Source organism: Chiloscyllium punctatum, chromosome 24 (assembly GCF_047496795.1).
Source record: "Chiloscyllium punctatum isolate Juve2018m chromosome 24, sChiPun1.3, whole genome shotgun sequence".
Classification (NCBI taxonomy): domain Eukaryota; kingdom Metazoa; phylum Chordata; class Chondrichthyes; order Orectolobiformes; family Hemiscylliidae; genus Chiloscyllium; species Chiloscyllium punctatum.
The window spans coordinates 48,918,746-48,990,834 of record NC_092762.1 but is presented as its reverse complement, the minus strand read 5'-3'; the positions used below and the strand labels follow the sequence as shown (position 1 = coordinate 48,990,834).

The 72,089-nt window shown below is 43.2% G+C and overlaps 2 protein-coding genes across 2 annotated transcripts; one reads left to right on the top strand and one right to left on the bottom strand.

Annotated features, from left to right (window-relative positions):
* Window positions 1-19,986: 19,986 nt before the first annotated feature.
* Window positions 19,987-34,504, top strand: LOC140494523 (procathepsin L-like). The gene is made up of 8 exons (XM_072593787.1): window positions 19,987-20,048; window positions 23,031-23,172; window positions 24,827-24,949; window positions 26,255-26,434; window positions 28,801-29,025; window positions 30,501-30,663; window positions 33,031-33,136; window positions 34,111-34,504. The coding sequence occupies exons 2-8, from the start codon at window positions 23,041-23,043 to the stop codon at window positions 34,208-34,210; spliced, it is 1,029 nt and encodes a 342-aa protein (XP_072449888.1). The 5' UTR covers window positions 19,987-20,048; window positions 23,031-23,040; the 3' UTR covers window positions 34,211-34,504.
* Window positions 34,505-41,849: 7,345 nt separating this feature from the next.
* On the bottom strand, window positions 41,850-60,686 carry LOC140494418 (cathepsin L2-like). The gene is made up of 7 exons (XM_072593601.1): window positions 60,558-60,686; window positions 56,209-56,331; window positions 50,723-50,875; window positions 48,739-48,960; window positions 48,398-48,563; window positions 44,141-44,246; window positions 41,850-41,949 (listed from the first exon to the last, which is right to left on the bottom strand). Exons 1-7 carry the CDS (start codon window positions 60,684-60,686, stop codon window positions 41,850-41,852), a joined length of 999 nt encoding a protein of 332 aa, XP_072449702.1.
* Window positions 60,687-72,089: the final 11,403 nt, after the last annotated feature.

The window sequence follows — 72,089 nt, the reverse complement described above, 5'->3', positions numbered from 1 at the left end:
ATTGGCTGGCTCCTTGGCAACATGGATTAGAAGTTGGCTAAAGGATAGGAAATGGAAGGGCATTTCTCAGATTGGAGACACATTGTAAGTGGTTTTCATGAGAGAGCATTGTGGGGACCCAAGCTTTTTCTGATTTATATAAACAATTTGGAGATGGATGTCGAGAGGCAAATCTCTAAATTGGCAGATGATACTAAGCTAGGGAAAATATTGAATTGTGAAGATGACGCTGAGAGCTATTGGCAAGTTGGCTAAATGGGCAGACATCTGGCAGATGAACTTTAATGTAGAGAAATGTGAGGTAATGCATTTTGGTAAAAAGAATCACGGAAAGACAATGCAGGCTCAATGGTGCAACTTTGAAGGGAGCGTAGGAGTAGAAAGAGCTTGGGGTTCAAGTGCATTATTGTCTGAAGGTGGCCTGGCAAGTTGAAACAGTTGTTCAGAATCCTTATAGGATCCTTGGGTTTATAAATAGGGGCATAGAGTATAAAAGCAAGGAAGTGATGCTACAGCTCTACACATTATTGGTCGCTCCAACATTTTGGAGCGTTGTGTTCAGCTGTGGGCACCTTATTGAAAGGAGAATGTTAAAGCCCTGGAGCGAGTGTGAAGGAGATTTACTGGAATGATACCAGGAATGAGAGAATTTCGATACAAGGAGATTTTTTAAAAAAAATTAGCTTATTCTCCTTGGAGCAGAGAAGATTCAGAGATGACTTTATTGAGGTATTCAAAATTATGAACAGTTTTGACAGGGTATAGGATATTCTGTTTCCACTAGTTGGTATGTCAGGGATCACAATTTCAAGATTGTCAGTGAGAAAGCTGAGTGGGATGAGGAGAAACATCTTTTCTCAGAGAGTTGTTAGGATTTGGAAAGCACCGCCTGGGAGAGTGGTGGGAGCAGTTTCCAAAGGAGGTTTCCAATGAGAGCTGGATATATCTTCAAAAGGAATAAATTTAGAGAGCTATGGAGTTAGGGCTGGAGAGTGGGAGAATAGAGACATGATGGGTTGAATGGTCTCATTTCTGTCCTGTGAATTCAATGATTCTATTAATACACTGAGACTCCAGCTCCCGTATTGTGTTTAAGGTTAGAAGTGTCACCATTGACCTCCACGTTAACACTTCAGGTACCAGACTAATGCCACTTACAAGTTCGCTGATGACACCACCATAGTCAGTTGAATCTCAGATGGCGACAAAACAGATTACAGACAGGGCGGTGGAAGACCTGGAAGAATGGTTCACTGAGAACAACCTAGCTCTCAATGCCAGCAAAACCAAGGAACTCATTATTGACTTTCAGCAGGATGTTACTCATGTCCCCCTACACATTAACAGCACAGTAGTGGAACGACTGGAGAGTGTCAAGCTCCTGGGAGTGGTCATCCACAACACACTTTCTTGGACACTTCACGTGGACACTTTGGTTACAAGGCCCAACAACGTCTCTTCTTCCTCAGGCAGCTGAGGAAATTTGGAATGAAGGTGCCAACTTTTATAGGTGTGCCATCGAGAACATTCTGTCGGGATGTACCACTACCTGGCATGGTAACTGTACCATTCACGATCAGAGACAGTTACAGAGAGTGGTGAACTCAGCCCGGACAATCACAAATGTCAATCTCCCATCTATAGATTCCACATGCCAGGCCCGCTGTCAAGGAAAGGCTGCCAGCATTCTCAAAGATCCATCTCACCCTGGCAATGGTTTTCTACAAACTCTACCATCAGGGAGAAGGTACAGAAGCCTGAACACACACACCAGCCGGTTTCAAAACAGTTTCTTCCCTTCTGTTGGAATACTGAATGGACTCACAAAACTCTTAACATTCGCCTGTACCTGTGTTTTTGGTTTTGCCGCTGTTTACCTTTTATTTACTTATCTACGCTACTTAACTCTGTGATCTGCTTGGAGAAAGTGAGGACTGCAGATGCTGGAGATCAGAGCTGAAAATGTGTTGCTGGAAAAGCGCAGCAGGTCAGGCAGCATCCAAGGAGCAGGAGAATCGACGTTTTGGGCATGAGCCCAAAGAAGGGCTCCTGAAGAAGGGCTCATGCCCGAAACATCGATTCTCCTGCTCCATGGATGCTGCCTGACCTGCTGCGCTTTTCCAGCAACACATTTTCAGCTCTGTGATCTGCCTGTATTGCTTGCAAGACAAAGCTTTTCACTGTGCCTCGGTACACATGACAATAAATTCAATTCATTACAGTTTACTTTAGTTCAATATCAGCTTTTTGTATTTTGATTTCACCGAAGCAAGTGACTTCTTGGCTGTCAGGTTCTGCCACTTCTTGTCTGCAGCTCCTTCCTCAAAAGTTCCACACCTTTGCGACCCACAATATCCTCGTGGCATTGTGCCCTGGTCAGTGTAAGAGTTCCCTCTTCGCAGATATATATCCAACCCAGGCAGCAATCGAACCAGTTACAGAGACTTCAGAACAATACAAATAGAGAAACAGATCATGTTTGGAAATTGTGGTTGCAGGTTATAACGAACTAAATGAACAAACGTTGAAAATATTAGGAAATAGCGGAAATTGTTACATGATATATTTCCCCAGTTTTTGTAGCAGCAGTTCTATCAAAGAATCAGAAATCCCTCAGACTCTGCTGTAAGTGTGTATAGAACAATAAAGGAATTCCACCTTTATTCCAATGCTTGGCAGTTGCAATTCTGACTTTTTATCATTATTTTTGTTTCTTTGAACTTAGATTCAATATTCTGTCAAGTAGATAAGAAGATTCCCAAGTCATGATACATTGAAGAGCAGTGCATGTTGCCTTAACCAACATAGATCACCTGACTGATATTACTGAAAATAGATTAACCCATTGCTGCATTCGCCCACAAACAGCAGGGGTTATTTCAAAAATAATCCTTGGCTGCATAATACTCATAAATATCTTGGGATTGTGAAATTCTGATGTATCTTAATTGTTTCAATTGAGGAAACTCTTTAGCATTCCATATTTATATGTCCAAAGCCATGTTTTACAGCAAAACACTAGAAGTTCTCCAATGGTTTGGGTGGATGCTCAAATAAAGCCAGTCACTGCATCAACCCCTTTATCATAAACATGTGATGAAAACTAGTTTGTGAATGTCTGAATAGATCCTTTGTCCAGCCTGTGCACTCTCCCTCTATGTGCAGCTTTTTCTCAACTACAGAGAGATAAGGGAAGAAAGTAGACTCAGACATCCTCTGTCAAAACCTGACCAAAATGATAAACAAGTTTAACTACAGATTTCTAGTGGAGAGTCAACATTAACAAAAAGGAAGCAATGTCATAACAGGACCAGAGATGGATAAAATACATGGAAGGATGGACTAAGCCTCGAGTGTTATTGAACTCGATGTTCAATAGGCTGCAGCATTCCCAAGTGGAAAATGAAATGCTGTTCTTCGAGATTGCAGTGAGCTTCTTGATGTTGGCCAAGGAACACACTGGTGCGTTGAAGTAACGGCCAACTGTTCAGGGTCATTTTTGCAGGCAGAACATAAGCTGCCCGCACAGCGGTTGCCTGACAACATTGCATTTTCCCAGCGTAGAGGAGAGCACGTTGTGAGCAACGAATACAGTAGACTAGATTGGCTGAAATGCAGGTAAGTCACTGCTTCACCTGGAAGGTGTGTCTGGGGCTTTGGATACTGAGGAGGCAGGAAACAAGCAGACAGACGTTATATCTTTTGCAGTTTCGTGGGCCTGTGGGGGCTGGGGTGGGGGGTATGGGGGGTGTTGGTGGTGAAGAATGAGTGGACCAGGTGTCTCAGAGGGAATGGTCCCTGCGGAAGGCGGACAAATGAGGGGAGGCAAATATGTGTCTAGTTGTGGCAGCTGCTGGAGGTAGCAGAAATGGTGACTCATGATCTTTTGGATGTGCAGACTGGTGGGGTGGAAAATGCGGACTGGGGATCTTATTGCTGTTGTCAGAGGGAAGAGAAGGGGCAAAAGTGCAGGAGATGGGTCAAACATAACTGAGGGTCCTAACAGAGCATAGAACAGTCCAGCACAGGAACAAACCTTTCAGCCCATGATGTTGCGCCAAGCATGACACCAAATTAAACTAATCCCTTCTGCCTGCCTTTGGTCCATATCTGTCCATTGCTTGTATCTTCATGGGTTTATCTAAAAGTCCCTTAAACACATTTATTGTATTTGGCTCCATCACCATCCCTGACAGTGCATTCCAGACTCCTATCACTCTCTGTGTAAAAACTTACCCCTCACCTTTCCTTTGAACTTTCCCCCTCTCACTTTAAATGCATGCCCCCAAGTATTACACATTTCAACTCTGGGAAAAGGATTCTGTCAAACCCCATTTATGCATCTCATAATTTTACAGACCTCTATGAAGTCCCCCTCAGCCTCCGCCACTCCAGAGAAAGCAACATGAGTCTTTCTAACCTCTCCTTACAGCTCATGCCCTCTAATCTGGGCAACGTCCTGGCAACCCTCTTCTGCACCCTCTCCAAAGCCTCCACACCCTTCCTGTTATATGGTGACCAGAATTGAAGACAGTGCTGTAAGTGTGGCCTAACCAAAGTTTTATAAAACTACAACATGGCATCCTTACTCTTGTACTCAATTCCCCTACTAATAAAAGCAAAAGCATGACATATACCTTCTTTACCACTCTATCTAATTCTATGGTGACTTTCAGGGAGCTATGGACTTGAATCCCAAAGTCTCTCTGTAATCAATATTGTTCCAAGTCCTGCCATTTTCTCCCAAAGGTTTGATCTCCCAAAGTGCAGTACCTCGTACTTACTGGGATTAAACTCCATCTGCCATTTCTCCATCCATATCTGCAACCAACCTATATCCTACTGTATTCTTTAACAACCTACCACACTATCCACAACTCCACTGGTCATTGTATCATTTGCTAACACACTCATCTACACTTTCATCAAGTCATTTATATAAATCACAAACAGGGTCCCAGTACAGATCCCTGCAGAAAACCACTAGTCACGAACCTCCAGCCAGAAAAATAATCTTCTACTATTACTCTCTGTCTTCTATGGGTAAGCCAATTCTGAATCCACACGGTCAAATCACTGTGGATCCTGTGTATCTTAATCTTCTGGCTGAACCTACCAGGGGGGGACCTTATCAAAGGCCTTACTAAAATCCATGTAAACAACATCCACTGCTTCTCGATCACTTTGCCCCCTGTACCAGCTCCTTAACCACGTATTCATCTCTCTCATCTTTCTATTTTTTGCCTCACTAGCACCGCAGTAGGGTCTTGTAAACCACGGTAGCAGGCAATCTTCAGTTGAGGAAAAGGGTGGACATTTCTGAGGCCCACTATCCATGCCCATAGCCACTCTTTTTTAATATACATTTGTAGGATGTGGGTGTCACTGGTTGGGCCAGCATTTATTGCCTGTCCCTAGTTGCCCTTGAGAAGGTGGTAGTGAGCTGCCTTCTTGAACCTTTGCAATCCACCTTGTGCGGGTTGACCCACAATGCCCTTAGGGAGGGAATTCCAGGATTTTGACCGAGCGACAGTAAAGGAATAGCGATATATTTCCAAGTCAGGATGGTGAGTAGCTTAGAGGGGAACTTGAAGGAGGTGGTGTTCCTATATATCTGCTGCCCTTGTCCTGCTCGATGGAAGTGATCGTGGGTTTCGACGGTCAAAACGTGTGCCGATGGAAAAGCATGGCTGGTCAGGCAGCATCAAAGGAGCAGGGGAATTGACGTTTTGAGCATAAGCCCTTCATCAGGAATGTATGGGGAAGGAAACACAAGAGATAAATGGGAGGGGGAATAGGGCTGGGGGCAAAGTAGGTGGGAATGCGATTGGTATATGAAGATTGGTGATAGTGATAGGTCGGAGAGGAGGATGGAGCAGATAGATGGGTTTGGAAGGTGCTGTATAAGGATCTTTGGTTAATTCCTGCAGTGCATCTTACAGATAAAATCATTAATGCTCCTGAGCGTCAGTGGTGGAGAGAGTGGATGCTTGTAGATATGGTGCCAATCAAGCCGGCTGTTTTGTTCTGGATGGTGTCAAGTTTTAAGGTGTGGTCGGAGCTGTACTCATCCAGAATCCTGGCTTGTGCTATGTAGATGGTGGATAGGCTTTGGGATACCAGGAGGTGAGTTACTTATGACAGTATTCCAAGCCTCTGACCTACTCTTATAGCCACTATTATGATGTGGTGAGTCCAGTTGAGTTTCTGGTCAATTATAATCTCCAGGATGTTGATAGTGAATTATTCAGTGATGGTAATACCATTGAATGTCAAGAGGTGGTGGTTAGATTGTCTCTTAGTGGTGATGGTCATAGCCTGGCACTTGTGTGGAGCTAATGGTACTTGCTACTTGTCAGCCCAAGCCAGGGTATTGTCCAGGTCTTGTTGTATTTGAACATGGATTGCTTCAGACTCTTCAGAGTTTGCTTTAAACACAGCAAACTCATTTTTACCTACTCTCAGGGCTATTATGTATTACACAATTTCCTTTCAGCACAGACTGCCCATTCTCTGCTACTCTCAGCTCTCATTAACACTTTTTCAGCTTCTCTTCTGTTCTGACCTGCCACCCACCATCTCCTCATTTACCTACGCCATTCACATGTCTGCCTGTCTCTCTCTCTCTATCTCTATCTATCTCTTTCTCTCTCTCTCTCTCTCTCTCTCTCTCTCTGGGCCCTATCCATTCACCCATCTCCCATCCATGCCCCAACCACACTCCCCCCAACCTCATCTTCAGCACAAGTTCCACTTCTTCCCACCTTCTATGTGTTCTGGTGAAGAGTCACTGGAATCGAAATGTTAACTCTGCTTTCTTCCCACAGATGCTGCCAGACCAGCTGAGTTTCTCCAGCAATTGCTGTTTTTGTTTCAGATCTCCAGCACCCACAGTTTTTTACTTATTCTTTTTCAGTGTATTCGACCCAGAAGTATTCCTTTGGCTGTGATTGGGCTTTTAGTGCTCTCATTGCCTTACTTTAGTAAACTGCTTGTTGACTTCAATCTTGGCTGTGAAAGGCTTTTACTCAGACTTGCAGAGTAGAATCTGATGTCATTTTGGCTTCAGGTTTTCAAGTTTGAGTGAAACTCACTGTGAGGCCAAATGGGTTTGCTAGGTGTATCTTAACCGGACTATTACTTTAATTGTCATTGCCAAGCCAGTGGCAAATATCATGTTGTAGTTTCATTTAATTATGCACCTTTCCCAGAAAACCCACCAGATATCTGCCATGATAGCTTTCCTTGTGGCCATACCATGTTCAAGAGCCCACAGTACGCTTGGAGAAGTGCTGGCATCTGGCATGTGCCCTGCTCATGAATGGTGATGGGACAGAGATGGCTGACAAAGCCATGTCGCTACCAATGTGGAGGTCCTGACTGATAGGGCTGCATACAGGAAGGCTGCCTGCGTGATGAAAGGTTTTGACCTGAAACGTCACCTCCCCTTCTCACTCTGATGCTTCTTGACCTGCTGTGCTTTTGCCAGCTCCAATCTTTATCAACTCCGTCTGTGTACAGACAGAGGAGGCTCTGGCATTGATTACCACAGAGTTCTATGCCCACTCTAGCTTTCGGAGGGCTGGGCAGCAGTGCCAAAAGAAGGTTGGTTACTTTCTCTGGGCCATCAGGGTAAATTCTGCCTGCTGTTACCTTACACTCACTCAGTCTCTGCTATTGCACTCATCCCCCATGAGGAGAGAACACTTACTCTGGATGGGGAGGACTTGGGTGGGTTCTGCATGGATGTAGAGGCATCCATGTCCCTCTGACAACTGAGTAAGTGCCACTTGTAATGGAACTGAATGCTGCATTGGCCATGTGTTGTAGTATATGCTACCAAAACAGATCATTGAGGGTTAATTGGACCCAGCATTAAGCACTTGCTGGAGAGTGGAAATGGGCATGCCAACAAGCTGTTTTGCAGCGGTTTCTGGTCTTGCTTTTGACCACCGAGCATAGAAGAATACTTTGGAGAAATACTCAGAAGGAGCAGCGCAGCATATGACATCAAATCCAATATACTATTAATATTGCAGGCTATTCCCCATCGGACTGGGTTCACAACTGGAGCTGGGGAAATTAAGATCAGGCTCCAAGTGTTATGGGTCCCAGATGGATGAGGGCTTGAGACTCACTTGTTTGAATATCTGTAAGTAGTTTCAGCTAATATTAGTTCCAACATATTAAAAGTAGCATACATTAACCAATGGTTGTGCCACGCAGCAGTGCTCACCAATACCTTCCCGTACGGCAGTGTGCAACGTCATGCTACCCTGTACCATATGGTGGCAACGTTTGTGTCAAACACAGCACATCTGCAACAAACAACAGGGCAGGTCTGAGATGTTGGGCATCCCTGAGAGTCTTTGGGGAGTGGCTTGTTCCCAGCTCCACGGGGGCACCCTTCCATCAGTGGGTGTGGTGGTAGGGAGCACCACAGTTGGTCAATGGCAACCTCCCATCCCACACTGTCTTTGACAATCGAGTGTTTTGGATTTGTTGCAGGTGGGAAGACCTCTGAGTGGCCTTGCTGATGCTTCCTCCTCACAGTGAACATTCTCTTCTTCCCAGATTGAGGAGCTCAAGGCCGGTGGAAGGTACTTACCCAGCAGTTGGTGTGCTCAGGAAACCACCTGCATCTGTGAGACACAAAAGGGAGAAGGTGTCACAGCCATTGGTTTGTGGAAGTGCCTGATGCAACATACTGTCTGTCTACAATGTTAGTGCCTGAACCGGTCCTTTCAGATCTGATCAACACAAGTACAGGAAGACACTTGCATTTCATTATAAAGCAAGTTTAATAGCTTAAATTACTTAATACATATAGATTGAAACTAATAGTTAGTTTCAATTATTAATAATTAGTTGATCAGATCTGAAAGGACCAGTTCAGGCACTAATATTGTAGACAGACAGTATGTTGCATCAGGCACTTCCACAAACCAATGGCTGTGACACCTTCTCCCTTTTGTGTCTCACAGATGCAGGTGGTTTCCTGAGCACACCAACTGCTGGGTAAGTACCTTCCACCGGCCTTGAGCTCCTCAATCTGGGAAGAAGAGAATGTTCACTGTGAGGAGGAAGCATCAGCAAGGCCACTCAGAGGTCTTCCCACCTGCAACAAATCCAAAACACTCGATTGGCAAAGGGGGTGTGGGATGGGAGGTTGCCATTGACCAACTGTGGTGCTCCCTACCACCACACCCACTGATGGAAGGGTGCCCCCGTGGAGCTGGGAACAAGCCACTCCCCAAAGACTCTCAGGGATGCCCAACATCTCAGACCTGCCCTGTTGTTTGTTGCAGATGTGCTATGTTTGACACAAACGTTGCCACCATATGGTACAGGTGTAGCATGACGTTGCACACTGCCGTACGAGAAGGTATTGGTGAGCTCTGCTGCGTGGCACAACCATTGGTTGTGTGACAATGCCACTTGGCATTGCCAGGCTTGCATGATGTAGACATGCAGTAAATACAAGTTTCATGAATTCTACGACCTAATGCCATCCAATCAATTTCAGATGCTCTCTGCGCAGGTTTCGAACATTTGCAAGGCTAGAATTCAGGCTCCTGACCAACTTTCCTTGTGTTTCTCTCTTCCTCTTTGCCTGAGCACCATCCACATTGAGCTGTTTATGCTCACTGAGTGACATCATCACCAGGTTGCTGTAGGGTCATGAAGCCCTTACACACAGACAGAACCTCTCCCAGCTGAGACTGTGTTGTGTGCTCACTCAGGGAGTCTGGGTTTGCTCTGGTTACATGAATTTTCTTTGCAATGCATATTGTAGAGTCGGCAGAAACATCAACATCCTGTCCATCCCCCGGTTAACCAAAAATCTCTCACATTGGAACGATTTGCACATTTGGCTGCATTATAGGCACTCCTACTTTGGCCATGGATCCTGTGATGACACTAAAATCTCATAGCTTCTGGGTCAGGGATAGGAATGCTACCTTCCATATATCCCACACACCTCCTTCCAGGACCTGGTGGGCTACGCTGCATATATTTCTTTTTCTGAAATGTGTGGCTCTAAAACATCTATTCTAGTAGATGCTGTGTAATTTGCTGTTGTTTGTTAATGAACTTTTTTTCACTGAAACTTGGCCGAATGAAGCTGTTTTGTCTAGTACTCTGATTGCTACCCGGTGAGTCAATTACCAGGAGTCAAAGCATTGATTCAGCACATTAACCAGCTCAGTATTATCTTGGCATTAACCAAGTGGAGCCAGGAATATTTTTTTCTCACTACATTACAAGCAGAAGTTTTTCCCAGACACTGGGTGATGAAGGAAGAGAGCAGACATCTGACTGTGGTTGATGAACAGAGATACAAAACTAACACAATTAGTGACTAGCAACAGACAATGTTATTGTCACCTTTACATATCTCATTCAGAAGTACAGGGAATAATCAAGTGAGAAGAACATTAGAAAGGGAGAGGATTGATTAGATTACCTAAGTGTGGGAACAGACTCTTCAGCCCAACCAGTCCACACCAACCTCTGAAGGGTAACCCACCCAGACCCATTTCCGTCTGACTAATGCAGCTGATGTTATGGGCAGTTTAGCATGGCCCATACACCTAACCTGCACATCTTTGCACTGTGGGAGGGAACCAGAGGAAACCCACACAGACGCAGGAAGAATGTGCAAACTCCACACAGACAGTTGCCCAAGGCTGGAATTAAACCTGGGATCCTGGTGCTGTGAGGCAGCAGTGCTAACCACTGAGCCACCATGCCATGTCGCTTATGTTGCTTGAATGTTGCATCAACTTTGTTTTCACATTCTTAATCCCTTTCATAATCCCATTCATAAAGCCTCCAGGATCAAAGTTTATTATATTTTCCACATAAACTACAGTCTTTTAATGTAATGATAACAGAGATCTTGCTAATCGGGAAAGTAGTATTTTTGTTGTATTTGCCATTGTTCAAAGGACTGCTGTGAAAAAGGTGAGTCATTTTTTTCAAGCAATTAGTTTAGAAGATGGTCTAATTATTTATTTGCTCTCAATAACCTTAGAAGGGAGCATTAACATGGAATTTCTGCTTCTGCAATGTAACTGATGTTGCAAGAATTGGGGGAATGAGATGTTAAGAATTCAAACAACTTCCCAATATTCTTAAGATTCATTGACTTGGTTCGTTATAACCTCCAACCACAATTTCCAAACATGCTCCATTTCGATTGCAAGTTCTTTGTACTTTCCTGTGACTGTTAGTTTTTTGCAGGTTTCCTGTTGTGGGTAAGATTCCTTCAACTTTCTCCCGGCCAAATGATCAATGCAATGGTGAAAAATAGGGTGTGGGGGAGACTGGGACTGATCGTTATGTACCCTAATTGACAAAATTGGGCTAGTGGTAACCCAGGTTCTGTGTTGGGGCCTAAGTTTCTTACTATAATCGACATGTATAATATATACACGAAAGTGAGGACTGCAGATGCTGGAGCTCAGAGCCAAGAGTGTGGTGCTGAGAGAGCACAACAGGTCAGGCAGCATCCGAGGAGCAGGAGAATCGACGTTTCAGGCATAAGCCCTTCGTCAGGAATTCCTGATGAAGGGCTTATGGCCGAAACGTGGATTCTCCTGCCCCTCAGATGCTGCCTGACCTGCTGTATTTTTCCAGCACCACATTCTGCACTGGCATCTTATGGAGGTGCGTATGCTTAGAGTTGTTCATAAACATCAGCCAATCTTTTAGAATGGATTCCCTACAGTATGGAAACAGGCCCTTCAGCCCAACAAGTCCACACCAACCCTCTGAAGCGTAACCCACCCAGACCCATTTCCCTCTGACTAATGCACCTAACACTATGGGCAATTTAGTATGGCCAATACACCGAACCTGCACATCTTTGGACTGTGGGAGGAAACCACAGCACCCAGAGGAAACCCACACAGACATAGGGAGAATGTGCAAACTCCCGCCTCAGGCGACTGACTGTGTGGAGTTTGCACATTCTCCCCGTGTCTGCGTGGGTTTCCTCCGGGTGCTCCGGTTTCCTCCCACAGTCCAAAGATGTGCAGATTCGGTGAATTGGCCAAGCTACATTGTCCATAGTGTTAGGTAAGGGGTAAATATAGGGGTATGGGTGGTTTGTGCTTCGGCGGGTCAGTGTGGACTTGTTGGGCCGAAGAGCCTGTTTCCACACTGTAAAGTAATCTAATCTAATCTAATCTAATCCACACAGACAGTCGCCCGAGGCTGGAATCAAACCTAGGACCCTGGTACTGTAAGGCAGCAGTGCTAACCACTGAGCCACCGTGCCACCTGGCGGTTCAGTGGTTAGCTTCATGGTATTAGTTACATGGCTCACTGATAGGGAAATATTGAAATTCTAAAGAGTGTGGATAATGACATTTCCTTTGGGTAGCACTGAGTGGAACAATTTGTAATGTGATGAAAATGTATTAACTAATGACTTGTTTAAAAAGTTGTTACCATATGTTTAGAAATAACTGCACAGAGGCTAATATCCCATCATCAAGTCATTCTTTCTTTATACATGGAGAGCTCTTGAGCCAGCTCCCTATGAACCAGCTCTCAGAGTGAATAGAACCTCTGACGCTCCTGTTTATTATTTTTTTTCTTTTTCTTTTCTAAACCCCCACACTACCATCTAACCGCGGTAGTGCTTATATTATCCCTAGCACCTATGCTGTGCATGTGCAGGTGTGAGACACAGTGAGAGACACAAGGTGCACGAATCTTTACTCAGTTTCCACCACCAGGAAGAAAGGAAACACCCGAGTGGCCAGTGACAAGCACTGCCCTTCACATCAAAGGACAATGCTGTGTGATCAACACTCCTGTTTATAACTGTCAGCCAGAGCTCCCCAATTGGACCAAATTAACAGCCCCAATCAGGGAACTCATATTCTATGAAGTTCACCTACCTGACCTCATTAATATCACTACAGTTTTATTGCTTCTATGCAAATTATGACTGTTGGGAGATTTTGGAATGCTATACCTTGGCATAGAGCACTCGTTGGAATGAGGTGCTGTAGAGGTGGTGGTTGTTGTAGTAGGGCATACGTGGGGCATGGGGTTTGTTTGGGGGACATAAGGTGGCATTGATTGGGATTAAGGAATGTGTGGGAGGCGGATGGGTAGCAGGGTGAAGGCTGCAGAACCTTGGCATTTTACATCTAGGATGAAGTCCCAGTGCATTAAGGCAGGTCTTTTAAAGAGCCCAATTCAGCAACTTGTGACCCCTGTGGCTGCATCTGAACTCTTTCCAGGGTCAGCTAGTTCGAACTTAACTGGCTCATGCACCCAGCAGTGCACATTGAGTCTCTGGAGGTGTTATTTCCTGAGGAGAGTGCATGTATTTGGGAATTATCCCATCTTCGCTCCTCACCTTGATGGTAATCAGCCCAACATTCCACAATGCACACTTTCCAAGGCTGACGCATCACCGTAATGCATGATCCCTACAACTGCTCACAGCACCCCCAGTGTGTTCGAACCAGGCTTTCTCCAAACATCATTCCTGAAGATTTTAATTATTTTCTATTCCTATTCTCGATGTTTTAACAGTGCTGACATCCAGAACCCTAAACCTCTTTGGACGAATACATTTCTGATGTATTTGTCTCTGCTTGCTGGACTTTTGCTGTTGTTTGAGGGGCAGGTCATTATTTAAAGGAAATTGTTTTTGAAGATTATTTAATTATTCGTTTGGTCTGTACAAACTTAGAATAGAGCATCAGGGTGGTCGTGTCTGAGGGATCTGTGACCCTGCAATAGAACTGGAGAAATGAAGAAATAAAGTCTTACAATTCAGGCAAATTCCCAATTTTCTTAACGTGTTGATTTAGTTTGTTATAACTTCCAAGCACAATTTCCAAATGTTCTATTTCTATCATCAGTTTTCTATATGTATTGTTCTGATCTTGCTGTAACGATTTCTGATAACTGGTTACAGGTAAAGTTCCTTTGGACACTTCCCTGCGGAATGACCAATGTTAAGGTGGGGACCAGGAGCTGCCTGAGGAAATTAATTTGCTTCTGTTGAGGGACGGTTATGAGTAAAGACTTAGACTCTTCTTTGGAACAAACAGGGTTGAGAGAATTGGAGTTGAGAGTGTGGTGCTAGTAAAGCACGGCAGGTCAGGCAACATCGAGGAGCAGGAGAATCGATATTTCGGGCATAAGCCTTTCATCAGGAATGAGGCGTGTGAGCCAAGGGGGTAGAGAGATAAATGGGAGGGGGTGAGGCTGGGGGGGTTGGGGGAAAGGTAGCTGGGAGTAGGGGGAACGGTGATAGGTCGGAGAGGAAGGTGGGGCAGATAGGTGGGAAGGAAAATGGACAGGTCGGACAGGTAATGAGGGTCGTGCTGAGTTGGAGGGTTGGATCTGGGATAAGATGGGGGTAAATGAGGAAACTGGTAAAATCCTCATTAATCCCATTTGGTTAGAGAGTCCCAAGGTGGAAGATGAGGCGTTCTTTAATATTCATTATATGTACTCTAATTGACAACTGTTTTGAGCTTCTCCTCATTTGTACGCTGTATTCTGTTCTTTATAGGTCCCAGACAGGGTGGATAAGAAGGCATTTAGCACACTTGCCTTCATTGCGCAGACCTTTGAGTGGAGAAGCTGGGACATCATGTTGAGGTGGTACAGGATATTGGTGAGACCTCTTCTGGAATACTGCTTGCAGTTCTGGTCATCCCATTATATGAAGGATATCATTAAGCAGAAGAGGGTTCAGAAAAGATTGAGCAGGATGTTGCCAGGAATGGAAGGTTTGAGTTATAAGGAGAGGCTGGATAGTCTGGGGGATTTTACCCTGGAGCGTTAGAAGCTGCGGTTTACAGAAATTTATAAAAATCATGAGGGGCATGGATATAGTGAATAGCAGGTGTCTTTTCTCTATTGTAGAGGATTTCAAGACTAGGGGGCACATTTTTAAGGTGAGAGAAGAAAGATTTAGAAAAGAACACGAGGGCAACTTGTTTCACACGGAGAGGAGCTCATGTGTGGAATGAGCTTCCAAAAGAAGTGGTAAATATGGGGACAGTAATAATGTTTTAAAAGACATTGAGATAGGTACATTAATAAGAAAGCTTTGGAGGGATATGGACCAAGAGCAGGCAGGTGGGACTAGTTTCGTTTGGGATTATAATCGGCATGGACTGGTTAGACCCAAAAGATCTGTTTCTGTGCTATATGACTATGATTCTAAGTAGAGGATCCCACATATACCAGCATGGCAACCCATTTACCAAAGCTCGGTTACTTACCCTATTCCAGTTACTTTATCAATATCTCATTGCAAAGCTTCCATCTATACTTTACTACAATGTCATCTTTCTTCATTTTTTATTGACTTGAATTTGTGGTTTTTCAATGCCAAAAATGCAGTTAAAATGGTGGAGCTCAGGCCCACACACTGGTCTACAGACACCACTGACTCATCCTGCTAATGAGAACAGTTTCCCATGATCCCTGCTGTGTGAGCAGAATTTTATGTCCATCATGTTGTCAACTTCAAGATACATAAAGGGGCAGTGTTACTTGTTGGTCCAATCAATGGCTTCATCCTGCCTTTATTTGTAATTAAACAGCGGAGGGCGACAGCCATGTGTGGGGTGGCTGAAAACTTTTGTCTGGTATACAAACTGGAGGACAAACACCTTATTTTCCACCTTGGGAGCTTATAACCGTACAGCTTTAACATAGGATTGACCAGCTTCCAAATCTCCCCACCTCATCCCAGCTCCAGCCCTCCCTCTCCACCCTGCCCCCTTGACCTCACCTGTCCACCTTCCTTCCTAAATATCCGCTCCATCCTTCCTGCTGATCAATCACACTAACCCCCTATCTGCACACATCTATCACCATCCCACCTACCTTTCCCCCACGCCCACCTCCCTCCCTCCGTCCATTTATTTCTCAGCTCTCTTCCCCCTCCTCAGTCCTGATGAAAGGTTCCAACCTGAAACGTTGACTTCCCTGCTCCCTCCGATACTGCTTGATCTATGTGCATTTTCTCAACTTACAGGATGGGCCATGAATAGTTGTCTATGTTGAGAGGCTGCTGCAGCTTGTGGAAGGAAGAGGCTTTTGGTACCATTGATGCCAAATGCCATCATTACCCCATTTAGTCACAAATTCCTAGCCTTCCCTAGTCCTCTGAGTGCAAAAGCGTTGATGCTGAATGAAGTGGCCAAAAGTGTGTGGAGTACAGAGGTGCACTGTACAAGTGGAACCAATGGACTGATATCCCCAGGTACTGGGGACCTCTGTAGTGCTGAGTCCCGTACCATGCATAAGTCTGTGTGTAATACTCTTTTCCTTTCACATCAGTGGGTCTTGAAGCTCCCTCCTTCTCAGATCAAGTCAATCACCCTACTCATTCCACATGCAGTTGCAGCTATTTTCTTTCACTTTGTGTCGTTTCAATTTCTAGCGCAGATCTGTCTCTTGATGATACAGGGGCTCTGCACTGTGAAGGAATCCCTTCCTGCATAACCCCAGTCCCATTCATACTTCACCATGTTGCCCCCCTTACAGATATCATTGCCCCCTCCACAATTGATAACCCTCTGTTTCATCCCAGCCTGCAACTCACAATCTCTACTTACCGGTTCCTGAGTCTTCTGTCCTCCATCCCCTTGCCCACACCCACCCACATTTCTTCTCATTTCTCTAGACAGACCCAACTAACTGACCATGGCCCCTCTGAGCAATGAGAAAGTGCTAAGACCCTTGCCTGATACCTGTATATCTGCCCATCTATGTTAGCCTTACCTCCTGGACCGGACACTGTGAACCCACATGACTAACCATGGCCTGCACCCTGGACTAATATTAGAGGCTAGCCTTGTCTTATTACACCAGGAGACCATGGACTTCACTAAGGACTGTGCCTCTTAGACTTTGAGATATGGCTGCTTGCTCTCTGCACGTGCAGTGTGTTTCCTACATAACGTGCTGGCATATGAGGGCAGGTGAGAGGTTGAAGTAACACATTGCCATCTGCCCTGTTAATAGCGTAGAAACTGTTCATCTGTCCAGTTGACAACTAGAAGCTGCATGAGAAACCAGGGAATCACTGGGCAGTCCTTTCAGCTAATAGAGTAACAGATTACTGAGTTCACGGAGACATGACATGCCTTAGTAATGTTTAAAATGAAGCTTGAACAGCTAAGGACTCAGTAGGAATTGGCACTACCTCTGGGAGATGACTGAAATAAAAGTTCAGCTGTTAGCAGTTAAATAGTGCAGTCAAGACTGAAGGGCTAAAAACAAGAAACTTAGAGAAGTTTTACAAAAATCTTACTCTCAGTCAGCCAGTGTCACACTCAAATACAGGACTGAGATATTTTGATGGAGAAGGGGAAGAGTCTTTGCCACAGAAATGCTCAGAACTCCAAGATCACAGGGTTGACTAGTTGAAGAAAACGCTCTTCTGCAGATAATGAAAAAAAAGACTTTGTTTTTTGAAAACAAACCCAAAGGAAAGAGTGAACAAGAATCCTCATTCCCTCATTAATGACAGTTATTTTCTTAGAATGTGGTTATCCTTTCAAGGAGCTCTGCCAATTAACGAACCATGCAGGAAATTCCCATTGATCCTGCCTTGTTCATTCATTCTGTGGTCCATTGTGGTTTAGTTCCACTTTCTGATGGAGTCCCGGGTGTGTCCTTGCCTGTACCTCAGTCGCCTCACACTGCAGCAAGTGTTGAAGTGATCTTACTCCACATAGAAAGAGAAATTCCGACCCTCGAATGAAGAGATCGTTATCTCCTCACCTGAGCATAATCTTCATTCTCCATCTCGTATGTTACATTGTTTCCTGGATCAGAGAGCAGAGCAGACGTAAAGGATACTGAGAATTTTGCTTTATTGTCTCCTTTTGCAAGAGGCTGTAATCATTTGGACTCTTCTCCTGTAAGACAACCTTTCCTCAAATCATTGTAAATACATTCAAATCTTGATGGGATATAAAACATTACCAATGAAGTCATAAAATTATGATAAGATGCCAATAAATTAAATGGATGGATAAAACAAATTAATTTTGTGCAGATACATGTGAAGTCATCCACTTTGGACCTAAAAAAGAGAGATCAGAACACTTTCTAAATGACAACTGCTAGAAAAAGTAGAGTCCACAGCAACTTGAGAGTTCAGGTACAAAGGTTATTAGAAAGCTCAAAAAATAATCAAAAATGGCAAATTGAGTGGAGGTCTTTATACCTGGATTATATGAATACAAAAGTATAGGAGTAATGTTTCAGCTAATACAAAGTTCAGGTTAGACGAGACCAAAGTCTGTGAGTTGTTTGAACATCACATCTTAAGGGAGAAATAGGTTTGGCTTAATGATACATGCACTCCAAGGAGCAATTACACAAAGTAGGGTTGGATTTCCTGAAATTCAGAAGGTTGTGAGTAATTTGATCAAGGCTTTCAAAATATTGAGAGGGACAAATGAGAGATAGAGAAAACTTTTACTGGTTGATAAGTTTAGAAGTTGGGCATATTGTCAAAAAATCAAAACCAGGCTTTTCCAGAGGGAAATTGGGACAAAACCCCTTCACACAAAGGATGATTAAAGTGAGATTTTTGATTAGATTCCCTACAGTGTAGAAACAGGCCCTTCGGCCCAACAAGTCCACACCAAACCTCTGAAGAGTAATCCACCCAGACTCATTTTGACTAATGCACCTAACACTATGGGCAATTTAGAATGGCCAATTCACTTAACCTGCACATCTTTGGACAGTGGGAGGAAACTGGAGCACTCGGAGGAAACTCACGCAGACACTGGGAGAATGTGCAAACTCCACACAGACAGTCGCCCAAGGCTGGAATCAAACTTGGGTCCCAGGTGGTGTGAGACAGCAGTGCTAACCACTGAGCTACCGTACCACCCCATTTTAGAACTCTTTTCCACAAACAGCAACTGATGTCAGAACAACAAAAACTGAGAATGAAAGATCGTTGCTGTCTAAAGGTAATCACACGTAAGTGAAGATTGGTGTGACTGTGGACCAGTTTTGATTAGCTGAATGGATTAATCATGGTCCTGTCTTCCTAATGGGAGTGTTTTGTGGAAGTTGAAACAGGGTAGAGGAAGGTCATTTATCACCTTGCCCACAGTGAACCTGTTTGAGTTGTTTGGCATTTGATGAACTGTACTTGGATAGAACTGACCTCAAAGCTTTCCTTTCCCAGAGCTGACATTATTTCCATTGAGAGTAAAAATTCTTCAAAAATAGTTAACAAAGTGACACTCTAATACAAAAATTGTACATTACGTCTGTGTTCCTGTAAATGTACAATCATGTAGCATTGTAAACTGATTGGATTTCACATTATATGATGCTAATAATAAATATATGTTAGGAATGCAGCAAGGCCACTGGGCATGTTATCCAATACCAGTAGCTCTTAAATTCTGCAGACCTCCGAAATAGTGCACAGTGGCTCAATGGTTAGCACTGCTACTCACTGCACCAGGGACCCGAGTTTGATTCCACCCTCGGGTGATTGTTTGTGTGGAGTTTGCATGTTCTCCTTGTATCTGTGTGGGTTTGCTCCAATTTCCTTCCACAGACAAAAGAGGTGCGGGTTAGGTGAATTGGCCCTGGGAAATGTAGGGTTATGGATTGGGGGTTGGTTCTGGGTGCGAGACTCTATGGAGGGTCAGTGTGAACTCAATGGGCCGAATGGGCTGCTTCCACACTGTAGAGATTCTATGATTCAGTGCAGCTTGACACTTACCCAGAGATCAAGATAAATAGAAAACTAATCAAAAATCAATAAAATGATACAATTCAAATCATTGGAATTCAAGGATATGGATCCTTTTTTAAAAAGGGAATTTGATTCTTAAGCAATATTCTTAAAGACATTAAACACTCACACTTCATTCGTTTATTACTGCTGCCCATTTCCCAATCACTGATGTTGTAACAGGTCCAAGGGGATGGCTCCTGCAAGGTTGTGTCTATATAATGTGGGAGTCCACTTGATATCTGGGGAGCTGCACTTGGACGATCACTTCAAGGTGAGGTTGCGAATACAATGTTTGGGTTCAATCTTTCTAATCTTCATTAATTGGTTATTAAATTTGATGGACTGCTGTGCATGCTGTATCTAGTTCTTGAAAGATCAGGGTATAAATTCTTCAGTGTCAATATATGAAGAATGAGATTCTCCTCTTCTCTACTAAAGGCTTTCTGAGTTTGCATAGAACTCATAGCAAAGTAAATGCATTGATGGAACACATTGAACAAAATAGTCATGACTTTATAGCTATTATGCCGACATGGCTGCAGGATGAAAAGAATTGGTACCTGAATATTGAGATATATGTAACTTTCAAGAACAATAGGAAGCCAGGTAAAGATCACTGGTAATTAAAGACGTATTTGTGCATTAGAGATGCACTTGTTTCAGGAGATCAGAATGAAGAATTGGTTTGGTTGGAGGTGAGGGATAGCAGAAGAAAGTTAGTAGTGTGAGTGGTCTACAGGTCCCTTACAGTAACCATAATGTGGGACAAAACAGACAAGAAAAAAATGTTTGTGTTAATGCAGACAGCAATAATCTTAGGTGACTTTAATCTATATATAGTCTGAAAGAATTAGATTGGCAGTGGTAGCCTAAATGATTTGTTCATGGAATGCTTTAAAGATGGTTTCTTAGAGAAGCAATATTTGGAACTGACCAATGGGTAGATTATATTAGAAGCACTTTTGTGCAATGTGATAGGATTAATTGATAACCTCAGAACTGTTAACCTCAGAGTTAAGGCACTTCTAGAAAGCAGAGATCATAATGCAGATACAATGGTAGATATTTAAGGGGATATTTCAGAACACTCAGAATAACTATATTCCTACCATTAAAAAGTGCTAAAGGGAGAACCTACCATTTGCAGTTAACTGACAAAGTTAGGGAAAGGGGTAAGGAAAAAGCAGAGACCTGAACAAAGATGAGTGGCAGGTCAGAATACAAAGAAAAGCAGAGAATAGCTAAAAGGTTAATTCGAAGGAATAATTTAGACATGAGACAAATTTAGTTGGAAATGTAAAACTGAATAGAGTTTCTAAAAGGACATCTGTCAAGGAAAAAAGGTAGGTAAAGTGAATGCAGGCTGTTAGAGAGTGAGAATAAGGAGTTGTTCACAGATAATAAGGAAATGGTGGACGAAACAAACAAATATTTTGCTTTTGTCTTCATTACAGAGAACATTAAAAAAACGTTCCAGAAATACTTGTAAATCAGGATGTGAAGTGGGTGGAGCTTAGTGTAATTACAATCATAAGGGAGGTGGCACAAGAAGCTACGATGGGAGCTGACATTTCTCTGAGTCCAAATGGTTGCTAAGAGGTTGCTAATGAAGTAGTGACCTTCTACTGAAACTACTGCAATCCTGGTGGTGACCCACAATGGTCTTAGGGCTTCTTGAGACAATGACACTGACAACAGAGCAGCAATATATGTCCAGGTCAGGTTGGTGTGGGACTGGGAGGACAGTGTGGAGTTGGGGGTTATACACAAGGCACTGCTGCTCTTGCTCCCTTGATGCTAGAGGTTTTAAGGGAAGAAATAACCTTGGTGATTTGCTCCATAACATACGTAGTTAATATATAAAAGGATCATAAAATCCCTACACTGTGGAAAAGGGCCATTCAGCCCATCGAATCTGCTTCAAAGATGTGCAGGATGGGTGGATAGGCCAGATTAAATAACCCATAGCACCTAGGGATGTGCAGACTAGGTAGATTAGCCATGGGAAATGCAGGGTTGTGGGGATAGGGTGATGGGAGTTGGGGTGAATCTGGGTGAGATGGTCTTCAAAGGGTTGATGTGGATTTGATGGGCCAAATGGCCTGCTTCCATGCTGTAGAGATTTTACGATTCTATGATCTTCAGTTTGTGGGAGAGAACCACGGCACCCGGCAGAAACCCACGCAGGTACTGGGAGAACGTGCAAACTCCACACAGACAGTCACCCAGGGCTGGAATCAAACCCAGGAGCTGTGACGTTAACATAATCCCAATGTGCTGTCCTATTTAACAGTGAGTATAGTGAGTGGGTAGGTAACAGTGAGGCGAGTGAGTAGTAGGTAACAGTGAGCTTAGTGAGTGGATATAATAACTGGCATAGTCTACACTCACCATCAAATATCACAATCTAGTTCTCAGAGGCTGGTGTTCCATTCTGCTTCTCACTAGCACTCTGTTTTTAAAACCATTGGTTTTGCTTCATTAGATTGCCCATCAAGGTAACACTGTTCCTTTTAAATTTTATTTTGGAAATGGGAGCATTTCTGAGGCAACGTGCATGCCTAGCCTCTCAAATACAGCAGATAGGTCCCTGGAATACTTCGGAGAACAGTAATGAATAAACCACGTAACTACACAACTGGAGCAACACATAGGTAAAGCTAGATAGGACAGTTTTTTTCTCAAGAGGAAAGGACAGTAAGTGAAAATGTACACCCAACTTACTCCATTCTAGTCAGAAGCACTCGTATCACTATATGCACCCATTAAGTGGCAAATTGTTGGTTGATAAAAAAAAATCCAGTTGGTTCACATTTTCAAAACCAGCTTTTTGTTGTTGCAAAAAACTCAGAGAACACCAGGGAAACTCTGTTTCATCCTAAATGGTCCATCCTGAATCCTCAGACTGTGACCCCAGTTCTGGATGCACCCATCATCAGGAACATCCTTCCTGCTGCTACCTTGTCTGGTCCTGTTAGCATTTTATAAGTCTCTATGAGAAACCCCCCTCACTCGTCTGAAATCCAGTGAAAACAATCCTAACCTAGTCAATCTCTCCTCATACGTCAGCCCCGTCATCCCCGGAATGAGCCTAGTAAACCCTCGCTGCACTGCCTCGAGAGCAAGAGCATCCTTCCTCAGGAAAGCTGACAGTATTATTTGTGTTTATTGTGCTTTATCAAGCAGCTCTTTCCATTGTAATCAATTAATATTATCCACTTCACGTATATACCCATTGGCTTCACTCCATTAGATTGTCCACCATGAAGCTTACTCTGATTCTGGGCTGTGTAGTGGTGTCTACCCTGGCTGCGGCCTCAGGACACACATTTGATTCGGCACTGGATGAAGACTGGAAGAACTGGAAATCACAGCATGGGAAGCAGTACACCAAGGTAAAAGGAGAATTTGCTCCTGTACAGAATGCAATCCGAGTATTTAACTCCCTCTGAAGGGAAGGGTTTCCACACACTTGACAGATATTGAGAATTCTTAGTTGCAGTTAATGTGAGAGACACCTGCTAGGTGAAATGGATATGGAACAGAATGGATGAATGGAATACGGAATGGATGAGAACGGAAAGATATTGATCCTGAAATTCTCTCAGTTTCTACCTCCAATAGAGAACTGACCGAACTCATAATGAAACAGCAAAGACTTATGGCTGAAGATCTTTTCACTCCTTCATGGGATGTGGGCGTCAATAGTGAGGTTCGCATTTATTTCCCATCCCTAATTGCCCAGAGAGCAGATAAGAGTCAACAACATTGCTCTGGAATCATATGTAGATTTCCTTCCCTGAAGAACCATATGGATTTCTCCCAACATGCAGCAATTGTTATCATTACAGCCTTAATTCCAGATTTTTATTGAGCCCAAGTTTCACCATCTACCACAGCAGGATTCGAACCCAATCCCTCGAATACGCGTGGAGTCTTGGAATTAACCATCCCGTGATGGTACCACTAGGCCATCACCGCCCCATTTGTGGAGGTGACAATGCTCTTACCAACAGGCTGTAGAACTGCTGAGAGGCTCCTGCAACATTTACGTTCAAGAGATTCGCTGAATTGAATGTTAGACAGACACTTATCTGGGCAGCACGAGACATTCATGGGATTAAGGGCGAGGGAGCAGAACTTCCATGTGGAGACCGGCAAGGTGTTGCCTGGTGCCAGTAAGGCCCCCACTTGAAATGTAGGCCCCGTAGGTAATTGGGAATGGTATGGGCTCGCAGACAGAGGACAATCTGCAGCAAATACAAGTGTATGGCTCTCTGTATAAGGGTTTCAACAAGTGTCAATGCAGAAAGCCTAATGTTGTGTCTTGCTGCCCTGTATTTCCTCAGGACGTTAAGGAAGTAGTGGATTCCCCAACTGGCGCCATCTCACCAAATGAACTTGCCTCAGGGAGGGCAACATATCTAACCCTTGGGGAACTCAGTTTACAGCAAATCCATTGAAGCCCGTGTTGAAGTTGCCAGGGAAACCATAAACATAACTCAAGCAGCTTCAGACTCAATCTCTTTTCAAATATATTGACATTGTCAGTGTGCACATAAATCCCAGCATGCCTCCAGAATGAATGGAGTAGGGCAGACCAAATATAATTTGAGAAATGCATGAACTGTATTGTTTCACTGTTTTGTATTATTCATTTAAGGACATTATGTCCAGCAGCACCCTACACCCACTACCCCCAAAACTCCACTTCCCCAAACTGTAGCATAAATGCTGTCCCCTCCACATGTCATGACATCTAGATTCAAAATGTTAGCTTGCTCTCTCTCCGTGGATGCTGTCTGACCTGCTGTGATTTCTAGCACTTTTTATTTTCAGTTCAGATTCCAGCATCTGCACTAATTTGCTTCTAAGATTTTGACCTTGCTGCTCTGGGAGTTCAGACAGGTTTTGCTCTGTGTGTGGTTAGGGAAAGGGGAATTAGGGCAGCTTCTCCGACCTGGATGGGAGGATAGAAACCAGACTGAAAACTGTTATTCAAGTTTCACACAGGGATTTTTAAAGCTATTCTATGATTTTTTTATTCAGGATGAAGAGAACTACAGGAGAATGATATGGGAGGACAATATGAGATTCATTGAACAACACAACCTGGAGTACTCAATGGGAAAACGCACATTTACTGTGGGAATGAACCAGTTTGGAGATATGGTTTGTACATGATGTATATTGTGAAATCTATGAGATGCTGGTTATTGTGGTTCTGTTACTGAATGAGGTGTGATATGGTCAGTGATATCACAACACCTCATTTTAACGAAGAATCCCCCCTAGGCTAAAGTGAGGGCTGCAGATGTTGGAGATTAGAATCGAGGTTTCAGGCAAAAGCCCTTAACCAGGAATGAGCCCCCTGTGCTTTTCCAGTGCCCTATTCTCGGAAGTATCTCACCTCCCTCACCAATGTATGTTTCTGGCAAAATATATTCTCCTTTCCATTGTACATCCCTTTTTGTTTGTTTGCTCTTGTCAAATAGCCAGTCCCATAGGCTGGGGCACCATTGTACTTTCCAAATATTAAGCAGGGGACGGGTTCACCTGTGTCAAACTCAGAGACAATTTCAAAATGAAGGGATAGCCTTCTGCCTGAATTTCTCCCTGACCGTCACCTCCCACAGTAAGGACTAAAACTTGTCATCGGGATCAGTTTAGATCCTAATATCATTTCTTGTCATAAAACTCACTGAAAATTGTTGAGCAAAAATTAGATTGTGAAAGTGAGTAAAGGTTAAGTCTGAAATATTGCACCCTTCCCCCTTCCAAGCAAAAAAACTTAATGCAAACTGGTCCCTGGATACCTCTGTTCCCTCAGGTTGAAGTGTGAACCTCAACAATTCATTTTGGTAGGATATTTGACAATGGATGGTATCAAACATGACCCTTGTCGAACAGCCATCTCCCAGTGTGATTGGAATGAGGAACACTGCCTTTTTTTCCGCTAAATTAAAGGTCCTGAGACCAACTCCATTGCAGTGCTAACTAAGACTAGGGAATCAGACCAGCCTCACAGTGACCCTCTTTATCAGGGTGATTCAGTTAAACACCAATAGCCTCAGCCATCATGGTGGATATTTGACCCACCCCCTTCACAGCAAAAGTGATCTGTAAGGTTTTAATTGCCAGTAAAGATGATCAAATAATTTCTCACATTATGGGGCTCATGAATAATCACTGCTCCGATTTTGGCTGTTGCACCATAGACTAGGGAAATATTATATCACCTTCAGGCTCTCCATTTTGTTTTATACTGACCTTGAGAGAATGGAGAGTTGCTTAATTTCCTGCATTCTTCAAGCATTGTTCAAGTTTGGAGTGTCATCGCTGCTTTGATCTGCCTATTTGCTAAATTCAGTGAAAGTGTAGGATGTAGCGAAGTGAGGTCATCGATCCTCATTTTGTATATTCTCCAGTAAACTCCAATCCCTTCATTAATAAATGGTCATGTGTCTGATTTTCTAGACCAATGAAGAGTTCAATGAAATCATGAACGGATTCCGGCCAGTAGATGCTGATAATGCGCATGAAGTTGATGAATCTGATGATGACATAAATGATGAGGAATCTAATGAAGATGAAAATAATGATGATCTGACAATCGACTGGCGTACAAAAGGATTTGTCACTCCAGTGAAAAACCAGGTAATAACCATTAGGAATCCTTCTAGGAATTATTAAGTGAAAAAAATCTGAAAGTCATGGTGAGCTTGTAGAAATCGGTAAAGATAATTCAACTTCATTTTTAGATCCAGTCACCCAGAAAAGCCTGTCCTGACCATTCATTGCAATTGTGTATGTGGGTTAGCGATTGGTGAAGCATTGAACCATAGTGTGAGTGTCTATGTTGATGTTCGTTCTTTTGATTAAGAGACCATCTGATGTTATTTGTCAAAGTTTAAAAGCTTTATTAAGTTACTGGGATAAATTTTAAAATCCAAATGTACATGTTGCATTCTAACATACCAAATAAATGGTTTGGAGATGCTGGTGTTGGACTGGGGTGTACAAAGTTAAACAATCACACAACACCAGGTTATAGTCCAACAGGTTTAATTGGAAGCACTAGCTTTCGGAGTGCTGCTCCTTCATCAGGTGGTTGAAAAGCTTCTGCTTCCAATTAAACCTGTTGGACTATACATGGCGTTGCGTGATTTTTAACTACAAAATTAAACATTCAGGTCCAACCTGGCAAAACTCAACATTGACACTTTTTCGAGATGCAATGCCAATATTCCTACTATTACCGTGCCCAATCTCTATTCAAGAACATGCTCATCCCTCTAGGTATAGGCACCTCCTGAACCAGACCTGATTGCCATAGCCTCAGAAATCTGAAGGCTTCCCTTTCTGCACACATGATCAAAGCCACTCATCGATCCTTTGCCTCTTATTCCTGCTTTCACAAGTGGGAAGATTCGTCCTGAAATTACTATTCATGAAGCCCTACTTTTTAATTTGCTCCGTAGTACCTAAAAATCTGGCTTTGGATCCGAAATACCTGCTCACTCAGGGTGGTTGTGCAAACAAGCATCACAGTTTCTGGGTCATTCACTTCCCAGGTAGATTATCCTTCATATTGTTCTTTACTTTGACATCAGTGAGGCAATATATCACTTGGGACTCCTGATAACTGTGCAATGTGGGCGGCACGGTGGCACAGTGGTTAGCACTGCTGCCTCACAGCGCCAGAGACCCGGGTTCAATTCACGCCTCAGGTGACTCTCTGTGTGGAGTTTGCACATTCTCCCCGTGTCTGCGTGGGTTTCCTCCAGGTGCTCCAGTTTCCTCCCACAGTCCAAAAATGTGCAGGGTAGGTGAATTGGCCATGCTAAATTGCCTGCAGTGTTAGGTGAAGGGGTAAATGTAGGGGAATGGGTGTGGGTGCATTGCGCTTGGGTGGGTCGGTGTGGACTTGTTGGGCTGAAGGGCCTGTTTCCACACTGTAAGTAATCTAATCTAATCTCCAGTAATGGTTATGTTCCTGTTCTCTGAGGTCCCTTTATTACTAATGCAAACGTCAGGGCTGAGCTCCCTCAAGATAACGCTGCTCCCAGCCATCTCAAACACTGAGTAACGATTTCACAGTGGCACATTCCAAAAACTCTTGTGCATCTTGCCATTCTGTATTCTTCCAAATGAACACTGATCCTGTATCATTAAGTCTGGCTGCGTTGACTGACCACTTCCTGCAATGTACAATCCGAGAAACTCTCATCCTCCCTGTTGCTCCTTCAGTAACATGTCATGCAGTTAACTGCTTGATTTGGGGTGCTCCTAAATCCTTCTTTCTCTGCTTAGTCTAAGGACCTGTCTAACTATCAGTGGTAGCAGGAAGACGACTATTGAGTCTAAACAAGGTAGTTTATTGGATGATAATAGCGGATACGTTTTACATTAACTAGTTAGACATAATTACTTAAGGAAATTAAGAGAAACTTCTGCCCTTGTGCCATACTGATTGATTCCCCATCCAAAACTGGGTGACATCATCAGATGAGTGGAGCTTAATACAAATTCAACATCAACTCTTCCAAAACCAATACTCATGCAACGCTGAGCTCAAACTAAAGCAGTTGGAACAACTTCCGACTTAAGTTGATGGAAGCCTGGGTAACAAGCAGTGTGCAAATTTACTCTGAATCCATTCCTAAACCTTCTTACTAAATTATTTTGTCATCAATCTTTTAAATATTTTTTAATACAATCCCTACTCTGTGGAAACAGGCCATTCGGCCCAACAAGTCCATACCGACACTCTGAAGACTAACCCACCCAGACCCAATCCCCTACTCTATTACTCCACGTTTGCCCCTGACTAATATACCTAACCTACACAATCGTGACACACTTCGAAAGATAAACTGCCCTTCAATTGCTACTACTCGGACTCTCACATGTAAACTACAGAAGGAGGAGGAACTGACCTTACTCCACTGACAATAGATGGAAGGAAGATTTTAATTTTATTTTTAATATTTTTAATGTGATTGTATTTCTGTCATTACCAGGGACACTGCGGTTCATGCTGGGCTTTCAGTGCAACTGGAGCCATCGAAGGACAGTGGTTTGAAAGACACAAGCAACTCGTTTCTCTTAGTGAACAGAATCTAGTTGACTGCAGCACGGAGTATGGAACTCATGGATGTAGAGGTGGATGGATGTCACACGCATTTGAATATGTAGTCAAAAGTCATGGCATCAATTCTGCTGCAGATTATCCTTACCTTGCATCGGTAAATCACTTCTGAATGCATTTTCAGGTTCACGTTCATGATGTTAGAAATGGAGCCCAGTGCCAATCAAAAGCAAGCTGATATCCTACTTTGTATCCATCCTTCCCTGAGAATCTGCTCCCAGGTTTCAGCCAGTGTCACCATACAATCAACATTGGGAATACTAAAAGGATATCATCTTTCAGGGGAGAGCCAGCTTTCCTTCTTATGTCTCCCTTATCTTATATTGATCTCCCAAATCTCCACTCAGGCAGTGGGAGTGAGGAGTTTGGAGTGTTTACGTTCCTGTGAATGATGTTCACCATTCTGTGAGCCAGCACGTTGATGTGACAGTCAGCTGAATCAGACCATTCAGCATGTTCTGTACGTGGTCTGGGGAATGTACACCACCCCAACAACAGATACTGCCACAACATTTTTATACGGTTCCTGCCTCCTCTCTCTACTCTTAAATTCTATGCTTCAGCTAATAAAGCAAGTATCCCAAATACCTTCTTAATTACTTTATCCACTTGTCTTGTTGTCTTCAGGGACCAGCAGACATGAACACTGAGGTCCCACTGTGTTTTCTAGGGTCCTACTGTTTATCATGCATTCCATTGCCTTGTTTATCCTGATCAATAGATCACCTCACATGCACCCAGATCCAATTCCTCTTGTCACTGACCTGCCTGTCCAAATTCTCCTGTGATCTAAAGCGATCAACCTCACTATCTATCACCCCAAAAAGTTTGTATTATCCGCGAACTTCCTGAAAAACCCTCCTACATTCAAATTTCAATCATTTAAATACACCACAAACATCAGGGCCCCCATCACTGAGAAATCCATTGAACACAGGCTTCCAGTCACAAAAACACCCCTCAGCTATCCCCCTCTAGTTTCTGCTGCGCAGCCAATTGTGGATCCAATCCATTGAATTTGATCCAATGGGCTCTGACCTTCGCTCTCAATCCTCCATGTGAAACTTATCAAAAGCCTTGCTGAAAGTCCAGCAGACTACATCAGAAACATTGTCCTCATCTATAAACCTCTTTGAAAAATTCAAAAAGTTAATCAGACATAACCTCCCCTTAACAAAAACCATGCTGGACTGTTCGTGATTAATCCCTGCGTCTCCGAACGCAGATTAACTCTGTCCCTCAGAATTGCATCTATTTGTTTTCCCACACTAAAGTTACACTGACTGTAGTTTTAGGGAGCAATGGATAAGCCAAGGAACTACCAGGAAGGAATCTGAGATTTGTGTATCTTGAAACTACACTAACTGCGGTGTGCTGACCACAATCTACTTCCCAATAAAATGGAGATCTTTCAATAGTTACCACATTTCTAGGCGACTTGTTTACATTTGGGAAAGGTGGTCACCTTCAGTAATTGAAGCAGTGTTTGAAGATCAGCTATTAACAATGCTGTAAAAATATCACTAGTACTTGGAAAAATATGACGTGGTATGAATTTTCTTTAACATTTAGGACGAGGAATGCAAATTTATGCCAAACAAGACCGCTGCAATGATCAGACACTATGCTTTTGTCATAAGAGGAGAAAAATATTTAGCAAGAGTGGTAGAAAGAATTGGACCAGTATCCATTGCTGTTGATGCAAGCCAGAGGGATTTCCAGTTGTATCGCAGTGGTAAGAAACAGAAACTCTTAATGATGTATATCAGTTGGCTTATCGACCAATTCTATACAAATACAGGACTAAAAATCATACATTCATTTGTATTCTCTGCCAATTACTTTTATTATTAATTCTATTTTAGAATGGAAACTGCCAAACCTCTTTCCTTCACTGATGTTTTACCAGCCCCTGTGCTTACATGCAGTCCAGTCCTATGGGATTGGATCAGATTTGTAACTGAGTACAGAAATGGAGGTGAGCAATAGTCTCACTCCCATACATAGCCTGCTCATAAACTGGAGACCTTGGTGCAGGAGGACGACAGGGGAAGGAGAGGTGCCTTCCTGCAGACGAGTAGGAATGGATAAGTCAAGGAACTACCAGGAAGGAATCTGAGATTTGTGTATCTTGAAACTACACTAACTGCAGTGTGCTGACCAAAATCTACTTCCCAATAAAATGGAGATCTTTCAATAGTTACCACATTTCTAGGCAGCTTGTTTACATTTGGGAATGGTGGTCCCCTTCAGTAATTGAAGCAGTGGTGCCAATTAGACATTGGTGAGGCAGAAGGAGCAGGAAGCTGTCATGATCAATGCCAGTAGTTTCGTCCAAGGATCTGGATTGAGTGCTGCGAAAAGTTCAACATGAGCAAAGGTATCTGCTCCCACATCCTGAAACATTCATTTCATTCACCTAATAGCCCTAAAGAGAGGACTGAGATGAGGAGAGCTAGCTTCACCTGGAGAATGATGAGCTGGCCGAATTCTCTGCCACAGAAAATGGTTGAGGCAAAACAGAGAATGTTATCAACAAGGAGTTAGAGATTGTTCTTTGGGATAAAAGGATCAAAGGGTATGGAGAGAAATTGGGAACAGGAGACTGAGTTAGATGATCAGCCATCACTGTATTGAGCAGACTCAAAGGGCTGAATGGCCTACTTCTGTTTTCCATGTTCCTACATTTCAATCCCATGAAGATGAAACAAAAAGCTAGCAGTGTGAAGCTCCAAGGCTTCATCCAACTTGAAGTGTGAACACTGGAGCCGTGTTGCTGAGTCTGCAGGATTGTGACAGATAGCAAGTGCAAGGTTAGGTGTCCCTGTGTGGGTAAAGGGCTCCCTGGTTTGGGAGCTGGGGTAGAGCAGAGTAAACTCACAGCAACCCCCACAACAAGATGGCGGTGAGGCACCTTGATCAGCAGAGTGTGGACATGAGTGTGGAGGAGTGCATATAAGAAACACAGTGTGTGTGAAAGAAAGCGTGAGAGAAAAATTGTGAGACAGAGAAGCTATATGAGTGCTTGAGTGTAAGGAAGTGTAAAAGAGGGAGTGTGAGAACGTGTATAAGAAATAAGTGTTTGAGAGAGAGAGTGAGATAAGGTAAGTGTGTGACAGGGGGTGAATGTGTGAAAGAGAGGAGGAGTGTGTGAAAGTGTGGAGAGATTGTCTGAGAGAGGACGGTTGTAAGAGAGTGAAAGAATGTGAGAGGGTCAGGGAAAGAAAATGAGAGGAACAGTGTGAGAGAGTGTTAGAAAGAGTGTGAGTGAGAGACAGGGTGAGTGTGTGTATGTGAGAAATCGAGTGTTTATGAAGGAGTGTGGGAGGGGAAGAGTGAGTGAGTGTGAGGAAGTATATGCATGAGAGTGAGAAAGGGGGTGTTTGTGTGTATCTATGAGGGAATGAGAGAGAGGAAGAGATGTTTGGAAAGTCATGAGCAAAATGTCTATGATAGAGAAGGGTGCTTGTCAGCAACAGGAAGGTGTGTACACGAATTAAAAAGGAGGGTATGTGTGTGAGAGAGAGGGGAGATGTTTTGGGAGAGAGAGTGGTTCACCCTCTCCAAAAGCCAATACATTAGCTGGGCTGGGAAGTCCGAGGCTAAAAGGATCTGACCCGATCTCGTATGAATTCTGCTGAGAGCAGCCCATAAAGTATACACCAGTAAAGATGACCACAAGGACAGTGTTAACTAAATCCAACTCTTTAGCTCAGCCTCAGTCCATGCCACAACAAGGTAGCCTCACTGAGGCTAATACCTCTCCCTCTCTCCAACTCTGCCTTTGAGAAAAAAAGAATACAAAGGTTTTATTAATTAACTCTGTCGTCTGTCACTTGTAATAGCCACCTTTATTATTTTTTTCTTAAAATGAGCAATTTATTGTTTAGACAACTTTTTGCCAAGCAATGTGCTTGTTTTCTTCCTGCCTCAAACTCATGGTTAATGCTTTCCTACATGAAATTTGCATATTTATCCTTTGAGTGAGAAAAAAATTGATCTATGGACTCATCATGTGAAATGTTTGATCAACAAATGTGCAAGGAATTAATAATTATACATTTTACGATGGTACCATATTAAAGATCATGTCATCTTACAGGAATTTATTATAATCAAAATTGCACGAAACATCTTCCAAACCATGCAATGCTGGTGGTCGGATTTGGAACAGACAATAGACAGAAATATTGGCTGGTTAAAAACAGGTATGTACTTCATAAAAATAGCAAACAGCTAATCAGAGCTTGGGGAGTGACAAGAGCACTGGATTTACTCCCAGTGTTCCTGGGCTAGGGAGGGAAACATCAGTCAAAATTCTCATTTGCTAACGACTGTCCAAAGAGCCTGGGAAAGCTGCATAAAAATTCACAAGAATGACTAGAACAGATAGGATATATTTATCAGAAAAGGCTGGAGCTCTTTTCTTCAATAGCGATCTTTAAGATGATGGAAACCTTGATAAAATGGGCAAAGAGAATTTTTCTTTTCTTTATTCGTTCAGAGGATGAGGGCTTCACTGGATAGACCAGCATTTATTGCCCAGTGGGCAATTAAGAGTCAACCACACTGCTGTGGCTCCGAAGTTGTATGCAGGCCACACTGAGTAAAGTTGGCAGAATTCCTTCTCTAAAAGTCATTCAGACTTATAGGGGTGTTCTAAACCAGGAGTCATAAATAGGACAGAGTCATTATTAGATCCAATCAGAAATTCAGAAACAATCTCCTTACCCAGAGTGGGGTAGAGTTTGAGAAACCGTGACCACACAGAGTGGTTGAACTGTACGACGTGGGGTGGCACAAGGACTCAGTGGTTAGCAGTGCTACCCCACAATGCCAGGGACTCAATCTGATTCCAGTTTGTACGTTCTCCCTGCATCTGCATGGGGTTCCACCAGGTGTCCAGTTTCTTTCCACAGTCCAAAGATGTGCAGGTTAGGTGGATTGGCCATGCTAAATTACCCATAGTGTCGAGGGATATGCAGATAGGTGGATTAGCCATGGGAAAGTGCAGGCTACAGGGATGTTTGGGGTTGGTCAGGTTGGGATGCTAATCTCCCATTGTTTAAACATTAGAACCAGATCCTATCAGAATCTATACATTTTTAACATAAAAATCTCCAGTTCTCTAATCAGCCACTATAGAATTGTGATATTTACTCTTTTTTTTCTAATTTTCTAGCTGGGGAACTGGTTGGGGTGATGAAGGTTACATCAAAATGGCTAAGGATGTTCAGAATATGTGTGGAATTGCCAATTATGGGGTTTATCCAATCGTGTAAAGAGCCATGTGTTAAACCAGAGCTTCATTGAACTCTGCCTAAATGATGGAACCAATGCTGCTGATGCTGACTCATTGACACCATTGCTTTCACTGTCTGCTGCAATTTGAAAAAGTGGAATAATAACAGCTTCTGCACATTTCTATAGCTTCTCATAAAGGCCAATGTCATTGTGTGTTTGATACATGTAACCACAGTAATGTCTGAGTGACTCTGTTCTCCAGCTTGTGGAGAGACAATGATCTGCATGTACTGCTAATGTCGAGCAATATAATAAACACTGTCTGTAATCACTTCGAGAGTCTGTTTATTCCAAAGGAAAAGTCTTGATTTTTGCATTAAACATCTAGTTTAATTTGAAAGGATAAACATCTTAAAATAATGCACATATAAAATGTTTTTCATCATTCCAATGGTATAATTAATTTAGGGTGTAGGTTTGCTCCCTGAGCTGTAGGTTTGATATCCAGACGTTTCATTACCTGGCTAGGTAACATCATCAGTGGCGACCTCCAAGCGAAGCTGTTGTCTCCTGCTTTCTACTTATATCTTTCTCCTGGATGGGGTTCCTGGGGTTTGTGGTGATGTCATTTCCTGTTCGAGGGAGAGAGGGTCGTGTCTTTTTGTGGCTAGCTGGTGTTTGTGTATCCTGGTGGCTAACTTTCTGTCTGTTTGTCTTACGTAGTGTTTGCGACCCTCTCTCCCTCGTAGCCCTACACACGGATGAAAAAAGCCACCATTTTGACTGGGCAACACATCTGTCCTGGGACAGGCTAAGCAAAGGCATGCCAGAGAGTTCCTAGAGGCCTGGCACTCCAACCACAACGCCATAAACAAACACACAGATCTAGGTGCCATCTATCAACCCCTCAGAAAACGAACAGGAAATGACATCATCAGAAACCCCAGGAACCCCATCCAGGAGAAAGATATAAATAGAAAGCAGGAGACAACAGCTTTGCTTCACTTGGAGGTCGCCACTAATGATGTTACCTAACCAGGTAACGAAAGTCTGGATATCAAACCTACAGCTCAGCGAGCAAACCTACACCCTAAACCTCAACCTGAGCTACAAACCTTCACAAACCTTGGTATAATTAATGAACAAGTGTAACAGCATTGTCAAGGTGTCTAAGCTTAAATTGTAAAGTGCTCACCTGAGAATCCTCCTGGATGCACAAGTTGATCTGGTCAGGCTGCAGACTGACGTTGCCTACAAGAGTAAGTTCAGACAAGGAAGATTGCACAATTTGGTGTAATTATTAGTAGGTAACTGTAATGTGGAGTGTTTGCTGTTTACTGGAAAAGCAAATAATTTTGGGAGAAGAGTCCAATGGAACTATTGAGAGAGATAAGAGGTGAATTTTATGGCTCTTAATTGTTAGACGAACAGACTTTGAAAACCATAGGTTCAGTGCTGTGCCTAGCATCAGCCTCTACCACGGATCCAGATGTGGATGGCTATTGCAACATTGTTTTATCTTGCAGTCAGTAAGAAGCAACCCTTAAAGCAAATCAAGCTGAAAGCTCTCTCTCTCTCTCTCAATAAATTACTCTGAAGAGTTTAAACATCAGACTTGCTAACTGCTGCCCATTGAAATAACTCCACGGAGGCCAGTGTCCCGTCACCATGTCATCCTTTATTTACATGTGGAAAGTCCTTGGCACTGATCCAGCTCCCTCAGAGTCAGCTCTCAGTGAACAGAACCTCTGATACACCTGTTATTTCTGTCAGCCAGGGCTCCCTAACTGGGCCAGATTAATAGCCCCAATCAGGGAATCCCATTTTATGAGGTCCATATGCCGGACCTCATTACAATCAGTACAGTTTCAAGCTCTTTTCCAGGACTTGATATTTATAATTGATGATTTTTGGACTATGCCTGTCAGAAAGAGACATCATTGCAAATTTGCTTTCATCATTGAAGGTCAGAATTACACCTGATTTGATTGGCACAGGGATAGAAAAGACATTGTTAAACTTGAAAGGAGCTAAGAAAAGGTTTACAAGGATGTTGCCAGGGTTGGAGAGTATGAGCTGTAGGGAGAGGCTGAATAGACTGAGGCTGTTTTCCCTGGAGCATCAGAGGCTGAAGGGTGACCTTAAAGAAGTTTATAAAATCAGTAGGGGCATGGATAGGGTGAATAGCGAAGTTCTTTTTCCCGGGTGGGGGAGTCCAAACTACAGGGCATAGGTTTAAGGTGAGAGGGGGAAAATTTAAAAGGAAACTAAGGGGCAACTTTTTCATACAGAGGGTGGTGTGTGTATGGAATGAGCTGCGAGAGAAAGTAGTGGAGGCTGATACAATTACAACATTTAAAAGGCACCTGGACTGGTATATGAATAGGAAGGGTTTAGAGGGATATGGGCCAAATGCTGTCAAATTAGACTAGATTTACTTGGAATATCTACCCTGTCTATACCCTTCATGATTTTGAAAACCTCAATCAGGACACCTAAATCTCATTTTTTCTAATGAAAATAAACCTAACCTACTCAACCTCTCTTCACAGCTAGCACCTTCCATACCAGGCAACATCCTCATAAACCTTCTCTGCACCCTCTCCAAAGCGTCCACATCTTTTTGATAATGTGGCGACCAGAACCGTACACAGTATTCTAAATGCAGCCGAACCAATGTCATGTACAATTTTAACATGACCGGCCAGCTCTTATAATCAATACCCAGTCCGATGAAGGCAAGCATACTATATGCCTTCTTGACAAATCTATCCACCAGTGCAGAAACCTTCAGGGTACAATGGACCTGAACTCCAAGATCTCTCTGTTCATCAACTTTTCCCAAGGGTCTTCCATTTACTGTATAATTCACTCTAGGATGTCCCCTGTGGTCATCTCCCTCCAAAACAGGTATGCAAATTTCGATACTGTTGGGGGAGATGGCTCACCAGGGGAGGGCAGCAGTTTCCAAGATCATGGCACCATGGCAGGCACTGCTGTTCAGAAGGGTGGGAAAAAGACTCTTAGGGCCATAGTCGTAGGGGATTCTATTGTGAGGGGAGTAGACAGGCGATTCTGTGGCTAAACACGAGACTCCCGGATGGTATGTTCCCTCCCAGGTGCTCGGGTCAGGGATGTCACTGGTCGGCTGCAGAGCATTCTAAAAGAGGAGGGTGAACAGTCAGTTGTCTTGGTGCATACAGGCACCAACAATATAAGTAAAAAATGAGTTGAGGTCCTGAAAGCAGAATCCAGGGAGCTAGGAGAGAAGTTAAAGAGGAGAATCTCGGGATTACTACCAGTGCCTTGGGCTAGCCTGCTTAGAAATGCTAGCCAGGGTAGACTACTTCTTGTAATTAAGAAATTAAACTCACGTGTATATCTGGTGCAGCTTGAAAGGGCAATTATAAATGCTTGGAAGTAGAGCTTGCTATAGTGAACCAGTAAATTAGGTTAAAGAAGATATCGTTTGTCAGACGATTTAAGGGGATATTTCAGAACGTAGTTTTCTTGAAATTAAGTAACAAAGAATAAATTTTCACTGAAACAGTGGGCACATCATAAACAAAGTAACTCAAAGATTCAAAATTGGACAAGGGACTAAAGTTAAATGCCACTTTTCGCTGTGTAGTTGTTTGAATCATAGCGGAAACACATTTCATTTCATATTTTGTGGTTTGTGGTTCATCAGAATATATTTTGCCAGTCAGCATTGTGTTGTTGTGGGTCTTGGCATTGCATTGAATTCAGTTCAGGCTTACCTCATTAATTTAATCACATCCATATGGTTTAGTGTGTGGCCTGGTTACAGTACTTGACTTTGTAGTGTCTACATCCACAAGCAGGAGCTAGCTGTGGCCCCTAAGAGTGAATGTTGTTCTCACTTACACCTCAACACACTTTGGCCTGGGCTTTCATTCACTCTGTAATTTCCACCCGTTATCCCTCATTCATTTTTGAACAGATTTGTTTTTGACATTTCTTAAGCAGCCTGTCTCAAATTTTCATGTAGTTGTTGATTTGAACTACTTCAGCATAGTCATCACTGAATCTATGTTTGACACAATTTCATGGTTCATTTAGCATCAAAACAGCAACAAAATTAAGCATTTGATGTGAAGTGATGCAACTTTGCTTATTGGGTTGACAAGCTACGCAGTGAAATGTTGAAATGTGAGCTAGATTACCCGTCAATTGATTTTTGTAGTGATGCTTGTTGAGGTTTATCCCATGATGCAGGACTCTGTGGCCTTCAGGCTGTTCTCTGGAACACACTCTGAAACAAACATTGAGTGCACCTGGAGGACCATCAATTCAGTGAACGACACCCTGTGATGTGCCTGAAATGTGTTTGTCTTCCAGTGTAAAGAATTGACTTCGACCAAGTGTTGTAGACTAGCACATTCCAAGATCCAGGCCTTTGTGCTGAGGGTTACATATAAGCTTAAGCCAGCTGCCACAGACCCTCTCTTTGCCTCAAGGTGAGTGTCCTGCATGAGTAGGAAATGCTTTAGGTGTCTGCAACTGCAGGGAATCTCAAATTCCAATGTTTGGCTTTCTTTATGTGCAAAGACTGTGCAGAATCGCTTTAGTACCTGGATATGTACATAAAGGCAATTCTTTTAATGAATACAGTATACTTTTGCAATAAAAGAAAAAAATTCAGTAGACCCTCCCAACCCACAGGGGATATGTTCCAAGACCTACAGCAGAAGTCCGAAACCACGGATAGGAGCGAACCAATTCAATTAAATGGGAAATGTACCTTCCCAGAAGCCTCCTGGTCCCTGATTCCAGAAAGTTCCCTTTAATATGCTTGGGCTATGGTAAACTGCATTAAATTGAATTGTACACCTCAGAACCGTGCTCCAGTAAGACCAGTACTTTCGTTTCCAAATATTGCTGGGTTTTTTTGCAGGTATTTCAGGCCAGTATGGACCGATCCCTGGGCTGGGGAGGGTTTTGCTCCAGGCTGATTGGGGCCAATCCCAGATAGGTGGCCCAGCTCAGAAACGATGGGAACTGAGCCCATGTGATGCAGGGCCATGTGGGAGTGGGCCTTGAGCAGCAACGTTTTCACACAGAGAATGTTTCGTGTGTGGAATGAACTGCCAGAGGAAGTGGTAGATGCAGGTGCAGTTACAACCTTTAAAAGACATTTGGACAAGTGCATGAATAGGAAAGGTTTAGAGGGATATGGGCCAAATGCAGGCAAATGGGCTAAACACAGGTAAATGAGCCTAGTTTGGCTTGGGAAACCTGATCGCATGGACAAGTTGGGCCGAAGGGTCAATTCCAATGCTGTAAAACTCTATGACCTTTAAGATAGGAAAATACTCTGGGACTCTTCAAAGGAGCATGATCAGAAAAATAAGATACGTGTCCACAGAAAAGAATATTCAGGATGTGTAACGAATAACTTGGTCAAAAATGTACACATTGAAGGAGCTTAATAAGGAGAAAGAAGAGATTTGCAAAGGCAGTTCTACAGCTATTCAGGTGAAGACACACCACCAATGGTTGAGAGGTAATAACTGGGAACGAAGGATGGTGTGGAGTTGGAGGAAAGCGTGGCTGCTGAACAGTTGTAACGTTTTAGAAAGTTGCAGAGGTAATCTTATTAGAGAAAGAGAAAAGAAACCAAAGAGGGATTTGTCTGTGCAAAAGAAAAAATAAAGTTTAAAGTTAAGTGAATTCTGAGCTAAAGTAAGTCATCAACACAGAGTGATAAGTGAATGAAATCTGATTCAAGCTGGGAAAGGAACAGCAGAGTTTTGGATGAGTTCAGGGTTATGGAGGGTATAATGTGGGAGGACAGTCAGAAATGCACTGAAATAAATGATTCTGCAAACACTAAAAGCCTAGTAAAGTGTTTCAGCAGCAGAAACCACAGTAAGAGACAATATATGTTATGAGAAATCATTCCATCATTTTTGGTAAAAGAAACGATATTGGGATAGAGAAAGCAAAATCAATCAAAAGGTCATTGAAGGACATGGAGGTCCCAAGTACTTGAGACAGTGGCCAGAGGACCAGCAAGGTGGAGAGGGAACAGGTGACAGACAATAAGTTTCCACCTTCCGAATTGTGTCTGAACTAGAATTAAAAATTGGACACCCAGCCCGACAGTGCAGGAGTTGTATGATTTGATGGTGAAGTCATGTTTTTGGATGGTGCCATCAACCATCACCCGCTGAGAAAACAGCAGCAAAATGGGCTGAGAAGTGGCAGATGGAGTTTAATTCAGAAAAGCAAATCTTAATAGGACTTACACACTTAATGGTAAGGTGCTAGGGAGTGTTAGCTGAACAAAGAGACCTTGGAGTGCAGGTTCATAGCTCCTTCAAAGTATCGTCGCAGGTAGATAGGATAGTGAAGAAGGCATTTGATATGCTTTCTTTTGTTGGTCAGAGTATTGAGTACAGGAGTTGGGAGATCATGTTGCAGTTGTACAGGACATTGGTTAGGCCACTGTTGGAAGATTGCATGCAATTCTGGTCTCCTTCCTGTCGGAAGGATGTTGTGAAACTTGAGAAAAGATTTACAAAGATGTTGCCAGGGTTGGAGGATTTGAGCTATTGGGAGAGGCTGAACAGGCTGGGGCTGTTTTCCCTGGAACGTCAGAGGCTGAAGAGTAACCTTGTAGAGATATATAAAATTATGAGAGGCATGGAGAGGGTAAATAGGCAAAGTCTTTTTTGTGGGGTTGGGGAGTCCAGAACTAGAGGGCATAGGTTTAGGGTGCGAGGGGAAAGATATAAAAGAGACCTACAAGGCAACCTTTTCACACAGAGGGTGGTACGTGTATGGAATAAGCTGCCAGAGGAAGTGGTGGAGGCTGGTTTAATTGCAACATTTAAGAGGCATTTAGATGGGTGTATGAATAGGAAGGGTTTGGAGGGATATGGGCCGGGTGCTGGCAGGTGGGACTAGATTGGGTTGGGATATCTGGCTGGCATGGACAGTTGGACCTAGGGGTCTGTCTCCATGCTGTACATCTCTATGACTCTAAGACTACACTGGAGGACAGCGCCTCCGAGTGCAGTCACTGCAGCCGAGACTGCCACACCCGCGGGGGTAACTACACCCACAACAGACGCTGCTTTACCAATAAAGATTGAAGCAAGACTTCCCAGGCACAGATCCATGGTCTCGCAAGACAAAAGGATGCCCAATACATCAAACATCAAAATAGATCCTTGGGAGAAGTCGGAGGAAATGGTGTGTGGGTCAACCATTGAATGAGGTTCTCTGATATATTACAGGATGTAATGCAATTGGAAACACAGTAAGAGACACAGAATCACTGCTGGCACATTTTACTACATAGATCAGTGCTGCTTATACATACAGACATTCGTCTCCACACATTACACAACATAATAGTTTAAGACATCATAGTATTACAATAAACAGGCGATTTGCAATAGTGTGAACCTTTGTGTTGTTATTGAAGCAGGTACGGTTATCGCTTCATTGATGCCAGAAAGTAGGCTTTCATTTGTCTTAATTATAGCATTTTTTTGAATATCCTGTAACTAACTCTGCATAAATACAATGACAAAGATAAATAATGATGATATGGTTAACAATGATCCATAAAATCAGAGCTCCAGGCAGATGCAGTCTGATTATTGCTGTTGGAGTTTTATCCAGTTACAACTGATATTTGAACCTTCAAACATCGGGGTAAACTGCATTGGAAGCAATTCCACAGTTGTTATCCAAGTCCTTAGCCATGTGAACATATCCTCTGTTGCCCCAACTTGCTCCCCAGCTGAAGCAAATAAAATAAGCTTGCATTACAGTCCTGGTGAGTCATGCCTTTCAAAATCAAGCGAGAAAAATGACAATTCAAAGCAATATTTCAATTTATCTTTTAGGAGACTGAGAGGTAGAGATCTCTTGAATGGCTTATGGGTTCAGGAATAACCATTTAATTCTGAGACTGCTGCATCTTTTCATTACATCATGGCTGACTTTAGTAACAACCCCATTTACCTGTTCTGTATTCCTTGAAAGCTTTAGCTGTTAATCTCAGTCTGAAAAATTTCAATGTCCCAGCATCTGAGCTTTGAGGGAAAGAGTTCTATATCACTATGTGAAAATGCATTGTCTCACTTTGCTCCTGAATGGCTCAGTTTTACTTTTTTTATTAGATTCCCTAGAGTGCAGAAACAGGCCCTTTGGCCCAACCAGTCCACACCCACACTCCGAACAGTAACCCATCTCCCTCACGCACCTAGCATAGCCAATTCACCTAACCTGCACAGCTTTGGACTGTGGGAGGAAACCGGACACGGGGAGAACCTACAAACTCCACACAGACAGTTGCCCAAGGCTGGAGTCAAACCTGGGACCATGTGCTTTGAGGCAGCGGTGCTAACCACTGAGCCACTGTGCTGTCTTGCAATTCTGCCTTATTTGGATTCCCCTATAAGAGGAGTATCTGTGTGAATGTAGCTTGTAAATGGTTGTTAAATAGACTTCAACTGGGACACCCCTCGAATGTTTAAATTTCAGGAGAAATGGATCAAGAGTTTGGCCCCTGTCCACACAATTTATTTCAGGCTTTTAATTCCATTTGACCACTTCAAGCTCTGGGACATTTCCTCCAGCCCAGTTAAGCTCTTGAAGGGAGCCTGAATAAATCTTGCACACAATTCCTTGCTCTTGGGTCAGGTTGTGGACTATGGCATCACTGTTCTCCTGGTCCCACTGCAAGTCAGCCTCTCAATTCATGTCTCATAACCTCCTTCCATTCACCATCTGCTCTGGAGACTTTATCTCTTGCATCAAACCATACTTTAAGCACTTCTTTTCCCTGTGCATCACATTCCTAGATATATTCTCTCTGTCTCTGACTTATCAGGTAATAGTTCCTTCACATTGACCATGTGCTTTAAAAACCATCTTTTTTTATACAGAACTTTGATGAGTCACTTACTTCAGGCAAGCAATTTCAGGCATTTACTATCTATGCTACTTAACTCTGTGATCTGCCTGTATTGCTCACAAGACAAAGCTTTTCACTGTGCCTCAGTACACATGACAATAAATTCAATTCAAATTCAGGTGATTGACAGATAACTGCCACCACAGCTGCCTTTTTAAATAATCAATTTTAACTTAACTCCTATCCATTTTAGGTCTAAATCTAACTTATGCTCTCAAAATGAACTTGAAAAAAATTTACCAGTTGAATTTCCACTTTGAACCAAATTCCCAGATGTACTCTCTCAACCTTTGCCTAGACATAGCTGTGAGTTCAGGAGACATCATCTTCCTTAGTGGGAGTGCTTGTAGTCCCAGCAGTCACTGCTATAATCTTATGGTGCTGCTGTGATAACAAAAAGGCCGGTCAATCTGATTGGCCAGCAATCTTGCTGTTGGGACATTCTCTCCCTGAGGGGTGAAAGCTCCACTTTTGAGTAATTAATGCTGCCATTGGATTAGAAGCATCAGGAAACAGTCAGCTTTAAAGTCATGTCAATGAGTTTTAGCTCTGACAGGGGGATCATCTGTTCCCCACAAAAGCAATCCAAGTGGTTCAGACCAATGATCTTTCATCAGATATGGGAAACATGCTGTTCCCATTTATTAAAGATCGTTTCTTTAGTTCATTTTTTTATCTTACCATCCCCTTTTTTACCTGTTTAAAACCTTTGGCTCCTTCTAATTTCTCTCAGTTCTGAAGAAAGTTCCAGAACATTAACTTTGCTTCCCTCTTTACAGATGCTGCCAGACCTGATAAGTATTTCTAATTTTATTACCAATTACAGAGTGACTTCTTTGAAGCATTAACATCTGGACAACAAATTTCAATCAATGTGGACAAAAAGAGTTAAGCCTACTACAGTGTGACGCCAGGTTTTGACTCTGTAGCCTTAATTATAAAGAAAACTAAACTCCAAGGCAGCATTAAGATGCCTTTAACACCTTGCTCCCACATCCACTCTGTGATGTACCTGTTTTTAACAATCCAAAATGGTTTCTGATTTTCAGTTCCATATCCAACGACCAAAATCCCATGGTCCAATTTGGTTGTACTGCAGCGAGGTTCATAAAATATTCCTGTCAGAAAATAAATATTTATAACTATTACTGCAGAATTTCTAAATGTTCCACAATAATAAAAGCTGGAATTTTGTGTATGAAATATCAAAAACTCATGAAGGTGAAATTCTAACTTGCAGGATCAGGGTTGGAGTGAATTCCTATATTGATCTCTGTACATGGATAACCTGAACAATTTTTTAACATTATGCATTCACATGATGTGAGCATCACTGGGTAGGCCAGCATTTATTACTCATTCTTAACTCCCAGAGGCAGTTAAGAGTCAAGTGCATCACTATGGGTCTGGAATCACACCTAGGACAGACCAGATGAGGATGGCAGATTTCCTTCCCTAAAGGACATTAGTGTCTCAAATGGGCTTTCCCTGACAATTAGCAATGGTTTCATGGTCAGCATTAGACTCTTATTTAGAAATTATTATTGAATTCAAATTCCACAACATGCCATGGTGGGATCTGAACCCATGGAAACCAGAATATTATCTGAATTAGCATTCCACTGATAATACCACTAGGCCATTGCCTCCCTGACAGTCATCAAAGCTACTCTCACCTTCCTAAGGTTGTGCTGATTGGGAGGAAAGACTGTGGAAGTAATGAGTTTCTTAAGCACATGCCCTAATATAGTTACAGTCAGCTTAAGTGTGGGTATGGGTATTTCCAGTAAAACTGTCCATCTCAACCCTAGATAGATGCAGCCAATCCAATACCAAAAGGTACAACTGAGCACAGAAGTGCGGTCCTAATTTCTATTGAATAGATTCCTCAGTGATCAAACTTATATTCTTCTACCTTTTGCTTCAACCCTATTTGACTTACAAATGTCCCCTTTAGAAAAGCAGACTATCATTTCAGTACCATGCCTCTCTGCAGGTTAAAGTTCATGTAGTGCCGCACATGGGAGGTCCAAAATATTGGAAATGGCCCAGTGCAATGGATTATGGGTAGGCCTCTGTAGATGTGACAGATTGCTGTTTAGTTTCACCCTAACGTATTTCTACTCCTACCACATGTCAGTGGAAGTTTTAGGCTTTGCTCTTGGTAGATGATGCAATCAGACAGATTATGACGTTTAGATATCAGGAGTTCTGTCACAGCAGATTTCAGACTTATAGTTTTGGCTGACGTAGGGTCTGCCAATTTTCAAGTATGACCATAAGAGATAAGAACAAAAGTAGGCCTTTCAGTCCATTGAATCTGCTCCACCATTCAATGATATTGTGGCTGATCTAATAATCCTCAACTCCACTTTCCTGGGTTTACCCCATAACCCTTCATTCCCCTTGCTGACTGAAACTCTGTCCATCTCAGTCTTGAATATACTTAATGACATAACTTTAACAGATCTCTGCAGTAAAGCATTGCACAAATTCACTACCCTCTGAGAGAAGAGGTTCTTCCTCATCTCTGTCTAGAATGTGAGTTTTCTTATTCTGAGATACTCCCTGTGGTCTTCGACTCTCCCACAAGGGGGCAACGACCTCTCGGTATTGAGTCAACAATCACACAACACCAGGTTATAGTCCAATAGGTTTATTTGGAAGCACTAGCTTTCAGAGCGCTGCTCCTTCATCAGGTGGTTGTGATGAAGGAACAGTGTTCCGAAAGCTACTGTGCTTCCAATTATACCTGTTGGACTATAACCTGGTGTTGTGTGATTTTTAGCATAATGCATTAAAGGTGTGAAGTTAAAGTCTGTCTGTGTCCCAAATGTTAGGTCAGACTATTTCTAAGGTAAAAACAATGACTGCAGATGCTGGAAACCAGATTCTGGATTAGTGGTGCTGGAAGAGCACAGCAGTTCAGGCAGCATCCAAGGAGCAGCAAAATCGACGTTTCGGGCAAAAGCCCTTCATCAGGAATACAGGCAGAGAGCCTGAAGTGTGGAGAGATAAGTGAGAGGAGGGTGGGGGTGGGGAGAATAAACTGGGTTTAACAGAATGTTACATGGAGTTATGCAGTTTTTGAGCAAAATAAAATGTAATTCTGCAAGTACAAATTCACCCTACAAACATATATGTGTGTGTGTGTGTACGCAGGGGAGACCAAGTGAGTCTGTGCATGTGGATGTGTGGGTGTGAGTGTCTGCTTTTTGAAATATTCTTTCATGTGTTGGAGAACAGATTCATAGTTCCTTGAAAGTGGAGTTGCAGGAAGATAGGATGGTGAAGAAGGCATTTGGTATGCTTGCCTTTATTGGTCAGTGCATTGAGTGTAGGAGGTCATGTTGCAGCTGTACAGGACATTGGTTAGGCCACTTTTGGAATTTTGAGTGCAGTTCTGGTCTCCCTCCTATTAGAAGGATGTCATGAAACTTGAAAGGGTTCAGAAAAGATTTACAAGGATGTTGCCAGCGTTGGAGGATTTGAGTTATCGGGAGAGGCTGAACAGGCTGGGGCTGTTTTCTCTGAAGCATCGGAGGCTGAGGGGTGACCTTATAGAGGTTTATAAAATCATGAAAAGTGGGGATATAGAGGGGGAAATAGAGAAGGTCTTTTCCCTGGGGTGAGGGAGTCCAGAAGTAGAGGGCATAGGTCCAGGGCGAGAGGGGAAAGATAAAAAAGGGACTTCGGGGCAACCTTTTCATGCAGAGGGTGGTATGTGAATGGAATGAGCTGCCAGCGGAAGTGGTGGAGGCTGGTACAATTACACAATTTAAAAGGCATCTGGATGGGTATTTGAATAGAAAGTGTTTAGAGGGATATGGGCCAAGTGCTGGCAAATGGGACTAGATTGGGTTGGGATATTTGGTCGGCATGGATGAGTTGGACCCAAGGGTCGGTTTCTGTGCTGTATATCTCTTTGACTCTATGACCTGGGTTTCACTGGCTGGATTGGCATTTATTACCCATCCTGGGTTGTCCTCGAAAGAGGGGAATGGTGAGCTGTCTCCTTGAACCACTACAGTCCATCTGGTGGAGATAGATCCACAATGCAATTGGAACAGGAATTCTAAGATTTTAACCCAGTAACACTGAACAATGATATTCATGTCACTGATGGCTTGAAGATGAGGAGGGAAATTAATTTGAAGGTAGTGGTGCTCTCATATATCTGCTACCTGTCTTCTTCTAGATAGTTGTACCTATGTATTTGCAAGTTGCTAAAGAGGCTGGGTGAATTTCTGTCATATATCTTGTCGATGGCACATGCAGTTGCCAATGTCAGTGGTGGAGGGAGTGGATGCTTGTGGATGTGGTGCCAATCAAATGGGCTGTTTTGTCCTGGATAGTGTTGGAGCTGTACCCATCCAGGCAACTGGGGAGTAATCCATTGCAGGAAAAGTCTTTGGAGAACTAGGTGGTGCATTATTTGCAACTATAGCCATTGTACTTATATGATTGTATGAGGATTGGTCAGCCCTGTTAGCTGGGCAGTTGGTTTGGTAGAAAGATTGGGTTCAATGCACATATAGCTGAGCTTACCACGAAGGACTTTTCTCAGTCTTTCTCTTTTCTCAACCTTGCCCCTCCCATGAAAAATGGTGACCATTAGTTTAAACCACCACCAGTTGTCTCTCTCCAATGAAAGAGTGGGATCTGGTCTGGTCCATAACAAGCTGAACTGCCTGCTGCATGCCAGCAACAGACATATACCACTGAGCTGCTTCATAACAGTAAGTGTACTGTCAGAACCTCCTTTGTCATTTTCTCCCAGAAATCCCACTGTACGCTTTCTGGAGACTGCTGGAAAGGGGCGGGTACTGGCAGATTCCAGAATTATTAAGACAAAACCTGAGAACCCTTGGATGGCGCTTGGACCTGACATTTCGTGACACATGAATCATGCTTCCCTGCTGCTTAGGGTGGCACAGTGGTTAACACTGCTGCCTCACAGCACCAGAGACCCGGGTTCAATTCCTGCCTCAGGTGACTGACTGTGTGGAGTTTGCACATTCTCCCCGTGTCTGTGTGGGTTTCCTCCGGTTTCCTCCCACAGTCCAAAGATGTGCAGGTCAGGTGAATTGGCCATGCTAAATTGCCCGTAGTGTTAGGTTAGGGGTATGGGTGGGTTGCGCTTTGGCGGGGTGGTGTGGACTTGTTGGGCCGAAGGGCCTGTTTCCACACTGTAAGTAATCTAATCTAATCTTTACTCTCGAAAACAGGCAGGAGTCCATTTAACATAGCGAGAAAATTTGCTTCTTACCTGATTTGTACAACATGAATGATCTATGTTCTGCATCTATACCAGCTGATATTGGTCCAACTGTAGCCACTGCGGCAGCTAAATCCACTTCTGAACCAGATGGAATCTGCTGCACACCTTTGCAAGTAGCAACAATATCATTCTGGTTGAATGTACAATTGCCATCCTGAAACCAAAAGCAAGTCAAAGAAAACTGAGATCCAAATGATTTCCAGGAATTTCCTGACAACTGTTACCATAACTTGTTGGAAAAGAAGATTTCTGGAGAAGTTTGAGGCAGCATTCTGTCTATTCAAACTGTCTGACAACTGCCAAACAGTGACATTTCAGAGAAGAGTTACCTTCGCAGTGTATGGATAAGACTGCTCAGAAGTGATGCCTTTTTCTTTTATAAATAGGAATCCTGCCAGGACAGATCCACCTTTACAACCTGCGTTTCCCACAGCTCTGCTACAATCCATCAGATACTGTTCACTCAGGGAAATGAGTTTTCCTGTTTTATTAAAGACTTGACCTTCAAGTACTCCAGTAGTGCTGAAAGCCCAGCACGAACCACACTGCCCCTAACAAAGAAATAAAAGTCTCAGTGAGTGGGGAAATAGTTTAGGACATCTTCTTAATTTGGAGGAAGCTTCATGAGGAAGCTCATCGTTCAGGACTCAAATCAAGGATAAAAAGTTGAGACAGAAGCAGAAATATAAAAGACGTGTAGGAGGATAGAGCAGATGAATGCATGGCTGAGGAGCTGGTGTATGGGAGAAGGATTCACATTTTTGGATCCTTGGAATCTCTTTTGGGGTAGAAGGGACCTGTACAAGGACGGATTGCACCTAAATTGGAAGGGGACTAATACTAGCAGGGAAATTTGCTAGAACTGCTTGGGAGGATTTAAACTAGTCAGGTGGGGGGGTGGAACCCAGGGAGATATTGAGGAAAGAGACCGATCTGAGACGGGTACAGTTAAGAACAGAAGTGAGTCAAACAGTCAGGGCAGGCAGGGACAAGGTAGGACTAATAAATTAAACTGCATTTATTTCAATGCAAGAGGCCTAACAGGGAAGGCAGGTGAACTCAGGGCATGGTTAGGAACATGGGACTGGGATATCATAGCAATTATGGAAATATGGCTCAGGGATGAGCAGGACTGGCAGCTTAATGTTCCAGGATACAAATGCTACAGGAAGGATAGAAAGGGAGGCAAGAGAGGAGTTGGGGGGGGGGGGGGGGGTGTGTGGCATTTTTGATAAGGGATAGCATTACAGCTGTGCTGAGGGAGGATATTCCCAGAAATACATCCAGGGAAGTTATTTGGGTGGAACTGAGAAATAAGAAAGGGATGATCACCTTATTGGGATTGTATTATAGACCCCCCAATAATCAGAGGGAAATTGAGAAACAAACTTGTAAGGAGATCTCAGCTATCTATAAAAATAATAGGGTAGTTATGGTAATGGATTTTAACTTTCAAACATCGACTGAGACTGCCATAGTGTGAAAGGTTTAGATGGAGAGGAATTTCTTAAGTGTGTACAAGACAATTTTCTGATTCAGTATGTGGATGTACCTACTAGAGAAGGTGCAAAACCTGACCTACTCTTGGGAAATAAGGCAGGGCAGGTGACTGAGGTGTCAGTGGGGGAGCACCTTGGGGCCAGTGACCATAATTCTATTCGTTTTAAAATAGTGATGGAAAAGGATAGACCAGATCTAAAAGTTGAAGTCCTAAATTGGAGAAAGGCCAATTTTGACGGTATTAGGCAAGAACTTTCGAAAGCTGAATGGAGGCAGTTGTTCGCAGGTAAAGGGATGGCTGGAAAATGGGAAGCCTTCAGAAATGAGATAACAAGAATCCAGAGAAAGTATATTCCTGTCAGGGTGAAAGGGAAGGCTGGTAAACAGGGTGAAGCAGAGGAATGGAAAGCATTAAGGGAGAGGATGGATCAGTGTAGGAGATGCTTCTTTCAGACTCCCCCTACATTGGTAAGGTGTACGGGAGGAAGGCAGAGAGGAGAGAGGAAAATCCCCAGAACCAATAATAATTTTTGGAAAAAGGAAAAACAAATGTCAAGATGAATTGTCCAAGATTGAGATTCTATTTGATTGTAATGTACAAAATAAATTGTCACAATTTCTGCCTTGATGTACTGTCATGTGCACTTTGTTACATAACCATCCAGATTTCAGATCATCCCAGCAAACTGATTGTGTTGCTTATATTACCTGTAAAAAAGGTCAAATAACATGATTTTAATATTGTATGCCATTAACAGATCTTCAAAATATCTCACTTTAATGAGCACCAAAAACATTTCCCCTCATCTTTACCTGGTCCTTCACTGAAGTAACATAACCTTTGGGACGCCAGTCAACAGTGCTCGGCAGTTGGATGTTCTGCTGTGCTGTAAACACTTTGGAACTAATTTTCTCAGCATCGTTTATGCTGGATGCAGACAAAAGGTGCCTGAACTCATCGAAGGTCTAGAAAATCAAAATAACTGAAATTGTAACTTAGCAGGATCTAAAGACTCATTTTACTTTGCTTATAATTTCACAGTGAATTTGCATAACTTTCATCCTCTGGGTGCAAAAAGTAAACATTTAGAATTCCCAAGAATCAGTCATCAGATGGGCTCTGTTAGCAGAGTGTAGCCGAGAATTGCAATTGTAAAGTTTCAAACATCCGTATCCTGGATTTTCCACTTTGTAGGCATGGTTCAGTTAATGAGATGTTTCAACACAAGAAAGAAACGGAATCACAACGAGACCCCTTTGCATGTTAAGCAAGATTTGTGGGGAACATTCATAAGCAGGTTTGTAAGTTTCACCAAACAATTCTGTAGATCTCAGAAAGTATGCCAAGAGTACTAGCAGTTAATGCTGCAGGGAGTCGGTAATTGGAATAAGGTGCTCACTGCTCAGAGTTAGATGGATTTGGAGAGGTCACAAGAGTTGGTGTTACTACACAGGAGAAAAATGACTGCCATGTAGCCCCCTAAAGAGATACTTAGACTTGGCATGGAAGGTGCTGGAAGATGTTATCAGAAATCTCAGTATGGAAACATGACCTTCTACTCAAAGTGCAGCACATTTCATGATTGTATTGCAACCACAAGTGTTGCTGGATTTTAAACTGTGTGTGCATGTACATATGTGTGTGTGTGTGTGTGTGTGTGTGTAGAAAGGTGTATATGTCTGTGTAAATTTATGTATTTGTATGTATGTGTGTATATGTGTGTTTGTGTATATTGTTGAGTGTGTGTGTGTATGTATTTTTGTGTGTGTGTTTGTGAGTATATGTGCGCGTGTCTGTATGCTTGGCTGTGTACGTGTCTATGATGTCAGAAAACTGATAAGAACTGGTTTCCCAAATTTGCTGCAGGGATCTTGAAGTGATGTTTCTGTGCAAAGATGTTTTAAACTGGAGACATCATGAGGCAAGAAACATATGCCTGACACTGAAGCATATATGTGGAGGAACGAGCATAGAGAGGGAGGTCTAGAACAAGGGGATGTGAGATATTGTGTTATAGCTATCTTTACTAACTCACTCACCAGCTAACTATATTCATTAATACTGCATTCCAACTCAAACTGCACTAAATCGGTTACTGAATAAAAAGGCTGTTTTTGATACTCACCTATTTCAGTCATTATTTGGACATGCTCCCATAGAGACAATTCAAAGTGAGAGAGATAGGTGGTTCTAAGTTGAAAGGAGAAGCTTCTGACCATTGTGGAATGGCGTCCATTTTATACATGTCAAAGCGATCAGGATCTGAAAATACCTCAATCACCGTGGGCGGCACAGTAGTACAGTGGTTAGCACTGCTGCCTCATTGTACCAGAGACCTGGGTTCAATTCCTGTTTGCACATTCTCCCTGTGTCTGTATGGCTTTGCTCTGGTTTCCTCCCACAGTCCAAAAATGTGCAGGTTAGGTGAATTGGCCATGCTAAATTGCCTGTAGTGTTAGATGTAGGGGAATGAGTCTGGGTGGGTTACGCTTTGGCGGGTCGGTGTGGACTTGTTGGGCCGAAGGGCCTGTTTCCACACTGTAAGTAATTTAATCTAAACTCAAAGTCACTTCCTCTAAATTACAGTGGATACAAGCCTAGCTTGTTCAGCTTTTTTTCTCAGGAGATCTCATCCATTACAAGTATCATTCGAGTAAATGCTCGCTGAACTGCCTCCAAAGTACTGAAAGCTTTTCTTAAATAAGGAGAACAACATGGCACACACTAATATTGATGTAATCTCAGGAACTGAAACATAGTTTCCCTACACTTGTATGCGATTCCCTTCAAATTAACAAAGTTCTTCTATTAGTTTTCTTGATCACTAGTTCAACTCGCATATGAGCAATCTGTGATTCATGCACGAGGCCATCCAGATGCCTGATCATCCCAGAACTCTGCAACCTCTCTCTAGTTGAATAATATGCCTTTCAATATTGTATCAACTGAATCTTTGCCCTTCAATTAAGGAAGGTACAAAGGGACAGATTATGTTGTCTTTACAACTTACTTTCCTACTGATCTTTGTGACATCAGTAAATTTATCAACCATGCATTCGGTGCCTTTATTGAAGTTACTTAAGTGAATTGCAAAATATTGAAGGTCCAGCATTCATCCCAGTAGCACACCACTAGTTACATCACACCAAACAGAAAGTGGCTCATGTATACCAATTTTCTGTTTCCTGTTGGATTTTCCATGGCAACATGTCAATCCCTACATCATAAACGCTAATCGCCCAAAATAACCTGATGAAATACTTTCTGGAATTCTAAGTTCTATACATTCACATTCCCCTACATATCTACAGCACATGTTATCTCTTCAAAGAGCTCCAATGAGTTGGTTATGCACAATTTTCCTTTAATGTCATGTTGACTGCTTGGTTTCCTGAGACTTCTCCAAGTGTTGGACCATAATTCATTTAATAACAGGTACTAACATCTGTCCTCTGACTGATGCTAGGCTAATTGGTCTGTAGTTTCCTGTTTTTGTCTCCTTTTTCAAATAAAGAAGTTATATTCTGTATTTTCCAATCTGAGCAACCTTCTCCAAATCTAAGGAATTCTGGAAAATTAAAACTAATGCATCAGTTTTCTTACCTGTACTTCCTTTAAGACCTGAGAATGAAGTGTATCGGGATCTAGTGGATTTCTGAACCAACAGCTCCACCAATTTACTCACTATTACTTTCCTGGTGATTGTAATTTCTTGAATTCTTCTGCCTTCCATTTCCTACAGCTAAGACTGTGCCTGGTTGACCTCATTGCAATCTTTACAGTAATCTCTATAGTGGAACTAATGCAAGACTAAACCTATTCAGTTCATCTGCCACTTTCTTATTTTCCATTTGTAATTCCCTGGATATGTTTTCTATCGGGCTAACTTCACTTGGTAAACTCTTTTTTTAAGTAGCTATAGAAACGTTTATTAATTGTTTTTATATTTCGAACTAACTTTCTCTAATACTTTCCATCTTTGTTAATATTTTTGTCATTCTTTGTTTTCTTTAATATTTTGTCCAATTTTCTGACTGCCACACACCTTTCTACAGTAAATGCTCTTTTGCTAAGTTTGAACTTATCCTTAACATTTTTAGCTAACAAAGCATGGAGGGTGCTTCCCTTGAAGTTTATCATGCTTATTGCAAAGTACCTATTCTACATATTCTGTAGTTCGTCCTTAAATATGTGCCACTGTATTTCTGTTAACTTATCACTTAACCTAATTTACCAGTTCACCATCATGTGCTCATAATTGTCCTAACAATGTTGATGTACTAGATTTTTACTTCTATATATTGTCACATTATTATTCAATCATATAATGATCACTGCTACCTAGAAGTGCCTTCACTTAGAGGTCATTCATTTCTGCTATTGTATTGCACAATACCAGGACTAGTCTAGCCTGCTCTTTGGTCAGCTCTAGTACACGTGAACTGAAGAATGTGGTGCTGGAAAAGCATAGCAGGTCAGCCAGTATTCGAGATGCAGGAGAGTCAACGCTTTGAGCATTAGCCCTTCATCATAAAGAGCTAATGCTCGATTTGTCGATTCTCATGTTCCTCAGATGCTGCCTGACCTACAGTGTTTTTCACACCTGAAAAGTACCTTTTCCAGCACCACACTCTTTAACTTTGATCTCCAGCAACTGCAGTCATGACTTTCTTCCAGAACATGCAATTCTAAGAAACTATCCTGAAAGATTCTATAAGCTCGTCATCTAGGTTATCTTTGACTATCTGATTTTTCCAGTCTATGTGTTGATTTACAACCCCCATGATTATCACTATACCTTTCTGATAGATTCCATTATTTCATCCTTTATTCTCTATCCTACTATGTTGGCGAAGGGGGTGGGGGGGGGGGGGGGGGGGGTGTCTCTACACCACTCCCACAAGTGAACTTACCTTTATCATTTCTCATCTCTACCCAAACTGCTGTCCCTGAACTTGGGTTATCACTCTGTTATGCTAACACCATCATTAATTAACAGAGTGATCCCTCCATTTAGGTTCCTGCCTTTTCTAAGTGTCCTGTACTCTTCAATATTCAGGTTTCAATCTAAGACATTCTGCAGCCCCATCCCTGCGATCCTTGCCAGATTGTGCTATTTTATTTCTGTTTGTGTGATTAGCTCATCTATTTTGTTCCAATGCCAGATACATTCAGAAACAGCCTTCAGTTTTGTCATTTAATGATATTTGTAATGCCTCTCTGTCTGTGCCTTGTCACTATACTTCAGTTGAGCACATTGTCCCAATTTCAATTTCTTGCCCTTAATACTTGGTTTAAAAGTCTCTATACGTCCTTAATTATGTGGCTCACTAGATCACTGATGGCAGCACAGATAACTCACATCTATAACTAGCTCCTTCTTCAAGTCTCCTATATTTTGTTGATTAAGTTACTCTTAAGTAACTTAAAAGTACTTAAGTTTGTTCACAAAGCACTTTAAGATGCTTTTCCATGTGAAAAATACATTTGAGATGCAAATTATTGCTTAGCTGACTAAACTCCAGTAAGAAATCTGGTTCTTGGGATTGACAGGAGTTGCAACTTGCCAACCTGCTTCCAAACTCCTGAGCAAGTAGGTAGAATTTTTTTTATTCACTCATGGGACGTGGGCATTGCTGGCTGGCCAGCATTTATCACTTGTCCCTAGTTTCCTTTGAACTGAATTGCTTGCTAGCCCCTTTCAGGGAGCAGTTGGGTGTCAGCCACATTGTTGTAGGTCTGGAGTCTCGTGTAGGCCAGATGATGACAGATTTCCTTCCCTAAAGGACATTAGTGAAACAGATGGGTTTTCCTGACAATTGAATCATGGTCATCGGTAGATTCTTAATTCCAGATTTTTATTAGATTCAAATTCCACCATCTGCCAGGATGGATTTTGAACCCGGGTCCCCCAAACATTATTTGAGTTTCTGGATTAATAGTCAAGGCCATTACTTCCCCATGTATCCTTACAGAAAACAAAATGAAGTTCCATTTAGGTATACAGGAGTTGGTTGTGAGGTTTCCCAGCAGCTTCGTTTGGGGATTCTTAAGCATGCTGTTGTGTATCATTGGTGAGATAACCAAAGCATTTCCATTTTCACAGATGCTGTCAGACCTGATGAGTGTTTCTCAGATTTTCTTTACCTCAGATGTCTAGCATCTACTGTCAAAAAATGCCATTGTAAACTGACAAGGCAGAAGCTTCCTTGCTTCTCATTCTTTCTACGCAGCACTATCATTTCTGATTCATTGGAAGTTCAGGAGATGGTATCTTTCATTTCTACTTAGTACATACCAGATCTCCAAATTGGTTCATTCCCACAGTAAAGGTGTGTTTCCCCATTGCGTGCTCCAGATTGTGTTGTTCGATGTATCTCCTATTGTCTTCCCAAACCAGTCTTCTATAATCCTTCTCATGCTAAAAGCAAGATTAAGCCAAAATTAAATCTTAATCTCTTTTACTGTTATAAATTTGGGTGTTTTAATCACTTTAGTTGCACACTTAAAAACGAAAGATTTTACATGCTGCATTAACATGCCCATTCCTGTTAAGTTCTGATCTTCTGTGTTGTGGTGGACAGTGTTACTCACTAACAAAAGACCTATTTCCTCATGGACAGCACCACCACTGGAAGCTGTTCAGAATCTGAAGCTTCATACCATGAGCCCCTGTCCAGTCTCCTTCATAAAATTTCCATTCTGCACTGATAATCGACCATCAAGTTGGAGGGAAACAGTGGCTGTAATGTTGTCTTTGTTTTAAGGGCTACTCATGAGGACCTTAGTGACACTCTTACATGTAAACATTCCACCTGATGAAATCTTTAATTCCTTCTTTCTGTGAATCTTCTCTCCTTGTTGGTCAAAGGGCCTGGGTTAATTGGAATATCATATTGCTGACAATTATAGAATCATAGAATCCCTACAGTGTGGAAACAGGCCACTCAGCCCATCGAGTCCACCCTGACCATCTGAAAGAACACCCCATCCAGGCCAACCCTCCCTAAGCAAATCCATTCCTGCATTTCCCATGGCTAATCTGCCTAGCCTGTACATCCCTGGACACTGTGGGCAACTTAGCAGGGCCAATCCACCTCCCCCACACATCTTTGGACTACTTGAGGAAATCAGAGCGCCTGGAGGAAATCCATACAGACACAGGGAGAACATGCAAACTCCACACAGACAGTCACCCGAAACTGGAATCGAGACCGGGTCCCTGATGCTGTGAGGCTGCATTGCTAACCACTGAGTCTCTTAGATTGTCATCTCCTGTTACTACCATCTAGTTCCCAATGTCACCTACCCTGAAACAACTACTCAATAAATTTCTGAACAACTTGGATGGCGGAATGGAAAGCCACTGATCCAAATTTGCTAATAACATAAAGATAAACAACACTGGAAGATGTGTAGACAGGGGCATAAAATTACTGAGATATCAGGAGATTAAGTGAATGAGAAAATCTGTGGTATATGGACTTTTTCACACAGCGAGTTGTTCGGGTCTGCAATGCATTGCCTGGAAATGCAATGGAGGAGGTATAGTTGAGATATTCAAGAGAGCATTGGGCGGCCATTTGGTTCTTAATGTGTTCCTTTTGCCAGCAGCCTATGTGATGACAAGGCCTGGTGTGTGGGTGCTGCGGTAAAAACATGGGGAAAGGTGCTCAGGGCCTACTCGATATTGAGACCAGAATGCTGCAAATTTCCCCAACCGATAAATGAGGTGCTGTTCTTCCAGCTTGTGCTGAGATTCACTGGAGCACTACAGCAAGCCCAAGACAGAGATGTTGGCCAGGGAATGGGGGGGGGCGGGGTTGGGGGTGTTAAAATGGCAGGCAACTGGAAGTTTGGGGTCATTTTTGTGGACAGAATATAAGTGTTCCACAAAATGGTCACCCAGTCTGCACTTTGTCTCTCCAATGTAGAAGGGATCACTCTGTAACAGTGAATACAATAGATTGGATTGAGTGAAGTGCAGCTAAATCACACTTCACCTGGAAGGTATGGCTGGGCCCTTTGATAGTGAGAAGGGAGAAAGTGAATGGCATGTGTTACACCTTCTGCAGTTGTACGGGAAGGTGCCATGGGGGTGTCAGGGGTGTTCGGGGTCGAGGAGGAATGAACCAGGGTATCCCAGAAGGAAGGGTCCTTGCAGAAGGCTGACAAGAGAGGGATGGGAATATGTGTGGCATGATTGTGGCATCCCAGTGGAGGTGGCAAAAATGGTGGCCAATAATCCTTTGAAAATGGATGGTCTCCCATACTCAAAGATTGTCCAACTCTCCCCCACTTAGAATCTCCAAGGAAGCCCCTTCCCCCATGTTCACAGGGCTTGGGGCATTGGGCTGAAGCTAATCATCATTGGTGTTGTATGCAGTTCCAGCGCTTCCCAGTGAGTGCAGCTGGCTATTGGGCCTGCTGGCCGCTCTCAGAGACTGGACTTGCTCCCACTGAAGGCTGGAAGTCCCATTCGGTTTCTGAAGACCAGCTGCACTGCACTATCACTCGAGGGCAGCTTTCTCATTAAGGTCAGTCAGTTTGTGAACAATGTTTCTAATACTGCCACAGCCCTTTTAAAATTCAGTCCATGGTCTCATCGTACGGCAGAACAAGCTCAATGGAGGAAATGGTACACTCCTAACCCTACAGTCCTTTGCTTTCTGATCTATAATGAGGCAGAGATGAAGTGGAAACTGAGTGGAACAAAGCCTCAGCTATTTCCTGACATAGCTGAGATGTGTAAACGAAACAACGAGAGATAAATATACTTTTTGATGCACAATTGCTGGGACAATTATATTTAAAGCTGTTTTCGTTTTTCAACTGATCTGTGTTATGTTTATAGTTGGTGCATGTTATGTTTGGACTGTGTCTGTGTTAAGAGATGAGTCACGTGGCAATGATAAATGTTCAGCCAGTCTTCCTGGACTTGTTCAGATTGTTTTGAACTTTTACAGAGAGCACACCTTCAAAATAAAAACTCCTCACTGGACTGAAGCAAAAGACAAGTTTATACATCCTTTAGCTCTGACTGGAGCCTAGTAACTGCCCAGTACAGAACAATTCGGAATCTCATCATCTCGCAACTTGCTGGCATCTGATCCCCTCTACAAATTATTGTTCATTAAAGATTGAATTGTGTTGATGAAGCATTCCTCAACATAATCAAAACTTATGTAAAGGAATACACATAGTAAACAACTAATCTCAGAAAGATTGTGCAAGCTAAATAGTCAGTTCGATGCATTGAATTTTAATTCAGAGAATAAGCAGATAAATACCTGATAAGGAATTATTAATAACTGAGGGGTTCATACTGAACTGAATCATTCCAATACTGAGTTCTGAGGGAGGGTCACTCAAACCGAAATGTTAAATTTGATTTCTCTTCACACATGTTGCCAGACCTGTTGAGTTTTTCCATCATTCTAATGCTGTTCCAGTTTACATCCCACCTACAGGGTTGGTAGACCTTACCCCATGCAAAACTGTTACGTCTGTGTCCTAATGCTCACCACCGCCCCCCTCCCCACCCCCCACCCCCATTCTCTGCCCCATCACTCCTATTCTTTCCTACTTACATTGCTGTCTGTCCAGAAGAAGGGTTACACCCAAATCATTGACTTCTCCAGCTTCTGATGCTGCCTGGCTTGCTGTGTTCTTGCAGCCTCCTGTTCGTCTACCTTGGACTCCAGTATTTGCAGGTTTTTTTGTCTCTAACTAAGTCTGTTGAGTAAGGCCTCAATGCAGATGTTTTCACCATGCTTTGACATCGATCCATGTACATTGCTTATGTCTGTAACCTCTTCCAGTCCTACAATCCTCTGAGATTTCAGGTTTCTACATTTCAGAACTCTTGTTCATCTTGATTTTCTCCAGATTTCCCTCTGTAAATCTCAGCACATCTTAACCTCGCTTTCCTTCCTTAAGATGCTCCTTAAAACCTATCTCCTTTAAAAGTCTTTTCATTTGCTGCCTCATCTCACTTGAAATGGCGTGTGACAGATTTTCATTGAAAAAGCTCCTGCAAAGTGCTTTGGGATATTATACTTATAGGTGTTATATTAATGCAGATTTTTTTTCAATCAAATTCAAAATGTGTGAAATTGGTGCAATGTTTATCAACATTATTCCTTACATAACTACAAATGTGGAATGAAGAGCAGAAGTAGGCCATTCAGCCCCTCAAACTTTCGCCACTTGATAAGACTGAGGTCGTTTTGACGATGGTCTCATTTCTACTTTCTTCTTTACCTCCTGTAACCTTTGACTCCATTTAACTCACGCTTTAAAAGAGTTAATGAACCTAACTTCACGGTTCTCTGAGGAAGAAAACTTCAAGAGCTAACGCCTCTCTCAGAGAAAAAGATTTCTCTTTATCTCCATCTTAAATGGGAAACCCATCATTGAGCCTTGGGTCTAATCTTACTCAGAAAGAGAAACAGCCTTTCAGCATCCACCCTGCCAACGTTTCAACAAGATCACCTCTCATTCCTCTCAATGCTATTGGACACCGGCCCAACCTGCCTATCCTATCATCTTAAGATAATCCCTTTCTCCCAGGAGTAGGTTGACTTAACCTTCTCTGAACTGTTTCTAATGCAACCTTTGAACTAAGGTCAACATTTAACTTCTTACCTCTTCGTACTGTTTATTATGAAATGATTTCCAGTTGTTCCAGCCATCATCCAACGTTGGATCAAATGGGGATCTGGAGGCTAATGCCAGAATGCAGACCTCCAAACATCCAATGATTAGGGTGACCATTATGATAGACAGCCTAATAAGACAAAACCCATCATATTAATCTATAATGGAAAATATTGCTCACAATTACTCTGGACCAAATTGTTATTAATGTTAATCTGTATAGAGATAAGGTTATCCAAAGGTTTTGATCAATCACCCACAAAGACGGTCGCCGAGTTTAAGAAAAAATATTATTAAGCTGGCGAGGGTTCAGAAGAGATTTACAGAACATTGCTGGGCATGGAAGCTTTGAGTTATAGAGAAAAGCTGGACAGCTGGAACTTCTTTCATTGGAGTATAGGAAATTGAGACAACCGGATCGAAATTTATAAAATATTGAGGGGTACAGATAGAGTTAATGGTAGTTGTCATTTCCCTAGGATGAGGGTTTCAAGACTAGGGCACCCATTTTTAAGGTGAGAGAAGAGATATTTTAAAAAACAGACATATTTTTAGACGGAGGGTGGAATAACATGTGGAATAAACTTCCTGAGGAAGTGCTGGATACAGGTACAAATGCAATGTTCAAAAGACATTTGGGTAAGTACATTAATAGGGAAGGTTTGGAGGGATATGGGCCCGGAGCAGGGACTAGGTTACTTTGGGATGATGTTTGGCATGGACTGGTTGGAGTGAAGAGTCTGATTCCATGCTGTTGTCTCCGTGACTGTATAAGAATGTGCTGGAATGTTATCTTGTGATTTATAGCCCAGTTTGCTTTGCAAGCCTGAAAATGAAAAGCTGGTTAAAGGCCTCGACTATGGAAGCTTTTAGGCGAAGGTGACAACTGCAGATGTTGGAGATCAGAGTCGAGATTAGAGTGGTGATGGAAAAGCACAGCAGGTCAGGCAGCAAGAAAGATCAGGAAAATTGACATTTCAGGCAAAAGCCCTTCATCAGGATTTTCCTTGGATGCTGCCTGGCCTGCTGTGCTTTTCCATCACCACTCTAATCTTGACTATAGAAGTCTTTAGAATGTCCTAAACACACAGATGGTTCACTCATGCCTTTCCGGATTGGAAGCCTGACTTCTTTATCCAGCCTGCACGATGTGCGACTCCAGTCCCAGGTTAATGTGACTGACTCTTGTGAAGTTTCCTAGAAAACCATATCAAATCGCTCTACCAGCATCCACCTTCTCAGGGTTCAACAATGAGAGATTAAAGTAATATTCCCTGAGATATTCAGAAGCTGGAAATGAATAAAGGTCATATTTTCATGGTTGTTAACTTTTACTAACCTCTTGAGAAAAGTGAAGTTGCCACAGTCCTACACTCTCATTTGAAAGAAATAAAACTGGTGGACGTTTAAGATTAGATTAGATTACCTACAGTGTGGAAACAGGCCCTTCGGCCCAACAAGTCCACACCGCCCCGCCGAAGCGCAACGCACCCATACCCCTACATCTACCTCTTACCTAACACTACGGGCAATTTAGCATGGCCAATTCACCTGACCTGCACATCTTTGGACTGTGGGAGGAAACCCACGCAGACACTGGGAGAACGTGCAAACTCCACACGGTCAGTCACCTGAGGCGGGAATTGAACCCGGGTCTCTGGTGCTGTGAGGCAGCAGTGCTAACCACTGTGCCACCGTGCCGCCCTTTTATAGGAATTTATTAGATTAGATACGATACAGTGTGAAAACAGGCCCTTCGGCACAACAAGTCCACACCGACCCGCCGAAACGCAACCCACCCGTTCCCCTACATTTACCCCTTCACCTAACACTACGGGCAATTTGGCATGGCCAATTCACCTGACCTGCACATCTTTGGACTGTGGGAGGAAACCAGAGCATCCGGAGGAAACCCACACAGACACGGGGAGAATGTGCAAACTCCAGACAGTCAGTCACCTGAGTCGGGAATTGAACCCAGGTCTCTAGCTAACCACTGTGCCACCGAGCCGCCCATCATCATGCCTCATGTGAGGGGAAGGGGTGAGAAGAAGACTTTTGTAGTCACCTCAGGCAGTGTGGGAATTACGTTGCAATCACTCTGCATTATATAACAACCAACTGAGCTAACCATTAAGATGAGGATCAGAGCGCAGCAACTGAATTCAATTTAAATGCACGAATGCTGGCCAATTTAAAAGAAACAATACATAAATTGTGCAGAGAAGTTAGGAAGAAGTATATGAACAAGTTCTGAATTCAAATTCAAAGAGTGTTGATCAGCTCAGTAAGATAGCTCAGTGGAAGTTTCTCCAACAATATAAATACAGTAGTAATTGTCAGATGTTTCAATGGAAACTCTCTGACTTAAAGAGCAAACTATGGCAATGCACCAATCACACCCCAGTCAGCTTAACTGGGCATGAGGAGAAGCCTCACAGAATGGAGGCCAGGAGGAAGGTTACGTAGGAGCTGTCTGGTCAGTCTCCTAGCGCATGACCACTACAATGCAAGTCACCACTGCCCTTAATATAAATGCCTCAGGAACCCTCCTAGCCCTCAAAGGAGACACTGGGGTCATGAATGAGCAGGAGAAAGTGAGCACTGCAGATGCTGGAGGTCAGAGTTAAAAGGTGTGGTGCTGGAAAAGCACAGCCGGTCAGGCGGCAACCGAGGGGCAGGAGAGTCGACGTTTCAAGCATAAGCTCTTCGTCAGGAATGTTAAATGATAGCCTCGGGTTCCAGATTACTAGTGCAGGGATGATACCTCTACATCCCCACCTCCCCTATATCTGACCCTGGAGTTCCACATTACTAGTGCAGTGATAATGCCACTACCACACCACCTCCCCCGTTGATAGCCTGGGGTTCCACATTATTAGTGCATTCCTGATGAAGAGCTTATGCTTGAAGCGTCAACTCTACTATTCCTCAGATACTGCCTGATTGGCTGGTTTTTTTTCCAGCACCACACTAATCATGAATGAGCAGAAAAAGAGTTTATTATTGATGTCCACGCTCACTATGCAGTAGATGCCTGGCCCACTCTTTATATGGGGTGGCACGGTGGCTCAGTGGTTAGCAGTGTTGCCCCACAGCGCCAGGGACCAGGGTTTGATTCCAGCCTCGGGTGACTGTGTGGCACGTTCACCCCGTGTCTGCGTGGGTTTCTTCCGGGTGTTCCAGTTTCCTCCCACTATCCAAAGATGTGCAAGTCAGGTGAATTGGCCATGCTCAATTGCCCATAGTGTTACATGCATTAGTCAGGGGTAAATATCGGGTAGGGGAGTGGGTTACTCTTTGGAGGGCTGGTGTGGACTTGTTGGGCCAAAGAGCCTGTTTCCGTACTGTAGGGAATCTAATCGAATCTAAGAACCGAACACAAGAAGCCGTGTCTGGTGAGAGTTCAAGTCGTGGACAATAAGGTTATTTTCTCCAGTCTCTCTGTACAATCTTTGATGATGGCACTAACTTCGGTGTACTTTGCTTTACATTATTAAGCCCACATTGAAGATAAACATTCCTTCTCTGAAATATTACAATAACTTGAAATGACACAAAGAGACCTTGCCATTTGATATCCACGACGATAATTTAAACACAAAATGCTTGCCTAAAACACATACCAGAACAATTTTAAAAATGAATTGCATTAGCAACCTTACCGTCCAGTGTTTTTGCCGTCTATATGGGATCCCACCAGGGAGTGTGCATGTGAGAGAAGTTTTATACAACACACTTAGCGTCCTTTCCATGCCAAGGTACTGTCTGATTGACAAGTGAAGCAGTCACTTTCCTGACAAGTAATGGCAGATGTTACCTTTTGGATCAGAATATATTTATCAAGTATCATTTAATAAGCAATAGCGTATCTTTCCAAACTTACAATATTTTTTAGCAATAATCTTTCCTTTGCATTCCTTCTCTACTGAAGGTTCAAGCTCAGACTACAGTACATTTCCACAGTAGCCAAGACTTTGCTATCTCACTAAGATCACCATACTTGGTTTACAAACTTAGACAATAGCAGTCATTGTTACAAACCTTGTAGAGACCGAACGCATGGTTTCCAACTGAGTGACTAAATTAAAAATTGGAGGATAGGCTTTCACATTTTAAGACCCTTACTGTAACAAAAAAGGTAAGGTCAACATAGACTAAATATTCCGTAGCAGGCAACAAGTTCATTACATTGTAAAAAAGAATATTCTACAGTAATTTCCTATTGTTTTTATTCATTTAAGGATGAGGGCATCACTGGCTCTGCCAGCATTTAATACCCACTCCTAATTGCCCAGAGGACATTGCTGTGGGTCTGGAGTCACATGTAAGCCAGACCAGGGAAGGATGGGAGTTTCTTTCCCTAAAGAACATAAGCGAATGAGATGGGTTTTTCCAACAACAGATTCATGGTTTTCATTAGACTCTTTATTCCAGATTTTGTTTTCCCATTGCATTCCAGTTCAAACACCTGCCAGGGCAGGATTTGAACCCACTCCCTCAGAACATTACGTGGCTCTCTGGATTAACAATCCAGTGATAATACCACCAGGACATCACCACCACAGCCAACAACCCAGTTCTGTGTTTATACATAACACCACACTCTCCACAGTCTTAAGATTAAAGTTTAAACTCTTCCTGAGTCAAACAGGATCTCTTCATCCTGCTTTACCAAGTGGACTCTCCAGTGTCCTTTGAAATAAAGTTCCTGTGACAGAATCCTTTCAGCATAAAAATCAGAATTCCCCTGATGATTCTAAGGTCTTCCACTCTTTTATTCTTTGTTTCCTTGAACATGGATTCCATCCTTTAGCGGCCTTTCCCCAATTAGGTGATTGATCTAAAAACAATCCTTTCCTCTGCCAGGCCTGTCGTGGGCCTTTCTTCCTCCAACGCCTGTCCTGACTCTTCCGGACAGTTTGAACTCTGCAAGCAACAAGAACAGCTGCCTTCCTCTCAGTGTCCGGGTGGGAAAGATTACATCTGATTTTTGATTGGGTTCCCTGGATCTGTGAAACTGCAGTCTCTTGGTCCTGATGCTAGGCAAAGTTCAGCACAACCTCACCCCATTCTATGTTAGCTTCAAGGACAATGTTTAAAACATAGCCATCTTATAAACTGTCTAATAGCTGCAAGATCATTTCCTGGTGGTTTGGTAGGAACATCAATCATTGCGTTTTCATTGGCAGACTCACACTTCCTGATTGGACAAGAGCAAACAGTAGCCACGAGGAGAGTGAGTGGAGAGTCCATCTTGGTGAAGGCAGCACACTCTCAGCTCTGCTCAGCACAGAGGCTACACTCCAGAGGGATTGATGGAGTGGATGATCATTGAGTCATAGTGGAGAGAGTGATGTACACTGATGGGAATTTTTAACACCATTCAGAAATTGGAGAGTCCTCCATCACATTCTTGACTTATGGAGGGTGGAATTTGAGGAGACATGGCATATAAGAAAGGGAGCCATAGTTTGAGATCATTTTTCAAGTTGTTCTTGTGGGTTTGATGCTGAACGTTCTGTTGAACTCTTTGTATTCATGCATCTTCAATTAGGTAAAAAGTTATTGGGAATAGGTTGGAATATACAGGAATCAGATCAACCATGAAATTGTTGAAGGGGCAGATCAGGCCCAAGTGACCCAGTGGTCTGTTTCTGCTCCTAGTTAATTTAATCACATCTACCAAGTTCTTCTTACAAGTAAAACATACAGACAATTGCAGCTGTGAGAATTCACCCCTCGATCAAAGTACACCCAGTGCTCATCAGCAGCAAGTGATAGATGGAGCTAAGCAATCCCAACAACCAACAGATCAGATCTAAGCTCGGCAGTCCTGCCACATCCAGTTGTGAATGTTGGTGGACGATTAAACAAGCTCCTGGAGGAAGAGGTTCCACAAGTATCCCCATCCTCAATGATGGAAGGGCCCAGCACATCAGGGCAAAAGGTAAGGCTGAAGCATTCACTGTAATCTTCAGCCCGAAGTGCCAAGTGGATGCTCCATCTTGGCCTCATCCAGTGGTCCCCAGCATTACCGATACTGGTCTTCAGCCAAGTTGATTCACTCCAAGTGAATCAGGAAATGGGTGGAGACACTGAATATTGCAAAGGCAATGGGCCCTGATAACATTCCGGCAATTGTACTGAAGACTTGTGCTCCTGAACTTGCCGTTCCCCTCGCCAAACTCTTCCAGTACAGTTACAACACTGGCATTTACTCAACAATATGGAAAATTGCCCAGGTGTGTCCTGTATGCAAAAAGCAGGGCAAATACAATCTGGCCAATGACCATCCCATCAGTCTACTCTCAATCATCAGTAAAGTGATGGAAGGGGTCATCAGCAGTGCTACTAAGCAGCACCTGATCAACAATAACTTGCTCAGTGATGCCTGGTTTGGGTTCTGCCAGGGCCCTCAGCTCCTGACCTCATCACAGCCTTGGTTCAAACATGGACAAAAGAGCTGAATTCCAGAGGGGAGGAGAGAGTGACTGCCCTTGACATCATTTGACCAACTGTGGCATCAAGGAGTTCCAGCAAAACTGGAATGAATGGCGATCAGGAGGTAAACTCTCCAATGGTTGGAGTCATATTTGACACATAGGAAGATGGTTGTGGTTGTTGGAAGTTAGTCATCTCAGCTCCAGGACATCTTTGTGGGAGTTCTTCAGGGTAGTGTCCTGGTCCCAACCATTTTCAGCGGTTTCATCAATGACCTTCCCTCCTCCTAAGGTCAGAAGTGGGGATGTCCGCCGATGATTGCACCATGTTCAGCACCATTCACAACTCTTCAAATATTGAAGCAGTCCATGTTCAAATGAAACAAGATCTGGATAATATCCAGGCTGGGGCTGACTAGTGAAAAGTAACATTTGCACCACACAAATGCCAAGCAATGACCATTTCCAATACAAAACAATCTAACCACCAGCCCTTGACTTTCACAGAATACCCCATTGAAAGCATCCTGGGAGTTACCATTGGCCAGAAACTTGACCAGACTCATCGCAGTGGCCACCAGACCGGTTCAGAGGCTAGGAACTGCAGTGAATAACTCATACCTTGATTCCCCATAGCCTATCTACCACCTACAAGGCTCAAGAGTGAAAGAACACTCCCCACTTGCCTGGATGGGTGCAGCTCCAATAATACTCAAGAAACTTCACACTATCCAGGACAAAGCAGCTACCGGATTTGCACCACATCCACAAACATCCATTCGATCCACCACCAATGCTCAGTGGCAGCAGTGTGTACTATTTACAAGATGCACTGCAGAAATTCACCAAAGATCCTCAGACAGCACCTTCCAAAGCCATGACCACTTCCACCTAGAAGGACAAAGGCAGCAGATACTTGGGAACAGCACCACCTGCAAGTTCTCTTCCAAGCCATTCATAGATAGTGATAGGTGAACACAGGTGGTGGGTACAACCTGGTTGGTCGATGGGAGCTGGAAGGAAGTGTCGATAGGTGGGATGCAAGAGAGGAGGTGGGGCTGGAGAGGGAGTTGGGGGAAGGTTACTTGAAATTGGAGAACTCAAAGTTGAGTTCTCCGAGCTGTAGGCTGCCCAGGTGAAAGATAAAGTGTTGATTCTCCTTTTGGTGATCTGATTCGCTGTGGCAATAGAGGAAGCTGAAGATTGACACATCGGAGACGGAGTGGAATAGAGAAGGAGAATTGAAATGGGGGGGTGGGGGTGGGGGTGGGGGTGGGGATGGGGGTTGACCAGTGGGTCAGGTTGGCCTTTGCAGGATGGGCTGAGGTACTCATCAAAACGTTCCCTACGTTTACGTTTGGTCTCACCAATGTAGAGATGACCACGTCGGGAGCAGGGGATGCAGTGAACTAGTTTGGAAGAGAGGCAGGTGAACCTCAGTCTCACCTGGAAGAACTGTTTGGGGCCCTGAATGGAAGTTAGGTGGGTGGTATGCAGGCAGGTGTTACATCATTTCTGGCTGCCGGGCAAGGTACGGGGGTGGGGGGGTGGGTGTGGTTTCTGGGGGTTTGTTGGGGAGAGTGGCGAGAACCAAGGAGTAACAAAAGGAATGCTCCTTATGGAAGGCGGAGAGGGATGGGGAGATGAAGATGATCTTGGTGGTGGGGACTAATTGGAGTTAGTGGAAGTGTTTAAGGATGATATATTGGATGAGAAGACTAGTCGGATGGAAAGTGAGGACCAGGGAAACCCTATCTTTATTGTGTTTGGGGGTGGGGGCTTTTAGAACAGTGGAGTGGAGAACAGAGGAGATGTGGTGGAGGGATGTCTAGATGACAGAGAGTGGAAAAACACGTTGTTCAAAATAGATGGACATCTGAGATGCTAGGGAATGGAATGTCTCCTCATCAGAGCAGATGTGACAGAGACAGAGGAATTGGGAAAATGGGATGGAGTTTTTGCAGAATGGGGGTTAGGAGGAAGTATAGTCCAGGTAGTTATGGGAGTCTGTAAGGTTTTAGGAAATGTCAGTCTGTAACCTGTCGCCAGAGATGGAAGTGGAGACATCAAGAAAGGAGAGGGTGGTATCTCAGTAAATTTGAGGGTGGGCTGGAAGTTATGGGTGAAGTCAATGAACTGCTCCAGTTCAGCCTGGGTGCAGGATGTTGCACCGATGCAGTCATCGATGTAACATTGGAAGAGTTGGGGCACAATGCCTGTGTAGGTACTGTTCACCAGTTCATTCAATGTTTGACAAAGACTCCCAACCACTGCTTGATGACACCTTCTCCAGCCTCCAATTTTCCTCTTCCTCTTCGACACCCTCTCCCAGCCTTTCCCCTGCCCTGGAACTCTTTATTGTATGACATCAGCTGCCTTGATTTCTCCGCCTCTCCTGCGCCCACTTCAATCTCACCCTCCCCCCACCCCGAATGTGCAGTGCTTCACTCCCTCCACACCAATCCCCGTTTTGCCATCAAACCCGCTGACAAATGCAGAGTTCTGGTAGTTTAGAGGATGGAATGTCACAGAGGCTGAAGACCAGCTCTCTGATACCAGGTCCTACCTACCCCTTGACCACTAAGTCATTTCTTCTTGCCTCAACTCCATCCTTTCCCCCCTTGGTCCAGGCACTTCCCACTTACATCCAAGGATACCAACCACACCCTCCACCTCCTCGGAAACTTCCAATTCCCCAGTCCCCAGTGCTTCACCTTCACCGTGGATGTTTAGTGCTTAAACATGCCCATTCCCCACATTCATTCCTCCCATTGACCAGTGAAGCTTGGCAGAGGTCTATGTTGGGACCGTAAATATTCACATTATAAATTAGTGATCTGGACAAAGGAACTGAGTGCATTGTTGCTAAGTTTGCAGAGATAGTTGGAGGGACAGGTAGGTTGAGAAAGCGAGGAGGCTGCAGAAGGACTTGGACAGACCAGGAGAGTAGGCACAGGAGTGGCAGATGGAATACAACGTGGGAAAGTGTGAAGTGATGCACTCTGCTAGGAAGAATCAAGGTGTAAACTATTTTCTAAATGCAGGAAGGATTTGGAAATCTGAAGAGCAAAGAGACTTCTGAGTCCTAGTTCAGGATTCTCTTAAGGTTAACATGCAGATCCAGTTGGCAATTAGGAAGGCAAATAAAATGTGAGCATTCACGTCAAGTGGATGAGAATACAAGAGCAGGGGTGTACTGCTGAGGCTGTGAAAGGTTCTGGTCAGACTGCTGGTTTCACAGAATGTGGGCATTGCTGGTTAGGCAGCATTTATTGCTCGTCTCTAAATGCCCAGAGGGCAGTAAAGTGTCAACCACATTGCTGTAGGTCTGGAATCACATGTCGGCCAGTTTCCTTCCCTAAAGGGCATTAGTGACCCAGATGGGGTTTTCCAACAATCAACTATGGATTCACGATTATCATTAAATTCTTAGTTCCAGAGTTTTATTGAATTCAAGTTCTACCATCTGACATGACGGGATTCAAACCTGGGTCCCCAGAATATTACCCAGCTCTTATGGAAGTTAATTTGGCAGTAATGTAGCTGACTTAGTGTTGTAATGGAAGCACAGAATCACACAACAGAGCTCCAGTAACAGATAATGGTAGTGCACTGTGATAGACTAGTTAAATCACTGATAGATGAGCTAATACTGAAGGGAATAGTGTTGTAATGTGTTAGCTTAAGTGTAACGTAGTGAACAAGTGTGGCAGAAGATGATTAGGTTCGGAAGACAAAGCAAGCCAGTATGATTGGGGAAGCTAATGCTATCAGATAAGCACGGGAACCTAAGACTGTATAAACTGCAGAGAGACAAAGGTCTCGTGAGCAGACAGGGAAGACATTTTCTGGCTGTCATAACTTTGATTTTGCAAAATTAAAGTTTAATTTCATGGAGGATTTTCTCTGTCTCCTGGTAATTTTTTTACAGAATATTGAGTGATTCTTCTTCAGCAGTCTCTGGATTAACAGTCCAGTGAGAATACCACCAGGCCGTCACCCCCCCCAAATTTGGAGCATTGTGGGTAATGAGGCCCATATCTAAGGAAAGATATGCTAACTTTGAAGAGACCCAGAGAAGGTTGACAAGGACGGTCCTGGGAATGAAAGGCTTGTCGTATGAGGGGAAGTGAGGATGCTGGGTCCGTACTCGATGAAGTTTAGAAGGATAAGGGAAGATCTGATTGAAACTTACAGAATTCTGAGAGGTCTGGGTAAAATGGACTTGGAGAAAATGTTCCCACTAGTAGGAGAGACTAGGACCCAAAGGCACACCCTCAGAGTGAAGGGCCTACCCTTTAGAACTGAGATGAGGAGGAATTTCTTCAGCCAGAGGGTGGTGAATCTGTGGAACTCATTGCCTCAGCGGGCTGTGGAGGCCAAGTCATTGAGTGTCTTTAAGACAGAGATTGATAGGTTGCTGGTTAGTAAGGGGATCAAGGGTTATGGGGAAAAGGCAGGAGAATGGGTTTGAGAAACATATCGGCCATGTTGAAATGATGAAGCAAACCCCATGGATTGAATGGTCTAATGCTGCTCCTATTTCTTATGGTCTTACAAAGCCATCATTCCCTTGAGGCCAGGAAATCACTGTGATGTAATTGACTCATTATCCACATTTGTTAATACAATGTCCTTCACTCTCAAATCCAGCTCCTGTTAAGTCATCTCAGGCCTGTCTGCCTCGCTTCAGTCCTGCCCTGACTTCTTCCACATTGTCATCATCAACATTGGCTCCTTCATCACTTGTGACTGACTGCCTTCCTTCCTCACCCAAGCAGACAGGTGACTTGTCCATCTCTCATTCTTCGAAGATCCAATCCAGTCATGGCGCTTGGTTGGGTACAGCGTACGATCTTTATTATCCCTTTCCAGACAGCACTGAATAGCTGCTTTTAATCTGTCTAGGCTACAGAGGTCGTGGTGAGGCCACAACTGAAGTACTGTGTGGAGTCACATAACAGGAAGGACCATAATTACGTAAGTGCAGAGAAGATGTACCAGTATGTTGCCAGGGCTGGAGAATTGTAACTACGAGGAGAGATTGGAGAGGTTGGGGTTGTTTTCCTTGAAACAG

Excerpts from the sequence above, each read along its gene's own strand:
- LOC140494418 (XM_072593601.1), bottom strand. The coding sequence starts at position 60,686 with ATGGTCACCCTAATCATTGGATGTTTGGAGGTCTGCATTCTGGCATTA. Across the intron at positions 48,961-50,722 it reads TTACTTCAGTGAAGGACCAG|GGGCAGTGTGGTTCGTGCTG; the intron begins GTAAAGATGAGG and ends TTTCTTTGTTAG. Across the intron at positions 48,564-48,738 it reads CTTATCCATACACTGCGAAG|GATGGCAATTGTACATTCAA; the intron begins GTAACTCTTCTC and ends TTTTGGTTTCAG.
- LOC140494523 (XM_072593787.1), top strand. The coding sequence starts at position 23,041 with ATGAAGCTTACTCTGATTCTGGGCTGTGTAGTGGTGTCTACCCTGGCT. Across the intron at positions 24,950-26,254 it reads TGAACCAGTTTGGAGATATG|ACCAATGAAGAGTTCAATGA; the intron begins GTTTGTACATGA and ends CTGATTTTCTAG. Across the intron at positions 30,664-33,030 it reads TTTCCAGTTGTATCGCAGTG|GAATTTATTATAATCAAAAT; the intron begins GTAAGAAACAGA and ends GTCATCTTACAG.